The sequence below is a fragment of the Rattus rattus genome, chromosome 2, assembly GCF_011064425.1.
Source record: "Rattus rattus isolate New Zealand chromosome 2, Rrattus_CSIRO_v1, whole genome shotgun sequence".
Classification (NCBI taxonomy): Eukaryota; Metazoa; Chordata; class Mammalia; order Rodentia; family Muridae; genus Rattus; species Rattus rattus.
The window spans coordinates 208,930,351-209,002,439 of record NC_046155.1 but is presented as its reverse complement, the minus strand read 5'-3'; positions in this window follow the sequence as shown (position 1 = coordinate 209,002,439).

Below are 72,089 nucleotides of genomic sequence, written 5' to 3'. Positions count from 1 at the left end.
TTTGGAAGGCAAGAAACCACTCCTCTGGTGTGGTGGTAGCCCAGAGAAGGTTCAAAGAGGCTCTATTACTCACCCATTAGAAGGATGCTACCCCCCAAACCAACAAAAGCAAGAACTAAATGGTGGTTATAAAATAACAAAGCCCTTGACACAACTCTCTCCATGAAGCCCAGGTCAATGTACTCACCACCCTGACTAGGTAGTGACAGGGACAAAGACAAAGGAAGAAGAGAGAAAGATGTGTAGTTTGTGTGTGTGTGTGTGTGTGTGTGTGTGTGTCATACCTCCTGCCTCACATCTAAATGTTCAGAAACTCTCAGGTCATTTCTCCTCCCTTTTGGTTCTCAGGAAGACTAGATCAGCACTCCTTTTCTTGAGTGAAAACCTGGCTTCATGACCTCAAGGGCCAGGGCATAGAGTGTAAGGCTTGAAGTGAATCTTAACTACTGGGAGAGCCCCACCCCCACCCCCAAGTGAGACACAAGAATGGAGTTCAATGCAATCAGTCCCTCAAGGTGAGTGACTGAAAGGCGATCCCAAATGGCTATAACAAGCAGTTTTTTTAGGGGTACCGGTTGCATCAGCAAGGTTACAGTTTAAACTTATTGGCTAAGTATACTGACCTTTGAATCTATTGCCTAGCAAGCATATGACATGCATTCAAACTCTACCTGGGAACAGAGGGTCAGCTGACTATGTCAGTACATTCTTCAGATTTTCAAGAATGTCTGCTCCTCCTGACAACTTGGGATGGAGAATGGAACTTGGCCTAGCCTTGACCCAAGGTAGGAAGCTGGTACTTGGCCTAATCTTGACCTGAAGCAGTGGGTTTAAAACTGGCGAAAGCCCTTAGGGTCCTTCACAGGAACTCCATAACCTACCTACTTTCTACCAGGCCAAGCCTCTTAATAGCTCTTACACTTCAGTAAGAACTAAGGTCCTTCAAGAGTTCCCCATCATTGGAGTGACAAGGCCAAGCAGAGACTTCATTAGTGTCTGTTTTCCCATCACAGTTCTACGCTGCCTGTCTTACGATGCTGTCTTCTTCATACAGTCCAAATGCAAATTATCACCAACACAATTATTGTATAATTAAACTCATTTAGTTTTAGTTACCACTTTGATGTGGTCCAGCCTTGGAGAAAAATACTGTTCACATCAGAACTTCATGAAGAAGAAGGTGTCTTAGTGTCTTAGGGTTCTCTAGAGTCACAGAACTTATGAGTAGTCACTATATAGTAAGAGAATTGGTTGATGATTTACAGTCTGTAGTCCAACTCTCCAACAATGATCAGCAGCAACTATGAATGGAAATCCAAGGATCTAGCAGTTGCTCAGTCCTACAAGGCAGGTAGGCAGGTGAAAAAAGAGAGACTCTTTCTTCTTCCAATGTCCTTATGTAAATCTCCAGCAGAAGGTGTGTCCCAGATTGAAGGTATGTACAACCATGCCTGGGTCTAGGACTTGCTTTGTCCCAGATGACCTTGAACTCAGAGATCCCCTTGCCTTAAGCTCCTAGGATTCATAGACACTTTGCCTCATGATCAGGATCAAAAGTGAGCCTTCCAATTCTGGATTGTAGCTCATTCCAGATGTAGTCAAGTTGACAACCAGGAATAGCCACTACAGTTAGGGTTTTATTGCTGTGAAGAGACACTCTGACCATGGCAATTGTTACAAAGGCAAACATTTGTTTGGGGCTGGCTTTCAGTTTCAGAGGTTCAGTCCATTATTATCATGATGGGAAGCATGGCAGCATGCAGGCCGACGTGGTGCTATAGAAGGTGCTGGGAATTCTACATCCTAAGGCAAGCAGAAGGACACTCTTCTACAGGCAACAGGTAGGAGGGTCTCTTCTACACTGGGCAGAGCTTGAGCATAGGACCTCAAAGTCCATGTCCACAGTGACACACTTCCTCCCAACAAGGCTATACCTATTCCAACAAGGACATACCTCCTAATAGTGTCACTCCCTATGGGCCAAGCATTCAAACACAGAGTCTATGAAGTCCAAACCTATCCAAACTATCAACCCAAGGTCACAACATCTATCCCATCTCTAGGTTGTTGGAGCATGTGAAAAGGCCAGTCCTACAGATCCAAAGCTGCAGGGACTCCATGACACAGGTCAACAACAAGATATATGAGGGGAGTTCAGGTAAGGATCCAGTATTGACAATGTAGCAAAATCCAAAGGCCCTGAACCAGACCAATGACTCATTACAATAAACATATGCAAGTTAAGATGTGTGGACAAGAGGGTATACCATGGGACACACTGTAACATACTACATGACAAGGTTTTTTTCTTCTTATTCTATCTTATTTTCTTTCCTTTTTGGGGGTGGGTGGTGGTAAGAGTGTAGAGCAGATATGAAAGGATGAGGAGATGAGTGGGATGACGATGTGAGACGCATAAAAAGTCAATTAAAAGTTTTTTTAATTAGTCTTTCTTCCGTAGAGTATTACATTATTGTGTATGTTTTGGAGAAATGAATATGGCTTTAGACATCTAGATCACAAAGTATAAAAACATTGAAGTTTTCTTATGATTTAGTTTATCACTATAGAAACCGTAAATTAAATTCTACAAATGTGTTAAGAAAGCACAAAGCACCATTACTTGCACAGTCCCATCAGAAAGCCAAACATGTTTTAGAAACTTATAACTGATAAGCCTGAGCGGAATACACCAAGGAAAAAAATCATCAAAAATAAATATTCTAGAAGCACGTTTTAAAAATCTATAAGACAAGAAAATTAAAAACTTGTACTCATCATAACAACTATCTATATATTTTTATTAATAAATATGAAAGAACTTTATTTGAAAATGAAGTATTCCCATTATGTTGGATGTAGAGACACGAGATCGGGGCTTCAAGGTTAACCTGAGCCACTGCCAAGGGCCAGACTCAGCTTGCAGAAGGGTTCTGGGATAAGGAGTGTCTGGGAGCAGCAAAAACAAACAACTCAAATCATGAGTCCAATCTGGCGGCCAATGTCCTGCTCAAGACAGCTTTCCAGACTGCTCTTTCTGTGCTCTGAAGATCTCCAGACAGCTCTCTGCTTGAGACAGCATTTTCTTGTTATCCTAAAAAATTCTCAGGAAGGTTCATCTGTTGCAGATCATAAGCCCAGTCAGTCTTTTATTTTCCATATGAGTACAGTCATTTACTCCAGGTTCCTTTTTGATTATCCTATGAATCAGCATTCCCCAGCCCCAGCCCCAGCCCTTTGATTCTTTGGAGACAGAAGGCACACGAAGTCTTTTAAAAGAATGGAAAGAGATCTGCCTGCCTCAGCTAAACACAAAGAATAAAGTAGCTGGGTGGGGCTTGAAAACTCTGACTGTGGTGGGCGTATACTGCAAGCAAGTTTCCCACAATTCCACTCCCTGCATAGTTCCAAGTTCATCGGCTCTTGTAAAAGACACTGTGTGGCATTTGGAAGGTGACAGTAAAAACTGGGACACATGCATGCTGTGCTAAACATTCGGTTCAGGGTCATCAGACCCTACTGCAACTCGTTGATCGCATATCCCTGGCTCACTTGACTTGTCCTGGCCAGTATTTGTTCATCTTCTCTAGTGGGTACCAGTTTAATGGTTAGAGCCATACCAAGAGAGCTGGCCTTTCCCTGAGGACCTGATGCTACTGAATTTGGAGGCTTGGGCTGGAATAAATTTGAAAAAAATAATCCTAAAGAGATAGACGCCTTTAAAATAATACCTGTAAATCAGTTTCATTAAATACATTTAATTGTGTTTGCTTGGGTATTTTTTTTTTCAAAGTAGTGTTTCATATAGGTCATGTTGACCTCAGATTTGCTAGGTGGCTAATGTGGCCTTGATAGGAGTAGAATGACATGGTTCCCACCCCTTGAGTAGGGCCAGCAGTGCAAGGGCCTCCACAAGTGTCAGTTGATGGATTCTGTGGGTGAAAGGCTTGTTTGTATAATAATGTGCATGTTTTCACGTTCCTCCGAGGAATTTCTTCCCTATTCATGTTAATGACTCCATAATGATCAGAGACGGCAAAAATCTGAATCTGGGAGGCAATTGTGTGGCTAATATCTCAGCAAACTGGAAAATGCTGGGACCTTCAGGACAGCCCTTAAAGGTCACATGAAATGGAAAGATCCACCTTGAAGGTGGGTAGCACCTGTAGAAGGAGACCCAATGAAACAGGTGTGCTTTGCACGTCTGGCCCTAGCAGTACCTTCCCAGTGTGCAGCCAAGTCCACCCACCCTGTCGCTACTGACACCTATGCTTCTGCTGCTCTTTAGGACATCAGGGGCATTGAGCCCAGCTTCTGCAGCCTTCCTATGTAGACTGAAGACCAGCAGCTCTCAAGAGACCCTCCAGGCCTTCAGCACCACTGTCTAAACTGGTCTAGTAAACTCCCCTTTAATATCTATTCCTTCTGTTGGTTCTGTTGCTTTAAAGAACATCAATTAATTCATATCTGCCTGATATTTTAAATGTCTGAAATAAAATATAAGAACTATTATTCGCAAAAGTAAACCTGCATAAAGAAAAGCACACTTCTAATGTTCACTCCCACTATGAATCAAAACGGAAATGTAAAATGCTTTCTCAACCTTTGGACAGAAATGTAAAAATAAATACACATCTTAGCTTGACAATGACATTGAAAAACCTTCAGATGACATCTGTGATCTACATGACTAAAAGCTTATTAATTTATTGAAAACATACATGACAATGTAATATCTATCAAATATTCTAGAGAAAAAGCAATTTTTTGTTTTTATAGAGTTTATGAGTTTTCATATCTTGCACCCAATCTCATTCATCTCCCCACCCTTTCACATCTGCCCTCTGCCCTTGCAACCTCCTTTCCCCCAAAGAAAAGAAAATAAGATAGAATTTAAAAAGAAAAAAAAAAAAACCTTGTCATTGAAGCTGTAGTGAGTCAGTATGTCCCACAGTACACCTTTTTGTCCACATGTCTTTACTTGCAAATGTTCATTGTAATGAGTCATTGGTCTGGTTCCAGACCCCTGTTTTCTGCTACACTATCAACAGTGGATCCCTCACCTGGACTTCTCTCAAGCATCCTGTTGTTGCCCTATATCATGAGATCCTGCAGCTTTGGATCTGCAAGACTGGCCCTTTCAATGTGTCATAGATGGGATACACATTGGGGTGAGCCAACTCAAAGCCCTGGTTCTGGCCTGGGTGGCAGGAGAGTTGGTCAGCCTGCCCATTCTCCTGTACCGACACCTCCAGGGCGAGCTCTGTGGCATTGCTTCTGCTAGTTCACCCAATGCTGCGGCCAGCAAGGGGCAGGACCAGCCTCTCCTATTCTCATGTCCTCGGGGCTACTCACTCACACCCGCATCACCAGAACCAAACTCTACTGTCCTGCCCAGGTAAGGTTCAGGGCCCGCTCTCCTGAGTACAGCAGCTGTCAAGGGGTGAAGCCAGCTCTCCAGAGTGCCACAGCCAGAGAGGGGTGGGGCCGGCTCTGCACAGCCTAGGACATCAACATGGTCCCAGTCAGCGGCTCAGACCAGGGACATTCTCATGATCTTCAGTGGTAGCGTAAACCATGGACGTCGACACACCCCCGAGTAAACCATGGACGTACACGCGCGCGCGCGCACACACACGCACACACACACACACACACACACACACACACACACACACACACACACACACTGCTGTACGGTCACAGACACAGGCATGGCCCTCAGCTGCAGCACATGCTGAGACTTCATTCGCCATGGCCTCAGGTGGCAGGACAGGCTGCTCACGACAGGCTCTTCCCCTCTACCCTCACGTCTTCAGTTCCACAGCTCTTCATGTTGCTTACTTCTCCATTTCCCTTTCTTGTCTGTCCACCACATCCTTTCACATCTCCGTGGCTCTTGCTAAGGGTGGGCCGTGCAGCTGACAGGACCCTGGGAATCTTCCCCAGCCCACGCCCAAGCACCATGAAGGCGGGTGGGCCTCTGGGTGTCTTCACCCATCCATACCCAGGCTGTGCTGAGTGGCCAAGACTAATATTTTTGAGTGGATAAAGATATTTACAATATGGGATAATTAGGAATGTCCTAGGATAAGGGGTTAGCTTAATAAACTTTGCTATCTCCATACAATCCAATGCAGGTCTGTGAAGCCCTAAAAACACTTGAGTAAAAACATCAAACGGCGCATACCCTACATCAGTAAACTTTTATCATGTAGTATCAATTTTCAAAAGGTAATTTTCAATCCATACCTATATAGTCACACACATAGTTTAAAATTAATGAAAAGCTATACACCAAACACTGAGTCTAAAGAATCCGGTTGTGCTTCTTTTCATTGAATATATATTATCAATTTAGTACAAAGAAATCAAGATTTCAAATGTTCCAATAGTGTTAAAAAAAAAAAGTTGAGTATGAGACAACACTCCCTTTCTCCCTCCCCCCAAATCTGCTCAACAATGTAAATATATTTGTGTATATGAAAATATATATTTTATATATGAAATATCTAAAAAGAGGGAAGAGAGAGGGCTTAGCTATGCTGGGATGATAGGGAAGCCACTCCTCAAGAAGTGTTGTTCACAAGATGTCTTCAAAGATGGTGGAATTTTGGTTGGGAGCACGGAAGACCCTGGAGACTGTGAGAGAGGTGAGCTCAGTTTGAGGTACAGACTTCCATGTTAGACATGAAACTGAAAGACAGGATAGCATCTAAAAATGTGGTTTTGTCACTCTAAAGAGGAGGCTGAGTCTCTCAGTAAGGATGCAGTCTTGTTCCGGGTTGATATTCGATCTGTAATATGGCCTGGGAAATGTGTCTTTCACCTATGATCATGTGCCCTAGAGCCCTGCAACACACTGTGAGCTGAGAGGTCTTGGTAGCAGGAGGTCACAAAGGTTGCCCCAAGTGATCTTTTTTATCAATGTAAAAATCCCCAACACCCACATAAGATATCAGCATTGACTATAACCCCAGTGTGGTTGGTAAAGAGGCAAGCAGACCCCACGAACTCACAATCCACACCTTAACAAAATCTGCAGTTCACTGAGGAGAGAGAGGGAGATACACGACATCCTTCTCTGGTCCACAGATGAGAACATTCACACACATGTACCACACTCACTCACACACACACACACACACACACACACACACACACAATTTAAAAATAAGATGAATCTTAAAAAGAAGTAGGTTAGAAAAAAATCCAAATATTGGCAAATCTGGCATTGAAAGTTGTAAATCTCAAACTTGCAAAACTTGAGAAGCTGGAGGGATGATAAATAATGTTAACGTTGAAGGACCTCAGGACTTCAAAGTGCCTTGTGCTGAATTTAATCATTGAAATGTTTCCTCAGACCACCTACACTACAAACACACACACACACACACACACACACACACACACACACACTTAAAAACCTGCAAGTCTGTAAAGATTGTGAGAGAAAGGGTTCTGAAAATGCTGTGTGGTCACCATGGTAACCAAGCAGCCAGGTTGTACAATGAATCACTTTTTTTCCAGAACCTTTTCTCTGTTCTGCTCTCCAGAACTTGATGGTTTTTATTCACAAAAATAAATAAATACAAAGGAGTACAGTTCATTTTTTTAAAGAAGTTGGATCTCTCTCTATACTTGTAAATATTTGTGCATGTGTTTCCAAAGAACCCATAAGCTGAACTTCATTTTTTGCATTGTTACTTACACGTTTAACCCACCATGCTAGGTCTCATGTGTTGTCCTCTTACAATAAAGTGTTCAGATGAGAAAGTGCTAACCGAAACAACCTGACAGCCAATCAGGAGACACTCAGAAGATGAAGAAGAAAAGAAGAAGTAGAAATCATCTACAAAATTGGTGCATATCTAATATAAAGATGAGTTGTCCCAAAAATCATTTTCTCAGTATGGAATTTATTCAGAATTCACGGGGTTAATAAACAAGTTTAAAAAAAAAATAACTAGTGAATGTCAGCGGCCCCACCCCATCTGTCTCTCACCTTCAGCCACACGGCAAGTAGGTTGCAGACACATTGTTCTACGTGGTACTCCCAGTAACACTGCTGACAGTGATTACCCTGTGCTGCGTGTGAGACTGAGAAGCCCAATATGGTACCGGGAATCCTTCTTGTCATTTGCACATGTGAGGCTTGTTGAGAGACTTCTTACTGCAGCTGCTTTTCATGGAGCCCGGCGTTGTTTATATCTCGGCCTCCAAAATACAGAATGGGCCGTTGCTAGGAACGAAGCTCTTCATTTCCTGGCCATGGAAAGAGAGTCAGCCCAGTGTCTCTGTTGTTCCTTCCCAGATGTTCCCTCAGCACAGGCAGGCTACATGACACTAAGCTTTGCCTCAGCCTTGGACGACAAAATCAACTATGGTGAATTATTACTATCGCTTTGGTTGAGGTTGTATATAGGGTAGGGATACAATAATAACATTGAGAAGCAAGTCTCGGGGCCTGTCACATGTTGAGTAGCTGGCAAACACTGACTATAGAACGCAGAGATGGGTGAGGTTTAGTTTCTGCTGTCAAGAGGTTCCTAAGGTGGACACACTTCCAAGAGGGTCGAGACTGTGGATGGCAAGCATGTGCCTTTGTCTGGGGCCAACACTCAGCAAATAAGAGCACTGGCTATTCTCCCAGAGGATCTGAGTTCAAGTCCCTGTGCTCCCACCAATGTCACCACCACCTGCAACTACAGCTTCAAGGGATCCAAGACTCCCTACTGGTTCTGCCGTATATGTGGCTGTGAACACATGTGACATCCACACAGAGACACGTGAGTTTAAAAATACCTTTTTTAGAAGTAGTTGGCTTTCCATATAAATGCCTCTATATGTAGATTCGTCCATCTTAAATACACATTTATTGATTACAATATCAAAAAATAGAGAGACCATTTCATTAGGCCAAGGATTTTTTTTTTAATTTTTCAGAGTGATGCACAGAGATGGGGAAACTATGAATTTTATTTCAGAGAGTACAGAATAATATATTTTCATGAATAAGAGGACAGTCAGATACGGAAAACTGTGAGTAGGTGACTTCTAAGCTCTTGAGGCTCGAGCCGTCCTCACCCTGCTGAGGGAAGGAGGCCTATGTTCCATGCATTCAACACACAGGGTTGCTTGATATACTGATAGCTAAACAAACACAGCCATAGGCGATTTACTGACTCCAAAGCAGACTGTCAAAAAGAATTCATCTTTCAGTAACAGAGTTGTGCCTGTCCTTACAATACTGTCACAGCAAACAAACAAAAACAGCCCCCAGCATCTTCCCAAGAACACTGAGCTAAAGTAAGAACTTTCTCCTCCTTTCTTGAAGCATGTACCAGGCACCCTGTGCTTTCTGGAAAGTCTCATAACCATCTACTTAAGATGGTATTACCAGCCCCATCGCATAAGCTCAGGTACTGGTCCTATTGACACATGAGAACTGCAAGACTCAAGCTAGCCTGAGCTACAGGTTCAAGTCTGGTCTGGACCACTTAGTAAAAACTGCCTCGAAATGAAAGTGGAAAGGACTGTTCATTGTGCAAGCACGTGCCAACCACGCACGAGACCCCGGGTTCCAGTTCCAACACTGCCAAGGAACCAATAAAAATAACTGAAGAAATAGACATCTGAAAAGTCACATTACGCATCTTCTGCATCTGCCTCTGGCATGAAAAATCACCTCGGCTGTGACACTTCCCACCACATCTTTACATTGCACATGTGTCCTGATTCTCCCTTACAATAAACAGCATTGATAACCGTGGGCACAGGGACATTGTTCATCCAGGCTGTCAGAAATCCCACCTTTCGGTGCGGGCAGTAGGATGTTTACAGGACCCCTGGGCGATGCTCTGCTAATGAGTTACAGGTTGCCTCATCCATCCAGGACTTGACTATCTGCCTAATCTTCTGAAATTCCTAACCTTGTGCTTCCTCCCTCTTCCTACAAGAGGTCCTCCTGGGAGACACTGAATACAGGGATGAGCCCTTCTAATCTGAGGAACTACAGCCTTGTGGATATGAACAGCCCAGGGGGCTGCAGTTTTGTTTATCTTTCCTACTTGTCTGGTGGGAGGTTTGGGTAAATGAGAAGGCTTCAGATTTCAGGCCTTGGAAAAATATCTGAGTGGCTTGTTGCTGTCGTTTTAAAATTCCAAGCATTCACGACGGAGATCTGAAACTGTTTTACTTGAAAATGAAATTGTGTGCTTTGACTGTAGTAATCTCTCCACCTGAATAATAGGAAAGACCTTGCACATCCTACTATGCTTTTAAAGTGAAGTTGACAATCAGTGGGTGATTGTTTCATGCAATTTGAGGATAATTACCAAGGAGTAAGACATCCTTACATAAGCAGCAAGGACATCATTTCTAAAGTCGGGCTGATAGAGGTTAAGTTTTGCTTTATTTTAAACAGACTAACAAGAGGAAGAAGAACTTTGGGAACAAAAATATCTAGGATGTTTCTTTGTTTTCCATATTTAAAATCACATTTCATCTTGGAACCTATGACTAAGAAGCCTTTAGAAAGTCCCATGCTGTTTTAATGTGGATACATTTTGAATAAAAGCAAAGCCACGAGGCTCCTCACTTAACGGCAAACATTATGAGATCTGATCGCTTGCCTTTGCAGAATTAGGGTTTGTGAGTTCTGTTCCTAGGTGACAAGAAGCAGATAATCGATTTGATTGATTCCTGATCCTTGGTGAGATCACATCTCTCCCGGAGCACGGAGGCCTTCAAAGGGACTGCTTCTGAGGGAGGCTTCTGATGAGGCAATAATTTCAGTGCCAGTGGCACTGCTCATCGAAGCTAAACTTCATGAGTGCTGGAATGCTGTGTGAACCTGCACTCTAAAGACTGTGAAACACAGTATACAGTGGCCCATTCTCAGCCCTTTACACGTTCAGATTTCTCCTAGACAAGACCTTCCCATTAAGATCGGAAGTTCTAAAGTCCAGTGCAGTCTGAATTGGATGTTCGACAATAAACAACCTTTGTGAGTGAAAAAGTCAGAATCAATTGATAATCATTCTAGTCTTAGGTGTATCTATGGCTTGCCGTCCTTGTGAGTTATTATTTATCTATTAGCTACTGTGAATCTTCTATGGCATGATGTTCCCATGAACCTGCTGCCCATTTCCTCTCATCCTCTACGATGCTTCGTCTTTACAGTCTTGTTGGCCTGGATGCCGGAACTTGCAGTAAAAATCTTGGAAACTGAGCAAGGAGCATAATCTATCAAGAAGTTTGCTAAATTTCAGAGACTTTGAATTAAATGACAAATTGAACTGGTCCTTTGTCTAACCTTTGTCCACAGCCATGAAATGGATGGCAGAGAAAGGGCTAGAACCATGGTATTTCAATCGAAATTTTAGAAACAAATAATATTTTCTAGTTCAGAAAAGTTGTTGAGTAAGCTATTACAACTGTGCTAGGCCAAAAGTTATCATTAAATAACTAGCTGTCATGGATAGTCTGCAGAATAATGTGTGCGTGCATGCTATATGAATCTGTTCATGGCACATGTTGCATGCACATGTATATATGGGTATAAGAGCATGTGTGCAGAGGCCAGAGGTTGATCGAGATTATCTTCTTCAATCACTTAGCCTTATTTTTGAGAAAAGTCTCTCACTAATCCTGGAGATCAGTGATTGACTAAACCAGTGAACCAGACACACACACACACACACACACACACACACACACACAAACATGTACTCACAGCTTCAGTTCAGGTGTTACAGGCGTGTGATGCCATGACCAACTTTTTACATGGGTGCTGAGTTTCGAAATTCAGGTACTCATGCTTGCATGGGAAACGTTTTATTGAGCCATGGTCCCCAACTCTAAAGTAATTTATCCATCACAGAATGGAAAACAAGTTAACCTAACCAGGGAACTAAAAATCAGTCTACTGTTCAACACATTTACAGATGTTCCTTTTATGATAAGATCCTTTGTTTCCTTTCTTGCTTTGATAAGCATTCTTGAAAGAATAGATTGATAAAAAATAAAAGGCATTAAAGAAAATATTCCCACTGACATGAGTTTCCAATATGTTAAAGAACTCTTCCTAGGAGTTGGAGAAATGCCTCCATGGTTAAGAGCACTGACTGCTTACCCAGTAGACCTGGGTTCAATTCCCAGCACCCACATAGTGGCTCAAAACTGTCTGGAACTCCAGTTCCAAGGAATCCAATGCCTTCTTCTGACCTCTGTGTACACTGGGCACACACATGACACTCAGACATACATGCAGGAAAAAACCCATACACATAAACTAATAAAATTTGAAAGACTTTTTAAAACAATTCCTTCCTAAAATATTTAAAAGAAATAAAAATATTTAAAAAGTAAAAATAATAATGAAAACTGATCACAGTTACGGGTTTCTAGCAACAAAGAAAGTGAAGATAATAATAATTAAAATAAGCCACTGACTGCACAGTGACATTGGAAGACGAGGAAGTCATGGACTCATGACTTCATGGTGGGGAGATCAGGGACATGGAAGGAATAGAAAAGGGTCCAGATCTTTGGCCATTTAAAAAGAAATTTCTATAACTGAAAATGAGCCCCTTTCTTTAAAGCCAAGTCATCAATGGTGTCGAATGGGTCTGAACTTTCAAGAGTGTTTGTTCAATGAACTGAGCCATGGACTCTCATACAATGGTCAAATTTGCTGGACAGAGGCCCAACGTCAGAATTATTAAGTAACTTGATAGCATAAACCCTGTCGCATTTGTGCCCAACAAACCTTGACTCGGAATACTTTCATCTTGTTGGCTTAAGATGACATATTCATACAGAAACAAAAAGACAATCATCGTACCGGGAGTTGTTAAAAGTCGGAACTGTGGCTCTTGTAACGTGTTTGATTTTCTGCGTTTATCTTGGCCGTACTACCACTTCGGCCATTCTTTTCAGAGAAACAAAGGTTAGAGTTTGCCACCTGGGAAACAGAAGTATCTTCAGATCCGAGTGTGTGTACGTTTTGATGTATTGATGTGCGCTTGCTCTAACTGTACATATTGGCATAAGTATGTCATTGACAAAATGAGCGTCCCTGGTGCCCATGGAGGTCAGAAGGGTGTCAGGTCCTCTGAACTGTGCTCACATATGATTGTGAGCCACGGTATGGGTGCCATGCATCAAACCCAAGTCCTCCAGCACCAAGTGCTCTTAACCACGAATCCCTTTACCTCGTGAAGAGAGAACAGTGGTTGTTGTTCTTCTTGCTGTCTGCAGTACTTCCTAATGTTAATTCTTATGGACTGCGCAGAGCTCTGGAGAAATGGAGCATTTTTATGAGCAGTCCTACTGAGGAAATACGGCAAAAGATTGTGGCCAAAATTAGCCAGAAAATGATAAGACTATACAGTACATTTCACTCAATGCCTTCATTAACCATATTAAGAAAAACTACACTGTGAGATTAAAAAATTTGGAAACCAAAATGTAATGAGAAAGAGACAAACATTTTTTATTCACTATGTTCTATGTCTCTCTGTGTCTCTCTGTCTTTATGTCTTTCTCCTTTTACTTTCCTGTTTATTTATCTGATTTTATTTTATTTTATATGTATGCATACATCTGATATGTTTTAGTCAAATTCATACCTGCTTCCAATTCCTTCCCATATCTCTGCTTTTCCTGTGGGGTGTGTGTGTGTGTGTGTGTGTGTGTGTGTGTGTGTGTGTGTGTGTGTGTGTGTGTGTGGTGTGTGTGTGTGTGTGTGTGTGTGTGTGTGTGTGTGTGTGGTGTGTGTGTGTGTGTGTGTGTGTGTGTGTGTGTGTGTGTGTGGTGTGTGTGTGTGTGTGTGTGTGTGTGTGTGTGTGTGTGTGTTGTGTGTATGTGTGTGTGTGTGTGTGTGTGTGTGTGTGTGTGTGTGTGTGTGTGTGTGTGTGCATGCATGTGTGCGTTTAAGACCTACTAAGTTCTTTCAGGGCTACCTGTGTGTGCATGGGTGTAGGACTATGTACACAGGCAGTTTCTAAGGATCTGTACCATTAAAGAAAACTAACTCTCTCTGTCTGAGAAGTAATCAACTGCCAAATTAGGGTAAAACTTTAAGACCCTCCCTAATCCATTCTGGGACTTATGCAGGGAGCCACAGCCATGGGAGTTCATGTGTACAATAGCACTGTCGAGTTGGACAAATATGATGTCACTGCAAGCATACGCTCTGAGTCCTACGACCTCTTGTGCTGGTGTCCCTGAGTCGTGGTATAGGAGGGTGTGGTATACAAGTCCCATGACGACATGAGAACCCCCCAGCCTCAGATTCTGTGCACTACATGGTGATGGTTTGTGAGTCTCTGTATTAACTGCCATCCAGAACAAAAACTTCTTGCATGAGAGTTGAGAGATGCACTAATCTATGGATATAAAGATATCAACTGGCCACAGACATAGGCAATGTTTTTGGTAAACTCAGAGAAGAAAATTTCACTATTTGGACAAACGATAGGAAGAAAAGAAGGGCTGCAAGCAGGCATCTTCCTGACTGGGTGATGCTTTACGCATGGAAGCCATGAGAAACCGAAGGCTCGAATCCTGAGAATGCTGAAGCAACATGACAAATGCTAGGACGGGAAATTTTATTTGACTCTGTGCTGCACGAAAAGGGAAGCTTTTCAAACTGCTGGGCTGAAACCCAAAGGAGTGTGAGAATCCTTCAGAGTTTAACAGCACAGATCTGCTTGGTGAATGTTTGCATTTTGGCCTTTAGCCCTTCAGAACCTCAGGAACTTCCTATGCCTCCAAGCAAGGCCAGGAGACCCAGGCAAAGAAGAGGAGACAGCAGCTCAGTGGGAGACCCCTTGCCAGAGACCCAGAGTCTTTAGAATCAGACTTCAGAAATTCAAAAAAAAGAAAGAAAGAAAGAAAAGAAAGGAAAAAGAAAAAAAGAAACAACAATAATAACAAAAAGACAGAGGAAACCATAAAAAAGGTAATTTGGCCAGTTGCACGTCCTTTAATGTTAAGATGCTTTGAAAGCACTTTTTCCCCCTGTCAAAATATTTTCAGGGTCAGGGACTAAAGGGCCCCGAGTAAGCCCAAAGATTTAAAGCATCCAGCAAATTAAGCTCCTTCCTCTCACAGACATATTAGAGTCTTTGAGTCTTTAATATAATTTAAAGCAATTGTCCCTGTAGGGAGGTCAGACATTTTGCACAGTTACACTGAAATAGTTGACCTGCCCGGGGAAACTAGAAGAATTTCAAGGGTACATTTCAAGACGCTGTTTCTGTTGATAACAGTGTTCCAGAATTTATATTTATTAATATTGCTTTATTTTGGTCAGACTCCCACAGGAAATCCTGAGGAGTGTCTGTTGCTGGCATATTTTATCTCCGATAGCTGCATCCCTCTGGTCTTGCACTCTGACTGCTAGGATGAAGCGTACCTTTGAAAGCCTTTACTAGAGCTGAGGATGACAACAAGCAGGGATTTCAACACTCGAGGAACACAATCCTTCTACTTTCTCCAGTTATCATTAAAATGTCTTCTAGACATAGGTCATAACTGGAAACCTAGAAACGATGCCTGTGTAGCAAGCCCTTCCCACAGAGCTGGAGTCCCAAGTGATTAAAATTTATCACACTGTTCTTACAGCTACAAATACTGCTGATGTGTGTCATTACTAAGAAAGTACTATTCATAACATTTTGATTTCAGTCCAAATAGTTTTTTCCCCCCGAATTTCCCATAAAATGCTCTTGATCTTTTTCTTAAAAGGTCTAATCCACTTCTTCTTTGAAAGAACAAAGAAAGGGGTCGATTGTTCTCTCCTTTAAATTTTGTTTAGTGTGATATATTTATTGCCTAATGGGATGCATCTAATTTTCCACTGGCTTTTGCTGAGAAAGTAATTGGGGTAGAACTTAATCTCTTGCAACCTGAAGGCTGTAAGCACTTTCCTGACCCGATGCTACCCTGCTCTGCATGTGGTGCTATTAAAATGATATGTAACCACAGGACCTCATATTGGAGCAAACCTTTGGTTTTCCAAGATGCAGACTTGGAACGGACAATGCTGCACTTCCGTTAGGCAACATAACGCGTACTGCGGGGGTGAAAAACAAGGCCTTCGAGTGGTAGAAGTTTGTTTAAAGACAAGAGCAGGAAAATGGTTTCAATCTCCCCGGCTAAAGGTCTGATGTCATTCCACAGGACTGTTTGGCCCCAGTGCACTCTGCCTGTCCTTGTCATTGCCTCACAGCACAAGACAAAGCTGCACAACACAAATGGCCTTTGTAGGTGTTTCACCTGGGAAGCCTCACGCTCCATTGATCTGGTTATCGATAAGGAGGGAATGTAGCATCTGTGTTTCTGCCCACAGGTTCATCTCTCTGAACATTAGTTTGAGATAACGCTGACTGGTAAATGCTGGTATGAGCTTTAAGAACTGATCTCTGAACTCTGGAACTAAGTGTATCTTTTAATAACACTAAAAGATTAGGAAAAAAACAGAAAATAAGATAGGAGAGGAAATGAATGCTTGCCATATATAGATGAGAAATGAGTCAGACTGTTGTCATGATTCTGATTCCTATATTATATACAGTTCAATGTGTGACTTGTATCCTAACCATCTCTCCATATAATTCGGTATTCTCACTCTATCCCTTGTGTGCTCGCTCTCTCCCTCCCCTTCTCTGTGTGAGTAAGTGTGTGTCTGTGTAAGTGTGTGTGTGTGTAAGTGTGTGTGTGAGAGTGTGTGTGAGTGAGTGAGAGCTGCACACGCATGCAGCTGTCTCCCTCCCCCCACAACATTCACACTATTGTATATTTAATGCTCAATATTCTACAGTACTTAACAAAAGATGCTATTCAATAACACCCCCAGAATTTGTCCTTGAAGTTTTAGAGGTAATGGAGGAGGAAAGTGACTTATTTCACTGAGAATTCTGCTGAAAAGATTATTAAGGGGTTAAGTAGACAAATTGCCAGGTCTATTGTTTTTTTTTTTTTTAATTTTCAAAACAAAATGTACTAGTTCTTTGCATTGCTAACATAGTTGGCTTCGTGCAACTTTTGGAGCAAATTTCTTGTTGTATAATTATCTTTCAGCTCAAAGTCATTTTGTGATGGGAACAACCAAAAAAAGCTAGCTGGAGGCATGCAAAAGTAAGATCGACAGGGTGCTAAGAGGAAGAAAACAATGACTAAAAGAGATCGCATTAATCGTACCAAAGTAAACTCCAAGGAGCCGACTTATTTTTCCATGTAAATATCTTATAATATCAAATATTTCCACGGATAAGGGGGCCAACCATTGACTGGGGCTTGACATGAACTCGCTGTCTGAACATATTTCACTGCACATTAAAAATCTGGAAAGAGACAGTAGTGTTCATAAGAGCAAGAAGTGCAGGACTTCTGGTTCTGGTGGGCACTGGTGTGGGGCAAACTATAGGGGCTGTTTTTATTGTTTTCAGTGCAGGTGATTGAACCCAAGCTCACTACCATTGAGCTGCATCTCCAGTCCCAGAAACTGCTTTGATTCGGGTTTTTGTGTATGTGTTTATTCCATTCTACCCTTCTGTATGCTAGCTATGCTGAGAAGGCTGCCCATATAGGCATAATAATTCTATAACCACAGATATCTAAGCCTCAGAGTGAAACTTCCAGTCGAATCAGATAGTTTCTTTGTGTGGGATAGCAAAGACCTCATTCACTGGGGTTTTCTCTCCTTTTTAATGTCAATAATTTCCTAAAATTCCTTTAGAAGATATGTGGACCAGGAAACACACATAATTACCCTAAGCATCTTTAAGAACACAGATACCTAGAGCCAGCTCTAAGCTGAAAAGTTCAAACTCTCTAGCCCCACCAGCAGGTGAGACACACTGAGGTCACACAGCCTTCCACTCCACCTACATAGGGACTGCCTCTCACACTCTGCCTCCTTACATTGAGACATCAACCCTCTGATCCTTGTATACATTTAACAGCAGAAAGCATAAACCTTTTATGTTTAACAACAAGGTTCTTCCCTCTGTGAAAAATACTTTCTATTCCTGTATTTTTTTTTTCTTTAGGCATGGTCTCAATATCCTCTTAAGAAGCACAGAGTATATTCTTATAGCAGGGAGGCGAGAGACAAACTGGAATCCGTTTGGACACAGCACTTTGGAAATTAGATTCAGGTTTTCATATTTTCTATAACCAACAAGTTTGCTCTAAAGGTCACCTCTAAACATTACCTGATCGAGAGCAGCCCTATACTGTCTTCACTTACACTGAACTCGCCATTAGTTAAAAGCCCCAGAGCATTGTGCTTCACCATGGCCAATGCAAACCCATTATTATTTGTACCTTTTAGAACTTACTACCAATGGGAAACTATTCCAAGAAAGCTTAATGGACCAAAATCAGTCATTGTGACACTATGGTCTGTCCTATCTATAAAGTGTTAATGATGAAACTCAGACTGTGTTTACCACAGCTAGATCTTGTCTGTCCTTAATGACCTTGTAAAAAGCGAAGACAAGTTTCAGCAAATTACAGGGAAGTGTCCTATTATTTAAAAAGGAAACCAAGACAAATTCTCCACATCAAATAGAATTTTTACATCTAATACTTTTCAAAGTATGCTTGCTATACCACAGCTCACATAGGATTTAACGACACGTGTTTATTAGATAAAGTGAACGAACAATTAAAAAGTAGTGCAGATAAAATATAATGATCATCATATTTTTCCTGAGGCGTACATAGGAATCATAACTCTTGGCACTTAAAATGGACAATTATTAAAATGCTTGAGGAGCCCCATGTGTGGGAGTGGTTGCTCTCACTCATATTTATGAGCAGCTTTAAATTCTTTCTACAGAACGAAGAAGAGTAAAGAAAAGACACAGCCACGTATTTAATGAGGACAGAGAGAAATGTCTACACTGGTCTGCAGTCATTGTTCCCCCAAACCTCTATGCTGTCCAAACGTCCTGTGGAGGCATTTAGAAGCCTCAGTTGAGCCAATACCATAAGCAGAGATACAGCACAGAAGCATGCCACAGACACGGTACACAGCCTGAAGCACAAACACAATCAGAATGTCTTCTAGAACATTCTTGTGAACTTGAGTTCTTCAATAATTGTGAAGCACCCCCTGCCATACTCAGAGTGACTCCCAGTTGTCCCCGTGCAGTGCCTGTCTCGGTGACTATTGAGTCGGAGCTGCATGTCTTGAATTTGATTTGGGTGGGATTTAGATGGGGGGAGGCAGTTCCATCTGTCTCTTCTCCCCCACTTACAAGTTAAACAGGAAACACATAGACCTGGTATAGATGACAGCAAAGTGTCTGCTTTGTATCCTGCTGCTTTTATTTAACTTTCCCCTCTCTACCCCAAGCATTTCTTCCTCGTCTCACACATCTATTTTATGTCAGAAAGAATAGACTGAAGTTTGTCATAAGTTATTTTGCTGTGTGACTCCTTGAACCCAAAAGTCCTTTTTGTTTTTTTTTTTTTTTTAGCAGAAATGACAATATATTCAAATCGCATGCCGTTTTTAACTGACGGATGGCGTATATGATGTGAAGTAATCATGTTTTAATCCTGCTTACCTGCACATGGACAAAACAGGGCCTTTGAAGTGTAAACTTCAACCCCAGGCTCTCTTCATACCTACTGGATCCCAAGCTTTCAATGCTGCACTTCAATATGTCCAAGGGCACAGCACAGCCAGCACAGCACAGGGGCACAGCACAGCCAGGGCACAGCACAGCCAAGAGAACAAGTTGCTCACTGAATATCCAGTTAAATTTGAATGGTCAGTAAGCAGCAAGCAATGAGTTACTAGAAGCATGTTTCAAATCTTGCATAAGCTCTTACACTAATACATTAGATGTTGTTTCTCTGACGTTGAACTCTGCGTTCTGTCCTACGAAGACCCTGCACGTCATTTCAAGCCTTTTTGTTCATGCTTTTGTCCCTGCTGTCTCAGAGAACCTACTATGCCTTCTGGACAGGAAGACTCATCCAGATTGGCTTTCTTCCCCTTCATGATAGCCCGGCTACCAGTTCACCCCAAATGTAACACAACTGATCTTTTCTACCTTTGCATGTAACTGTGCCCAGTGTGTCTCAAGTCACAAGTTGTGTCTCACTCATAGATATCTTTGGATGTGAAGACAGGAGGTTGAAGTTAGCTGAACTCACCTATACCCTGACACTAGACACTGGGAGACACCTGGAGGACATCTGGGTAGGATGAGGAGCAGGCAGATGAGCATTCACAAAGCTGGATTTGAACCTCAAACACTGCAGACAGCACCTAAAGTCCTCACTGACATTTTAAAAAGAAGGAGGAGAAGAAGGTGAAGGAGGAGGAAGGAAGAAGAGGAGGAGAAGAAGGAGGAGGAGAAGAAGAAAAAGAAGAAGGAGGGAGAGAAGAAAAAGGAGGAGGATGAAAAAGAAGACAAAAGAAGAAGAGGAGGGGGGGACGGGGAGGAGGACGAGGAGGAGGAGGACAAGGAGGGGAGGAGAAAGAGGAAGAGGAGGAGGAGGAGAAGGAGATCCTGGTCAAGAACTTGAAAGTTAAATGAAGTTGTTTACAATATAAAAAACCTTGCACAGAATTACCTAAATTGTTACCTTCTAAATCCATGATTCCATTGGTTATTTCTGCTCTTTCCCTCCCTCCTGGCCTCCCTCCCCATCTCTTCCTCTTTTATCTGTCTTCTTTTTTTCTTTTCTATTTTTTGTTATCTGTCTTCTTATCCCCTCCTGCTTTTCTTTACTTTCTCTCTCTCTCAAAAAAAAAAAAAAAAAAAAAAAAACCAAAACCCAAAAAAAAAAAAAAAAAAAAAAAAAAAACCCAAAAACCAAAAACCTCAATTTCACTTTGCACGGTGTTTTAGATTTTGCCCGCTTGCTATCGAGTGCACTTAATAAGCCTGAAAGCTCACCCTTTACAGGGTAGTTTGGCCAGTCAACCTTCGCCGAGATTCTTGACTGGATTTCATGCTCCTAGATTCTCTTCCTCAACGGTCAAATGGCACTTCTAATCAGAATGTGTAAGAAGAGCAAAGCTGTGCTCCTACAAACCTTGGGGGGAAAAAAAGAGAGAGAGAGAGAGAGACAGCTTCTAAAGATTGTTCTCGGTCTCATCTGTCTGGCTCAGATTTATCTAAAAATAAAAGAAAAACCAGGCGAAAAAAATAAATGAACAGAGGATAACGTGCAGCCTCGTGCCTCCGAGTCAGATAAGGAGATAATTTCTACACATACTCCATATTTCATTTTACTTTTCAAATGCCCTTTCCACCCCTGGCCCCATTGCTAGGATACACATCCATTAATGAGGAATCTTTTCGTGCCTTCTCCTTTCTCATATCACTCGCAGCGAGACACTAGACTTTCCGCGGAGTTCATTCACTTCAGAGCCATTAAAAAGAAAATATCGTCTGGAGACAGCGTGTCTCCAATTGGTTCAGCGCAAGATGAAGAAATAAATTCCCAAGTTTCCAGCTTTTATCTGCCACAGGCTTCCTTTGTAAAAGCTGGGAACATTTCCAAACATCATATTTCAATCTGTGAAATGGGTGAATCATTTCTAAAAATATCTCTTTCACATGTCGTTTGGAGAGAAAAGAAAAAGTCCTGCAATGCTAGCGCTTTGCGAAGAGTCGTTTTCAGAAAGTGCTTGCCTGACTTTGGCTGCAAAGGCTTAATCCTGGTGATCATTAGACGTCATGAAAGAATAATAACAACAACAACAGTAATAGTTACGGTGGTTCCCATTTCTTTTTCCAGAATGTGCCTGTTCTCATCTTGTTTTCAAGCCTGAAGTTACTAAGGAGGAGCCGGGGACATATCTCAGTGGTAAATCACTAGCCTACCATGTGTGAAGTACTGGGTTCAAACTTTAGCACAAACGAAAAGAAGGAAGGGAGAATGGAAGGCAGTGAGAGAGAAAGGATAGACAGAGGGAGGAAAGAACGGAAAGAGAGGAAGAAATGATAAAGAACAACAAAAAGCCGGAGAAGGGAAATCTTTACTTTTATGGTTGAATTTTCCCTCTACGCTTCCACCCAGACTATCAGAGCCGCGGGTGTGGCGATCATGCTAATCTCACCTGCCCATCTCCCTGGACGTATCAGAGCACTGGACCTGTCACATATGTGTGATGTGGGAAAGAAACTGAAGCAAAGCTTTCTCAACACTGTCTCCCACTTCATCCCCGTCTTGTACAATATTCCACATGATCAGAGTCAGCTTTAGGATCCATGACTGTATATGCCACAGAGGTCAACGAACACCCAAAGTCTTGTGTGTGTGCACCTCTCAGCAGAAGCACAACAGGTAATTCTTTGGACGTCACCAAGAAAAAGATGGGCAAAAGGGAAAGTTCACATAGAAAATGGAGATCCAAATGGAGCAGCCAAGTTATGAAGAAATGTTCCTCAGGGAGCCCAGAGCACTTCTAATGTTCCCTGATCGTGTCTCTTCACTGAAAAGTAAATTATCAAGGGTTTGTAAGATTATCATTTACTGGGGTTGGGGATTTAGCTCAGCGCTAGAGCGCTTGCCTAGCAAGCACAAGGCCCTGGGTTCGGTCCCCAGCTCCGAAGGGGGGGAAAAAAAAAAAGATTATCATTTACTGAAAAAAAAACTTATTCAGGTATAAGGCAATGTTGTTTTGAAATTTATCAACGCTGTGGGTTGAACAGGATAGTCTTGGCCTTCCGGTCTCTGTACCATGTATACTTTCCCTACCTTTAAATCTGCATTTGGTAAGACCTTTCTGGGTGGAGAGCACTGGTAGTCATTACACTGTATATGACCTTCCTGGTTTTCAAAATGTCTTATATCGAGATTATCTACAAACAACACCATCAAAGCCATGCACTTCCTAAAGAGTTCAGCACCACTGCTCGGTTTGTGCCCGTTCTGCAAGATGGGAACACACTTCTCCCTCTTGCTGTTGGCTATCACATACATAATTGAATGAAATGAGAAGGTCAAACGCACACCAACATCATCTGCCTGCAAAGCTTGGTAAGACACAGCTCCCACCAAGAAACCATAGAGAGCAGGGCTTCAAGACCCAGAATTAAGCTTGAGGGCTGTTCTCTGAATTCAAACACGAACACACATTCTGAAAGAAAAGGAAAACCAGTTTCTGGAAAAGCATACAACGCTTTCATGCTTTTCACAAATTATGAAAGCACTGTTTTTGCAAGACAGCTGAAAACTTCGTTTACAGAGAGGATATTCACACATACACATATGTTGGAATGACAAGAACTCCAGAAAGGTCTTGCCAAACACCAGCTTGAGGGTCGTGAGAAGCACACGTACGACAGAGAGCAGAGGAGGGTAAGACCAGCCAGCTCAACCCGCATTGCCAATAAATACCATGTCTCCATCACCTTACACATTTAATAAATCTGTTCCAATGAATGGATAAATTGATAAAGCCTGATCCTACAGAACATAGTCCCCAACAGAGCATCCTGGGGATCCAGTACAGACCATGCTATGGTATAGAGAAGACTCCAGACACCTAGTCTGTCCCAGTGCTGTTATTATCACAAGAGTGGACACAAAAACAGGGCCTGAATCCTAGTTCCAAAGAAGTGACCTAATGAAAGCCTTGGGTCACTCTAAGTGAGAAAAAAAAATATTATTTCACTATACCACTTGAAGTTTTTGTAATAAGCACTCAGAATTTTTACAAAGATATTTCTAACTGAAAAAAATGATAGCAGAGGAATAGAAAGGAGGAGAACAGAAAGAAACAAAAAGAAGGGGAGAAAAGGAAACCATAAAGGAGGTGAAATGAAAGGATGTGTGATGCATCAGTAGATACAATCCACTGTCTTCAACCCTGCACTTCACAGAAGCTCTTCATTGCCTTTGAACACAAGTGTTGAACCTCTGAATGGTGATGCCATCAGCATTAGAAGGACCTTGGATCAGCATTTGCCTTCCCCCCTTCTTCTTTTTCTTCCTCTTCCTCCTCCTCTTCCTCTTCCTCCTCCTCCTCTTCTTCTTCTTCCCATTCCCCTTCTTCTTCCTCTTCTTCCTCTTCTTCCTCTTCTTCCTCTTCTTTCTCTTCTTCCTCTTCTTCCTCCTCCTCCTCTTCCTCTTCTTCTTCCTCCTCCTCCTCCTCCTCCTCTTCCTCCTCCTCCTCCTCCTCCTCTTCCTCCTCTTCTCCTATTTTAAATTCACTTTGGAAAGAACACTGGTAAGAGCAAAAAGAATTCCCCTACAACTTCAGGAAACAAGATGAGAGGACTCAAAACATTCTGAACTAATGGGAAATGATCATTCTTGACCTCCTCCTCTCTCCTCCAGAGGCCCAGGGCTCTTTGCAGACATAACTAGGGAGATTAGACAGTTTCTCCCATGTTTCCAGGTCAAGAGGGCAAGGCTGGAGTTGTTCAGATGTTTACTGAGTGCCTAATAAGCACAGAACATAGTGCTTGGCACTGTGGGGATCCAAAGACAGCAGATATGGCTCCTGCAGCAGTGAAAAGGAAACAGAAAATTCATGTAAGTTAACAGCAAAACAAGAGATTTCAGGAGGTAGTTTCCAGAGACAGACACAGAACCCATGAGCCTTCTGACCGACTGGAATGTCCACTACTTTATTTAGAAAGTTATTTGACATCTGCAACACACGCACACACACACACACACACACACACACACACACACACACACACACACACACAGCCTATTAAAATTGAAAAACCAATTATAAAATGTACACATTTTAAGTTATAGAGATGTTGGCGATTAATAGGTTCTATTTATTGGGCATTTTTACATTGTACATTTTAGGTATTTTGCTAAGCACTTTGAGGCATTTTTAGCAAGTCTTTAAATAACTTAATGTGCTGTGAATCATCACCATTTTAAATGTGTTAGACTTAAAAAAAATCTTTCAATAATTCAACGTAAAAAAACCTGAAGTAATTCATTTTAGATGTCACACTTGTGCCACTTCTGCAGCACTGTACATGGTACTGGGGAATTAGTATGCTCATTACTACACACAGCTTGTTCTTACTGAATATAGCATTTCTCAGGACATCCCAGTAAGACTGGTTAGTGAAATGATTGAAAGATGGTCCTGAGGGAGCTGCACAAGGAAACCAACTGTAAAGAAAACATTCCAGCTCTTTATTTTATACTAAACTCTTAGTGAATATTTAAAACGAGCAAACCTTTTCCTTCATGACAATACGAATATGGTCCTCTGCCTTCAAAGAGATAGGAACAGCCTGAACTAGGTGCGAGATCATAAAACCTCGGAAAGGATATATAAACCACGATGGACAGGAAGTTCTATTATGGAGCCGGGCACAGCACAGGTGACATGGAAGATAAGGAAGAAATTGATGGGGGTGACCCTGAAACGCTCGCATAGGCTGGTGTGTTCAAACACTTTATCTCTACCTCATGGTACTCTTTGAAAAGCTTGGGGAACCTTTATGAGGTAGAACCTCCCAGGAGGAAGTGTGTCACTGGAATCAGGATTAAGACCTTACGGTCTGGCCCCACTTCCTGTTCACATTCTGATTCTTGATTGTAGACACGATGCATCCAGCCACCGTCCTGTTCCTGCCATATCTTCCCAGGCTGTGGCTATGTCCTCTCTGCCATGAAGGACCTTAGCCCTCTAGAAATATAAGCCACAGCAAACCCTTTTTTTCCTGAGTTGCTTTTGTCTGGGTATTGTATCATACCAACAGGAAAAGTAACTGATGTAGGTGGGTTCACCCATCCTTGTGGGATCCACGCACAGCTTCATGGAGGAGGACAGAGCTTCTCTGGCTCTAGACAGCATAGCAAAACTTTACCTGGAAAACAATAAGCAGAGATAGGATTTCTCACACACAAAAAAAGCCAATATGGAAGGACAAAGCTTCAGCATGAGAAGCCAAACACCTCTAAAATGGGAAACCCCGAGGTCTAATTTCAATTAAATGTGGCCATAGCCTGAAAATCAAACAACCCCTAGAAAGTGGGGCTGGTTAGAGCACTGGTCAGATAAAGGCAGTTGGTAACAACCAAGCTGATCCCGAGAAGCTGAGTATGGTAGCATGTGTCTTCAACCCCAGCACTCCTATAGAAAGATGGAAGGCAGAAACAGAAGTGCCCAGAAATTTATGAACCTAGCTAGTTTGGAATATACGATGGGACAAACACAAGAGAGAGCTGACTCAACCAGAAAGAAGCAGAGAACTGACTCCTGAAAGTTGTCCTCTGACCCTCACATGTGCCCTGGCTCATGCATGGCCATGCTCTCACACACAAGCACACACACACACACACACACACACACACACACAGAGAGAGAGAGAGACAGAGACAGAGACAGAGACAGAGACAGAGACAGAGAGACAGAGAGAGAGATACAGACAGACAGACACAGACACAGACACACAGAGAGACACACAGAGAGAGACAGGAAGAAACAGAGAGAGAGACAGAGAAGGAGAGACAGAGAGAAACAGACAGACACACACACACACACAGAGAGAGAGAGAGAGAGAGAGAGAGAGAGAGAGAGAGAATCACATCTTTTAAAAGTCTTTGTTAAGAGAATGAGACAAACCAGTTAAGGTGATTAGTTAAGGGGGAGAAAAGAGGACGTATAGTAACAGTGCTCTTTGCAGAAGAGCCTAGTGATTATCCTGTGCTAGATAAGAAAAGGTCATCGGATGCACCCAGAAGCAGAGAGGCCGGCACATGGCCTTTCCCCCATCACCCCTTGCATTTACTCAGCCAAGACATCTATCATTCGCCTTCTGAAACCCTTGTCTCCTCATTGCTCATCAGCCTGCCTCAGTGCTACAAAACTAGTCAAACCTTCTTCCTGACTAGACAAACAGCCTCCTGCCTATCTTGCTTTGCCTTGCCAATGTGATCTTTTACACAAGAATACTCTTACCATGTTACCGTTAAGGTAAAGTTCCAACTGATGCTGTGGTGGGCAAAGCCCTCTCCCTTCACTTGCTCTGTTACTCAAGCTCCCATCATTCCATTCCACTAGCTTACATTCCAAGTCCTGCAGTATCCTCTAATGTTGGCTTCTTTGTGTATTATTTCATTTCTGGAGCTGTGATAAAATATCCTGGCAGAAAACAACTTAGGAGAGAAAGGAGTTTATTTCAATTTACAATTCCTAGTTACAGCCTTTCATTTGTAAGGAAGTCAAGACAGAAAACTAACAGCTGATCAAACTACACACACATAGTCCAAAGCAGAAAGAAATGAATGTATGCATGCTCACTTGCTTGCCTGTGCTTAGCTCGAATTCTCCACTCTCATATGGCCAGGCCTAGAGAGGCCTAGGGAATGGTGCTGCCCACAGTGTGCTGGGTCGTCTCACATCAATTAAATTAAGATAATCTTCCACAGACTTGTTATAGACCTAGCTGATCAAGACAATCTCTCACTGAGACTCTCCTCCCAAGTAAGCATGTCCCTCCTAATTGCCTTTCTAGGTTGTGTTATTTGTAACTCCTCATCTTGAAGGCTCGAAGTATATTTGGGGTCTTGTTTACCACATTGAATGACAACTGTAGGTTGTGTCAAGTTAACTGGTAAAGCTCACCATCACAGCAGGGAATCTGAGGTTGTGTTGAGTTGACAAATTAAAGCTGACCATCCCATTTTCCTTTTGTGAATGCATCCTCAGAATTCCAGACTTACTGTGTCCTTTTTTTTTTTTTTTTTAATCTGAAGTGTTCTCATTGCACTTGCTAACTCCTGCTTCTCTTGGGAATCTTAATTTCCCGGCCACTTTTTCCTAGGAAACCTTCTCTGATCTTCATGGCTAGATAATGCATTCCTTTTTGGATGATTATATAACACATTATTTTTTCTTCTTCCCAACATTTAGAGATGTGTTCATTTATTTAGCTGCATTCCAAAATATACCTCAAATTCCAAGGCCAAAACCACCCCACTCAGTCTACATCAATAGTCCAGCCAATAGCTGCTCCATATTAGACCAATAAATTAATAAGCAGTGCATGTGATAAAATGCTGACAAAACCACAAAGGACAGACGCTCGGGTGCAGTTTCACCTACATAGATCCAACTTGTGCTGTAATAGAAGCCAAAAGCCAAAGTGACCAGCATTAGAAAGGGGGAGTTTCTTCATAGCTGGCGTGGAAAACACGAGAGTCATGAAAATATAAAAGCTGGAATGCGAGTGTGAGCCAAGGCAGGGCTTAGAACGCGACCTGACTTGGTAAGATGAAAACAGGACAAGTCAGGGGTTTTGGTTTTGGCTTTTTGCGGGGGTGTGGGGTGGAGGTGGCGGAAGGTTTTTTTCTGTTTTGCTCTCTGTGGAAAGATAATGCCTAAAGTATGGAGATACCAGTGATAAGCAGTGTATTGTGCTACAATGTAACAATCTACACCCATAAATATTTTGCCCCAAGTATTTCAAAGATCTACAAGTTTTAGCGTCTCCCAAATTCCAAGCTGCCTCCCCGCTCCCCGCTCCCCTATTCTCAGCACCGGTCTTTTCAATGTAGCATCTTCTCCCAGCGTTCTTAGAGTCCTTGAACTGATTGCAACAGTGTGGCCAGTAAAGCCAAATGAATTCTATAAAATCACAAGTATGAAGCTGTGCATTTGGCATAATGAGAGTTCACATAATAAGTGGATGTTGAGAGAGGCCAGAAAAGAGGGCTGGAAATGAAGGCGATGGGATGGGGCACGGGGGCACCTGGTGGTGATTTCATGGACATGATTTTCTTCCCTGTGGATATTGATTGGTCTCACAGCAGAGTCTATCTCAAGAAAGAAAAAAAAAAACCTGAGCATTATCTGGGATTCAAATTGTGTATAAAGTCTGATGATAAGACTTGCTGGTCTTTGAGAATAATTGAGGCTTTTCTGAACTTTGGGGGGTAAAAGCACACTTAATCATCATGCAGCAGGGCTGGAAGCCAGCCAGACGCAGGACAAATCAAAGGGCTTTCTCTAAAACAGCCCTGAGCCGGATACCTCAGCTTTGGATAAGTACTAGTGGGAGAAAAGCAAGGACCCGGGTTCTGGAAATCTTCAAAACCCTGAGTAAAAGCAGACCCTTCAGCCCTTCAGAGGAAAACATCAGACTCAAGCATGAGAAGAGAGGATAGACTGTGAATAATAATTTTTATTTCACAAAGAGAGAGTATAAAAGAGTTTACACTTACAAGCCATAAAGATAATTCCGAAGCAAGAATTTCTTCTTTTTAATTGACTTTCTGATTGCCTTCTTTCCCCAGCCCATCCCCAAAATAAACCAAAGTATTGCTGGGTTCAGCAGTGTTGTTCTGAAATGCAGGGCTACGTGTAATCTGGAAAACCTGATGTAAGCATGTCCCTCCTAGTTGCCTCTCAAAGGCTGTGTTATTTGTGACTCCTCATCTCGAAGGCTCAAAGCAATATGCTTTGCTTGTTTGCCATATTGTATGTCTCTAATTCTTCAGTGTTAACCCATGGGGCTCTCACTGGATGAGAACTCATCTGAACCCCTCCTCCCTTAGCAAAGCACTCAAGTGCCCGTGTCCTGCTGCCATCCGACACCTGTGTGCATCCTCTAAGAACGAAGCTCTCCGTTCACTTTCTAACCAGAGACAGTAGGCTGGGCTTTGAGTGTCATCCCAATGATTGAGTGTGGAGTTAGGCAGAGTAAAGCCATGGGCTCAACCACTAGTTCTAACAAGAAACAGACCAGACACTGTGTTTCTCCCCAAGGCTCTGGAAAAGAAGGATTGTAACAGTCAAAGATGAGACAGACAGACAAGAGGGAAACAATGTCCTCTAAAGATGACAGGGCTGTGCTTATGAAGTCACAGCGCAAGAACTGGATAAGATCAAGCTTGTCAACATTCAACATGGAGAATGGAGGTTCACTACCACTACCACTACCCTCCCCTACCACCACCATCTCCACCAACCCACCATCACTCCACCATCTTCACCATTTCCATCAACACCAATACCACCTCCAACACCACCACCATCACCCACCATCTCCACCACCACCATCACTACCAACACCACCACCACCACCATTACCACCACCTCCACTACCACCACCACCATTACCACCACCTCCACTGCCACCATCATCTCCACCAGCACACCACCACCACCACCACCACCACCACCACCACCACCACCACCACCACCACCACCATCCTTCCACTGAAAAGTTGTGGCTTCTTGGGGAGGGAGAGCCAATTTTCTATCAGGGAATAGTCCCTGGTAGGTCAACACACCCGTGAGGATCCATGCAACAAAAATTGGACTCAATGGTTTATTGCTTTTTTTTTCTTAAGAACATGGATTTGGAAGGGGAGGTAGAGTCAGTAGAAGTTAGAGGAAGCCATGTGTGATGGATGATTGAAGCACGTTGCATGCATTTATGAACTTCTGAAACTATAGTACAAAATATTATGTTAAAATTAATAGTGACCGTAAATCAAACTCTAACGTGGAAGTGGTTGGTGATAATAGCTCGCCTTGTCTCATAATCAATCATTTACCTGCTATGCCTTGCTTCAGTTACTCAACAACCGAGAGTCTGGACTAAAATGTTCTCAAAACCCTACACTAAGATTACAAATATTCTTGGTCTGTGGTAGAGGCACCCTACTGAACAACACTGCATTCATTTTATGATTTAACAAAACCACCTACTCAGCTTCAAGTTTCATATTTATTTTGAATTTCTATTTTTAAATATCCATCTTATTTCATGGTTGTGACAGTGTTTCATGCTACTCACCTGGGGCTTTGTGATGGTACAGTTGAATGCAAAATAAAATCACTCTGTAGTTTTATTATATAAGCATTTAGTACATGCTTTATGATTGGTGTGCCTGTCCTTTGTCATTGGTATGTATGTATATGTGACTTGGTACTGTCCTCAGTTTCCGTTATCTATTCAGAGTCTTGTACTGAATATGTTTGAGGAAGGAGGGTACCAGATTCTCATAGACATCAACACCAAATGCTATAACCACAAGCCAAGTCAAAGTATTGCGTTCCCTTTGTGAAAACTTATTTCCTACCTTCTATGTGTATTGCTGTTTCTTTCTTTCTTTAAAAATGGTGTATTTATTTATTTTAGGTATGTGAGTAAACTGTTGCTGTCTTCAGACACACCAGAAGATAGAATCAGATCCCATTACAGATGGCTGTGAGTCACCATGTGGTTGCTGGGAATTGAACTCAGGACCTCTGGAAGAGTAGTCAGTGCTCTTAACCACAGAGCCATCTCTCCAGCCTGTACTGTTGTTTCTTACTCTGTGTTCCAACAGTCCCAATTATTCTGATAGTTTCTGTTGTCAATGTCTGCTTCTCCATAGTCCATGCTTTAATGCAATAACCTTCTATTTTTCTTCCTCAGAAGATTCACTGAGTGCTTGCATGGTTAGCCAGTGAGCTCTGTGCTATGGGCATGGAGGTAAGTAGATACTGTCTCTGTCAACCCTAAATTAACATAATCAAGAAATTACTCATCTGCTCTGAAGTCAGATCTTCCTCTAGAAACAGACTGGCAATAACAACTGCTAAAGTGTCACTTTTTTTTACATCTGATTGGATGTTTTGGTAAATACCTGCTTCTCAACAACTATTGTTAGTTCTCTTTTCTTCCCTAGATGCTATGATAGAAAAGAGAGAAAAAAAACCAACAATGATCTCACTCAGGAAAAAAAATGGTTTTGTGATTCCACAGCTTCAAAGGGCATAGAATCAGATAGGAGATTCACCAGGTCAGATCAGAATAACATCTGATTCATTTATTCAAAGATGAAGGCTATATTGGCATGTTTCAGGAGTAGCATGATGCAGGTATGGAAATAGAATCTTAGTGCCAGAGTAGACCGCTATATTGCCTAAAATGAAAACTGGAAGAACATTGTGAGGTAAGAAGTAAGGAGATAAAACAGAAAATTTTGGACATAGTTTAGACAGGGAAACCCCTAAGAAAATACCTATCCTGAGAAGACAGGACACACGGAAGGAGAAAACAGAGCAATTTGAAAGCCATTCTACTTTACTCATTAGATAAATTTCACAGAGCAATAGACTGGGAATTAAAAGAACAGAGAGTTTCAAGATGGGGGAAATTGAAGATCCATGTTCCTATAACAGGCAGGCAAGTCAGATTGCTTGAAGAACGTTGGCTCAATTTCCTGGCCCTAGGATTGGAGGAGAGAGAGTGTATACCAACTCTTCTCTGGTTGGGTTTGAAAACAGAGTATCATCAGAGCAAATACGTTTCAATTAATCTGAAAACGCATAAAGCAAGCACTCTGTGGAAAGCTTAACAAAAAGATCTAGTTTTGCAATGGAAATGATTTGAAGACGAGGCAGCAGCAAGAAGGGGTGGGAGACCTCAGACCACCAGGAAAGGACAAGACTGGGCTGGATAAAGATAAGGATTCATGGAGATTAATGATGAAGGAACTCTGATTCTTTTTATCTTTGTCTTAAGTGAAATCATTTTCAGCACTTTAATTCCTTCCTGATACCACATTAACTCAATGGCTGTGCTCTAGCTGTCCTTCGTGTCTACGCAGTGTGGGAAGGCAATATGGCAGCCTATGCAACAGCGGCCCCAACCAGCATAATGCAAAAGCAAGGTCAGGTTCCTGTGAACTCACAAGAGTTCTGCTGTTCATGTCAGAAGCCGCCTTCTTTATGTGAGTGCCTCAAGTGTCACCTCTGCATTTAATGGCAGTCTTGATATATGATGTAGATATCTGTTCACGGTGGACCCCAGTCACTTCCCCAGCCTGGAAAGCTGAATCTGCAGTCTTCTGATTTGACTGCTTATCTTTACAAAACACGTTGCTTACTGGCTGAGACTTGGACCCACCCCCCTCTCTTCCTCTCTCTCTGTCTCTGTCCGTCTGTTTCTGTGTGTGTGTGTGTGTGTGTGTGTGTGTGTGTGTGTCTGTGTGTGTGTGTGTGTGTGTGTGTGTGTGTGTGTGTGTGTGTGTGTGTGTGTGTAGTCTATACAATCTATGGGTGCCCTTGTATCTATTTATTCAACTAACAAAAAAAGATTGGGTAAACCATGTGTCCACATTGAAAGATTAACTTCAGAAAATTGTTCCTATTACCAAATATGCCTTACTGGTAGCTCTGTTTTCTTTTGCCAATATTCTTTGTCTAACATTTTCCAGACAGCTTTTACAACCATCCCGTTATTAGAGTAAAAGATGCATTGCCATTAGTTACCACATTTGGCCCACCTTCAGGAACTACTCATTCAGTGTGGCATGAAAGATATTTCTCAAGTGAGCAGGGTGCTGTGCTGTCAGGTTGGTGAGCAAACAGAATATTAAGCTTAGTCAGGGAACAGCTTGGGAAGTCACTCAGTTGACAAAGTGCTTGCCTTACAAGCATGAATTCTGAGTTTGCTGTACAGAATCCACACCCACAAGCTCACATGCCAGCATAAGTTTGTAATCTAATCACTGGGCAGGCAGAGGCAGGAAGATCCCTAGGGGTTACTCGCCAGCAAGCCCAGCCTACTCAGTGCAGGCCACGTCAATGACAGAATGTTTCAAGATAAAAAGGTAGAAGTCCTGAGGAACGATGCCCAAGGCTGTCTTCTGGCTCCATGTGCCACACAAACACACAAAAACATACATACAAACATGCATACACATCAACATGAACACACACACCCCAACATGAATACACACAACAACATGAACATACACAACAAGATAAACACACACACACACACACACACACACACACACACACACACACACACACACACAGAGAGAGAGAGAGAGAGAGAGAGAGAGAGAGAGAATAAGAATAAAAAGGGCCACACAGCTTGAACCTGATCCTTTTGAGACACTTTGTGGAAGAATTCAAAGAGCAAACCAGTCTCACTCCTGCAAGCATCACACTGGAGAGTCTACACACAGTCAGTCAGAGCCCAGCTGAGCCCTGTGTGGACAGTCAACAGCAGTTACCTGTCAGAGGGAATAGAAGCATCTTGAATATCCGGTGCAACCTTCAGACCGCCCATATCCCAACTAATACTGCCTCCAACTCTATAACAAGATGCCAAGAGAAAGTGGGCGGGCCTTCAAGGGCCTTTCCAAACTCCCACTCTTCAAATCTGTGAGAAAAAAATATGAATTCTAAGTACCTAAACTTTTGAGTAGTGGGTTACACAACAATAGTAAGCAAAACTGGATGCGTATTCTGGAGGTGGCATACTGTGGGTAGGAAAAGCAAAAACACAACCCAGAGACTTTACCTTGACTCTGAGACTGAGCACTGGGCTAAGTAAACAGTGGAAAGGCCTTAAGGATTCTACTGGCAGAAATCAAATTGCCATTGCAGGGGTCATCAGTCAGAACTTAAAGAGCATTGAGAACAACGTAACTGAAGGTTGTAGGAGATAAGACCCGTCTCTGCAGTGAGAATGTTCAGCTAACTGAACTGCTACCCAAAGTAGAAACTGTTTAAATAATAAAACACACAATGGGCATGGACCTCCTGTCTTTTAAGCACATTATGAAGCTATAGGAACCAGAGTGCCACGGTATCTAATCCCGTTTACCCGATCGCATTTACTTACTTTTACCTTTGCTTCTATCTCTTTGGGTCTATTCAACAAGTCATTATTTACACCAGTTACTCACACATTTTCCCTGTTTCCATCTATTCCATTTATTTTAAATTTATTTATTATTAATTTGTTCAATTTATTTTTAACATCAAAACAAACACACTGGAAGACGGAACCAAAACAAACCTACGCAGCTAGCTGACTCTCAACAAAATGGTAAAAGGGGAAATCATGGAATTTCAATAAAGGATGCTGAGAAACACTGGCACTCCCACAGAGAAGCCCGAAGCTACTCCTGCCCTTGACTCAGAATCGACATCCACTCAAAATTAAACACGCACCTCCATGTGAGGAATGAGTCTGTGAAATTCCTAGACAAAACAGGAGGTAAATGCTTGAAGACATTGGCCTCGGCATTGATTTCTTGGCTAAGAATGTAAAACCACAGTCAAAGCACACATAGCCAAATGGGTCCTATGAAGCTAAGAGGGTTCTGGAGAAGAAAGCATTAGTAGACTGGAGAGTCAACCTGCGGAAGAGAGAATGTGTGCACAGCGTTCATCTGAGGAGGGACGGGCATTCGGAACAAATTAGAATCCAAAAACTCAACGAGCATGACATAGAAACAGGCTCTTCCCTAAAGAGTAGAAGGCCAGCATATGTAGGAAGAAGCACTGGACATTGTTAGCTTCAAAGAAACGCAAATCAAAGAGATCATAAAATACTATCTTAACGCCGTTTAAATGACCATTGCACAAAATAATAAAACAGAACACGTTCTGGCAAGGATGCAGAGAAAGGGGAATCCACATTCAGCCTCAGTAGGATGTAAATGGGCATAAACTCTACAGAGGACACCATGAAGACTCCCCCAAAATTTAAGAATAGATGTGCTATGTGATCTAACCATCTCTTAGGTAAATAGCCAAGAGCAATTATACTGATGTAGAAAGGGTTACCTGTAGGCCAAGTTTGTTGCTGCATTATTTCCAATAGCTAATAAACAGAGCCCAGTAATGAAGAATAAAGAACTGTATTACTTATATACTATGGAGTATTATTTAGCCAGAAAGAAGAAGAGATTGTATCACCTACAGTAGAAGGGATGAAACCAGAGGACTGTATGTTAAATATATCAAGTCAGACACAGAAAGATGACTAGCATTGATTCTCTTTCATTATTAGATAATTAAAAAAATATATCAAGCCAAATGTAGAGTGTTGGATACTAGAGGCTAAGAAAGATATGAAAGACACACAGAGAGGTTGGGTACCGATACCAACATAAAAATAGATAAAAATAATAAGTATGGCATTCCAGCACAGTGAAATGGCTGCATTTCATAATAGCCCATGAAACATCTTACAAGTCATTACAAATTGGACTTAATCTGTGACTGATAGGAGGAAATATGTGCCTTATACCATGACCCTCACCCAAAACCCATGGCTATTCCTACTATTGACACATTTAAACCAGTGTAATCCTAACTACATCCTAAATTCTTATCCTTATACTCACAGATAAGCTCTCAACCTTCCTCAAAGAAACTTCTCTTTGTAGCAAAAAAAAAAAGGACCATCGTAGAAATGACAATGGATCAAATGAATGAAATAAGTGGGTCAAACACAGAGAACCGGCCACGGAGAACTCACCCCACACGATATAACAGCAATACATTCCTTAACCTGACAGCTCAGGAAACCCCAACTACGCCAGATGGGGTCCTAACACTTGAGAGGAAAGTGTACGTAATACACATCCCTGACGCTATCTCAAACTGGCAATCATTCACAAATGAAAACTCAGTTCTTTCCAAAGGAGTCTCATTAGGGACCCTGTGCCCACCAGTAGATGCCTTACACAAAACAATGGCGTCTTTGGAGGGTTTTTTTTTTCTTACACTGTTTTTTGTCTTACAGGTCCTTTTTGTATTGTTCTGACTTCTGCTTCTGTGTTTTTATAGAATTTCTGAGTGTGTCTCTGTATCTATATGTTTCTTATGATTTTCTTTGGCTCTTTTTCTTATTTTTGTTTCTTCCTGCTATAGTTTGTCCATTTTTCGTTTACCTTATTTTATTTCATTATTATTATTTAGATGCCCGTTTGTTTTATTTTTATTGGTTATTTTATTTATTTACATTTCAAATGTTATCCCCTTTTCCTGTTTCCCGTCCAGAAACCCGCCATCATATCTCCCCTCCCCCTGCTTTTATAAGGGTGCTCCCCCATCCACCCACCCACTCCTGCCTCCCTGTCCTGACATTCCCCTACACTGGGGCATCAAGCGTTCACAAGACCATGGGCCTCTCTTCCCACTGATGCCCAACAAGGCCATCCTCTGCTACATATGTGGCTGGAGCCATAGGTCCATCCTAGTATATTCTTTGGTTGGTGGTTTGGTGCCTGGGAGCTCTGGGGGGTCTGGTTAGTTGATATTGTCGTTTTTGTATGGGGTTGCAAACCCCTTCAGCTACTTCAGTCCTTCACCTGACTCCTCCATTGAGGTCCCTATGCTCAGCCCAATGGTTGGCTGCAATCATGCACATCTGTATTGGCAAGGCTCATGTCCCTCACCAGAGGAATGGATATAGAAAATGTGGTTCATTTACACATTGAAGTGATACTTCACTATTAAAACAATGACTTGATGAAATTCTTAGGCAAATGGGTGTAACTAGAACATATCATCCTGAGTGAGGTAACCCAATCACAAAAGAACACACATGCTATGCACTCACTGATAAGTGTATATTAGGGGGAAAAGCTTGAAATATCCACAACACAATTCACAGACCGTATGAAGCCCAAGAAGGAAGACCAAAGTGTGGGTGCTTCAGTACTACTTAGAAAGGGAAACAAAATAATCTTGGGAGGAAGAAAGGAGGGGGAGGGGGGAAAGTGGGGACAGGATCAGGTATGGGAGGAGACCGCAGAGATGTATAGAGAGACTGTTTTTTTTAAATGCAACAAAAAGGGTGGGTATTTGAATGGGAAGGGAGGTGGAAAAAAAAATCTCAGAAGAGTTGGGAGGAAAACCACAATAAGAATATGTTGTATAAAAAAAATCTATCTTCAATAAAATATCTGCTTTCTTCAGAAAAACAGAAAAAAGTAAATAGCATTACTAAGGTCATTAAAGACAAAAATAAATTTACATGATAGAGTTTAAAAATAAACACTAGACAAAACTCAAAACGAAAAACTATATCGATGGTTTAGCCAAGTAAGGGGGCTGTCCAGGGAGCATGGGAGATAAGCCATTCGGCTGGGTTTTCATGATCGTGCATAATAGATGACCAGAGAAAGATGGGCCAACGAGATGCTTTCATTTCAAGATTGTATTCCCAAATGTGAAATGATTCCAGTATCTCCCAGCAAAAGTCTTTCATGCTTGTTATTAAATCTCTTAAACTGCGGTCATACAATAATATAAAAACTACATGAAACTAAATTCAAAGTGTCTGAACCAGAGGCGTTTCAAACAGCAAAAGGTCTCCCTGGTATCTTCAGGCAAGGTCCCTGACTCTTACTTTTAAACGTATGTAAAGATGGATGAGTACAACATTTCAATGCCTTTGGTAGTTTTCCTTTTTTATTTTGTCATGTGATGTCACATGATGCCTAATAGTCCTTTTCTATTAGTCGTGTAGAACACGATAAATAGTACATAATTAATAGTAAGACTCTGGCTTATTGCTTTTGTGTTTGTGTAACAGTCTCCAGATCTAGGATGGTACTATAGGGTTAGACTGTAGGAGCTCCACCCTCAGACTCCTCCTTATAATTTGCCCTATGATGTGAGATTCTGGACCTCTGAACTCCTGTTCAAGTGGAGTGAGATGCAGTCAGGGGCACCTTACGGGGGACCTTGGAGAGATGTGCATGTGAAAGGAATGACTGCTTGTAGCCAAAATGTAGACAGACAATCACAGTTCATAGCTTTGCCACCGATTTGATTGACACCCCTTCCACTGGGAGTTGATGCATATAGATGGACTTATGAAAAAGCAATAGTATATAAGCTATTTAGTTTTGGCGTCCAGAGCAGAAAAATCTTGTACAATGTCTGCCTAGAATTCTGGGATGTTGTATGAAACAGAAAGCCAATTATCACAAAAGACATACAGGGGTTGGGGATTTAGCTCAGTGGTAGAGCGCTTGCCTAGCAAGCGCAAGGCCCTGGGTTCGGTCCCCAGCTCTGAAAAAGAAAAAGAAAAAAAGAGAAAGAAGACATACAAATTACCCTGAGAAACATGTGGAAGAGCTCCTCATTGGCACTTCAGTCCGCAGTACAGGCAGCAAACGCCAGTAGTGGGAGTGAGCTGTCTTGAAAGCCATGCCGACCCAAGGCTACAGAGACCTGCAGCTCCAGTCACCATCTGACCAGAGTTTTGTGAGTGACCCCAAATGAGGGCCACCTGGCCCAAAAGATCCCTTCCTGAATTCCTAATTCTCAATGTACTGTGAAAAATAGCGAGAAAGAATGAGAGCGTTAGGAATAGGGAATGAAGAATGGAGGCAGAACTGCATCGGAGAGTAGCGGCCTCGTGCATGAGATCCTCAGGCCCATCCCCGACACTGGAGAAAATGTGTAATCAAGGGTTTACAGACTCATACAAAATGTATGCACAGATGTACAACCCAAGTGCCTATAGGTACACAGACGCTTTATATTTTGGGTCACAGGAGCCATATCCATAGATGACAGTTAGGAATTCTGGACACCAAATCTATCTATAGTCAAATGAAAAGGACACAGTGGCCCAGGTGCAATGCCAGCTCATCCCAGGATAAACCACACTTCAGAAAATAAATGTCAACAGAACTGTGATAAATTGAAGAACTTACAGTTAGAATGGGTCATGGAGAATAGCAGAAGAAAGTGGGGCTGGAAGAGAGTGACTATCAGAGAACAAGAGAGGTCTATCTGGGCAAAAGTAGGGCAGGGAATCTTTCCTCCCTGTGAAAACATATGTGCACCATTCATAGAAGGTCTCAGGTTCTAAGGCAAGGAAAAGATTCCCAGAGTGAGCCTGAGAAGGAACCACTGTGCGAGAGCCACCGGGCACATAAGGACTTGGTATCCTACCTTGCCAGAGAGCTTGAGAAGTGTCTTGCATGCATGTTATATGGGGAGGGAGGAGCAGGCAACATTACATGAACTGTGGTCCCTTGTGGGTGACAACTATGAACGCTAGAGACTTGAAAGGTGGCACAGAGAAGCAGCTTATCAGAAAAAAGTAGCATCTTGCAGAATGTGGAAACCGTTCAGAAATTCTTCAAATGTGCTTTCCAGTGGCCTGTGCCAAGCTCTGCCCCGTCCACATACTCAACAGCAAAAGGGTTCATTATTACGTTTTTGTCCAGCAAATAGTTTGGCTAAAAGCTAATTTAGCCATTCTTGAGACTCTCTCTCTCTCTCTCTCTCTCTCTCTCTCTCTCTCTCTCTCTCTCTCTCTCTGTGTCTCTCTCTCTCTCTCTCTCTCTCTCTCTCTCTCTCTCTCTCTCTCTCTCTCTCTCTCTCTCTCTCTCTCTCTCTCTGTCTCAGTAAACGATACTGGACATCTACCCAGACCATTTCAACTGCTTTGGAATCACAACTGTTCAGATGCAAACACATCCATCCATATGTGAATTTTCTGAGGCCTTTGGGTGGAAACTACAAGTCTAGGAAAGCTTATGTTAACCAAAACTTTATCTTCCCATAAAACACTAAACTGAGAGCCGTATATACACATACACGCAGAGCCCCTGGTGCAGACCCGGCAGCCTCGTATGAGATGCCTTGGTCTGTGTGAGTTCCTATGAGCTGTGCTCACGTTGATTTAGGAATTGTGTCTCCCCACCCCCACCCCCATGTCCTCCAGTCCCTCTGGTGCTTACTCTTTCTGCCTCCTCTGCCACTGGATTTCCTGAGCTCTGAGGGGAGGAATTTATAGAAACTTCTGCTTCTGCAAATACATTGTGGCTTTCAGTTTGGTGTTGTTAAGGTACTCCTGAGTGTGTGAATAAGTGGGTCTCTGACTATTAGGTCCTCTCTTGAAGTTCTTTCCCTTCTGTTAGTTTGTCTTGTCCAACTTTAATGTGATGTTTTTTTGTTATTACTTTCTTTTTTTTTTTCTTATTATATTTGCACTTTCTTATATTTGGTTGTTACCTCTTAGAAGCCTGTTCTTTTCTAATGAGAGACAGAAAAGAAGTGGAGGAAAGGAGAGGTGGGAAGAACTGGGGGGAAGGGTAGAGGGAGTAGACACTGTAATCATGATATATCCATTGAGAAGAGTATATTTTCAATAAAAAAGGGAAAAGTTTATATTTCTAAATGTGTCTATAATATATATCATGCCCCCCAAAAGTTTCAGAATTAGATCTGTAATCTAAAGAATATAGTAAAATTCGGTGGAACAGAGCGATTTTTGGAACTGTTTGGAAACCATCATTTCAACAACCTAATTTCAGCAAATATAATGGTTAACTTTAATTGCCAATGTGCCACAACCTGGGAAGAGGGTCACAGTGATGCAGCGTCATCACTGGGCTGGCCTGTGTACATGTCTCTGTGAAACTGTCTAAATTACTTACCTAATGTACACAGATTCTGCCCACTGTGGGTGGTGGCATTCCCTAGGTAGGGGATCCTAAACAATGTAAGAGAAGAGAATCCAGACAAATACCAACAGAGAAGCAAATAAGCATGTATGCGTTCATTTCAATCTGCTCTTAACTGTATGTGTGGTGGGGCTAGCTGTTTGAAGTTCCTGCTTTGATTTCCCCACGTTGATATATTGTAACCTCAAATTAAGATTAAATAACATCCCCAAGTTGGTTTTTGTTCGGGTATTGTATCACAGCAAGGAAAATGAAGCCAAAACAACGCAAAGTGGTCTAATTAGCCTTATCCAGGAGGAAAAGACAAGTCACTCTGATCTCAGCATTCTCTGTTGGTCCACGGAATGTACACATATTTAAAATTACTGAAGCCCCTTCCCGAAGATGCCATAGGAGACAGTGGGAATCTTTTAATCTTTATTTTATTATAAATGATTCAATATTGAGACTTTCCATTATTTTAATTTAGTTTTAGAAGCCCTTTAAATAATCTTGATGATAAAATTTATAAGTGGAAGAACATTTCCAATGGTTTTACCAAAGCATTCACTTTCTCTAAAGAGCAACAACAAAATGGAAGTGGTTTTTAGTGAAGTCACTTTCGTTAGTGACAATGGCCTTTGTTGGGTGGTGTTCGAGCCACAAGTGCCCAAAGTCAAAGTCTACTGTCCACTGGGACAGTGGTTCTTCACACACACCTTGAAAATGCCTTGCACTCATCTGTTTCAAACCTTTCATGACTGAAGAGTAATATCCTCTTTACCCTCAAGCTATCTTATTATCATTTTATGATGAAAATTTTAAGTCAATCCCTTCAAGTGAAATTATGTCCTTATTATTTATTATGGCTTTTAAATGATAGAAAACAAGAACACATACAGAAGTTCTTATTGAAGCATAAGAATGAAAACCCAAATTTCAGTTGAAAAGTAAAGCACATTGCCAACCTGAAATCCCAGATGATCTTAAAAATATATTCAAAGTGGAAAATATCATTTTAATCTTGCAGGGTGGATTTTTAAGCCTGTTATTCGACTTACGCAATTTAGTTTTTCAGCCACAAAGACTAAACTGGGGAAAAACTCAGTAATTCAAAGTCCTTTTTGACTCGGACAAGGGAGCTAGGGTAACTCACATGGGCAGAAAAAAAGTCCAACTGTTCAAGACCTAATTTTTCAATCTTGTCAATCTCTAATGCTTCAACTTACTGCAACAATAGATGCACATAAAATATTCTTAAGACTATACCCAATAGAAAAATATTTTCCAGCTATTAAAGTTAGTTCATATACAAGACATATGTTTGTTCTAAACTAAAATATTTATTCATTTAATCCAGATCTTCAGAATTCACATTCCACCAGTCTATAATGAAATATAGCCAACTAGAAAACATTATTCAATGGTCTTACATCAGTATTAGAACTGGCTGCTGTTGGCAGTAATATCAGCCACATATTTATGCAGTTAAGCATTTCAACAATATCACTTGGTCTGCAAGTTTTAAAAAACTAGGGTATAAAATGGCTGTAATTGTGGAATTTTACTGTATTTTTACCTATACTGTTTTAAAACCTGTTTCCAGAATAGCAAAAGACTCATTTATGGAGATAAAAGTACAAGTTTAAACCCTGAAGAAAACATAATTATAATTCTTGGTAAAAAAAAAATCTCTAATTATAATATGTATTTTTTATAAGCAAGTAAGACATGCAAGATATTGATTGGAGACTAATACATTTTTGTTACTAAAAAGAATTAAGTAGAATTTTTTGTGATTTTGTAATGTCAAAAATTTGCAATGATCACTAGTATGTATGTTATGGTAAATGCTAAGGCCTGGAAAATATTTATTATTTCCTCCCCAATTCTACATTTTTTTTTGGAAAAGTGACATATATATTCAGTTCCTGGCACACTAAATTACTTAGTTTAATCCACCCACATTCAATCTGGATCAACGGACATCTAAGGCTAGGGCTGGAGAAAACAACAACAGCTTGTGGTAAAGTATCGTTCATCTCCCCTACTCAACATAAAAGTGGAGAAAGGAGAAGTTAACTCTAGAAGCATGTTTTCATATAAGAAATTATACAAGGAAAGTGCCAGAAGCTGCAAATAAATATTGAACAGATGGGATAATGGGACACGAATTATAATAACAGCAACACCTCAGGAGAGTTGCCAGTCCAAACAACATGATAATAACAAGCACTTTGTATTCATTGTTTCCTTAATGGTGTTGTCAACATGGCCTTGAGAGATTATAAATCGTCATAATCTACAAATAAAGTTAAAGATACCACAGAAGATTGACACACGGAAACTCTGGCCAGGCTGTCTTACGGGTCTGGAGTGGGCACTCTTGGATATTAATCAAGCTGGCATGTTGCAAGTTCTTTTTTCGCCCACTTCTGATTTTCCTGGTCTTAAAACACTCAAGATCACCTTCGGGATCTTTTTCTCATGATGCAGATGTGGCTGCTACCCACCCCAAAACAAGGGTCCCAATAAACTCAATTTTTTCCCGGTAATCTCTGTACCCAACTGGGACAAGCCATTTTGAAAATCAGAATCATGAGAGTGTTTATTTCCTAGGAAAGATAAAATCACTGTTCTGGTTGGTTCTCTGGCAAGCACATCCTGAATACAGCTTCCCAGATGCCGTCCTGTGCCTGAAAGTGGCTGCCCTAAAGGAAGATGTTGTCACTGTCTGTCACCTCAAGATGCTATCCCGGTGGGACTGTGCCCCACCCTCTTCTGGGACACAGGATGTTTTCCAGGCATTGAGCATCACCAATGCCTGGAAGAAACTGTGAGAAAAGGTGTCAGTTGGGAGGAATGAATTTTATGAGAAAACTGGCATGTACATATTTATTTCAAGGCAAATAAAGATTCCTTTTAAGGATTATGAGTGCCTTCTTTTTGGCCCCGAGACTATGAATTTATTTCCGGTATTCGGAAGAAGTGAAAGTTTTCACATGAATGCATATTTTCCTGTCTGGTTTTTACTTAAAAAAAAAAAAAGAATATTATGCTGAGTAATTCAGCACTTATGAATAAAAACTAGAGATAACCACAGTAAAATGCGTTCTTAATGAGCCTTGATGCCTAGGTTTAGACTAATTCTAGAAATCGGCTCAAAGATCTTCACTGAGAGAATCTGCTCCGAGCCGAAGCTGGGCTTCCATGAGATGTTTTCTTAGTTTTGAAAAATAACATTCGAAAGAAAGATACAAGTACAAAGAATAATATAACAAATGCCCACATTCCCGATCCCCTGAATTAAAAATTATTCATTTTTAGTTGCATTTATTGGGAAAGGTTAGTCTTCAGTATGAACATTTAAAACAGTATGGGTTTTTTTTTGTTTGTTTTTTTGTTTTTTTTTTTAGAAAATAAAAAAAAAAAAAAAAAAAGAGAGAGAGAGAAAGAGAGAGAGAGAGAGAGAGAGAGAGAGAGAGAGAGAGTTGTGTAGAGGAGAGGACGGGGAGAAAACACAGAAAGGAAGTGAAGAAGTGGGTGGGGCAAAAGAGGAAAAGAGGTGAGAAGAAGCCGGAATGAAAAAAGATAATATTGAAGAATTCTAGTTAAAATTAAAGCGTCCCTTGGCTGTGACGCCCCTGTCTGTTCTGTCAGGACATAGGGGATGCGGCTGTCATCTCTCTGTTAGGTGCAGGCGGCGGGCAGTATGAGTTGCAGTCTGCACAGAACAGGCTGTGGAGGAACGGCCCATTTCTCCATGTTGTCCAGCTCGCAGACACGGATGGCCCGCTGTGCTCCCCTGTGCTCCCCTGTGCTCCTCTCCAGTTCTGTCGGTAGTGCCTGGGACCCTTCTCCTCGATTTCTGCTTTATTTAAAGCTATTTTTTCTCAATCTGGCTAATACTTCTTCAGTTGTGTCTGTCTTTTCCATTGACTGTAATTTCAGTCCAATTTTCATTTATTTTGCTGTGGTATTCTCCATTTCCTTCATTTGGTTGTGTTTAGGGTTAATTTCTTCCTTTCCTGTGTAGTATATATAGTTAGCAAAAGTCGACCTTGACGACAGAGACATTTATGCTATAAAATCCCCCTTATCCCACCTCCCACAAGTGTGATGTTTCTGTACTTCAGTTTTTCTTTGTCTTCACATAAACTTTTATTTCCCTTGATCCGTTTGTTGTTGAGAACCATCATTTTTTAATCTCTGTGCATTTGTGAATTTTATAAAATTCTTTCTCTGTTTGATTCCTGGTTTCATTCTACTCTGGTCAGAAAAGAGGACTGATAATATTTCGGGCTTAATAAATCTTGTTCTATGACCTTCCTGGAGAAACAGATGTGCACTCTGTTGTTGTGTGGAGGAACATTCTGGAAATGTTAATTGCATTTATTTTATTGCCTAAATATTTTAATTAGTATTTAAGAATATATTTCTTAAGTATTTGATTGTTCATGATTTTCTATGCCAGTACTATTCTAGTCTAGATTTTTTTCTCTCCTTTAGTTTAAATGTTATAAATTATAGTTTTAAAAACTTAGAAATAGCCGGCTAGTGGTGGCACACACCTTTAATCTCAGCACCCACGTAGCAGAGGCAGGCAGACCTCTGAGTTCAAGGCCAGCCTGGTCCACAGAATGAGTTTCGAGACACCAGAGCTATGCAAGAGAAACCTTGTCTCGAAAGAAAGAGAGAGAGAGAGAGAGAGAAAGAGAGAGAGAGAGAGAGAGAGAGAGAGAGAGAGAGGAAGGAAAGAAGAAAAAGAAAAGAAACTCTCTAATAAAAAAAAAATGCACACCAAAATCAGCCAGACTCAAATCTATGCATATTAACACACTTCTATTTCCTTTAACGGCCATTTGGAACAGAGCCGTGCAGCTGTATACTGGGTTACACACTTTTACTCTCAAATATACTGTGTGCACCTACCTACTACCTCAAAGAAAAGATCCACCAGAGGGTTAGGACCGGAAACACATTTAGCTTTATAACCTCTTTCATAACTTATGCCCACCTCCTGCACTTAGACCTCCCTCATCCCCTAATATTTAGACTAAAAATCTTGTTCTCTCTTCTATGCATTATAATACTGTGTTCACACGTGCATCCACTTACATATATACACGCACTGTTGGCTGGATCCTGCACATGACGGAGACCGTGTAATTCTTTCTGAGACTGGGTAATGACACATAATATACGTTCCATGTGCATTCATCCTCAGGTAACCGTACATTGTATGTATTTCCATTTTCAGTTAATACCATACATTCTATGTGCATCTGTTTTCAGTTCATATTATACATTCTATGTACATCTATTTTGTGTTAATACTGTACATTCTATGTCCATCGTTTTCAGTTAATGTCTTATTCTATGTGCATCCATTTTCCCACAAGTCTTCTGATTCTCTAGAGCTGGGTCTTTAGAGCCTCTGTCCCAGGCTGAAGGTCCACCTGCAGCTTCTTTATCCTAAAGTCAGTCGTTTCTCTTGTACATCAAGAGTATGGGGAGTTTCATCTAGAACTTTCTGAGCATGAAGATTATAATTGAGGCCCTTTTCTTCCAGGTTGGTTCAATTGTTATTCATACACTCCATGTTTTTAAATTTTATCCCAATGTCACTTTGACTTTTTTTTTAATTCCTGCAGTTTTCAGATTTGCATGAAGCCCTCATAAATTCTTTTATTGTCTGATCGTGTTGATTTGATTTGTGGTTCTTTAGTCTGGGTTTGCTAACTTCTTCCTATAGTCTTTCCTTTTGCTTCAGCAAACCATTAGCGAGCCCTACTCCACTGTTTACACTTGATTTCGGTCTCTAGATAGTTCCCTGATACTCGGCTGAATGGTTATAGACTCTTCAGGCTGGTTTCTTTTTTAAGGCATGTTTGGGGAAGCATAAGCAATAACCGTGTGAACGTCCTTATGTCACAGCTCCAATCAACAAATTCAACTGCTGGCCTCTATTTGCTTCTCAAAACAAAACTGTGCAGCACATGGGGCCCAGGATGCCCCATCGACTACGTATGTCTCCCACACTTGCTGCGCTTGCGCGCCATGCTTGCAAGGGCTGCTTTGCCGCCTTCACGCCAGCTGCAGGAGAAAGCACAACTCAGCCAGCTTCCGCTCGACCGCCTCAACAGTGCGCTCGAACTGAAGCATACCGCAGGCCGAATTTACAGCTCCGAGTGCTTATACAAAAGGAGAAGAGAGCCGAAAATAAATGAGCTAAGCAACTTAAGTAAGAGAACAACAAAATAAACACAAAGAGGGGAGAAGGAAGGAAACCATAAAGATAAGGGTGGAAATCAATCAAACGAAAAGCAAATATACAGTAGAGGGGACCAACTAGGGCAAAAGTTCATTTTTTGAAAAAGAAAGCTAATAAAATAGATATGTTGAGGATCTTTGAAAATATGAAACGGCACAAATAAACAATCTTAAAATGAAAAATAAGATAAGTAGATAGTACAGAGGCTTCAAAAGAAAGGAGCTGAAAGAAGCATTTCTTGGACACATTAAAAACCTTGGGCAAAATGGACGTTTATTAGGAAAACCGAAACTTAACAACAGCTTTTAAAACCAAAACAAGACATTTTCTACTTATTAAATTTAATTAAAAATCAGAAACACTTGAATAAACTGGTCCCACATAAATTCCTAGGCTATTTAAATGTAAATGTCAAAGTGTGTGTGTGTGTGTGTGTGTGTGTGTGTGTGTGGTGTGTGTGTGTGTGTGTGTGTGTGTGCATTATTTGACTTTAACTGAATTAATGTAAAAGACTTTAAATGGATTTTTAAAGGTACACATCTTCTCCACATATTCAGATACTTACATGTAACTGATTACGCTCTTGGAGATAAAACCTATGCGATCACGGCTTAGGATGAGCTGGCGTCCACAGCTCTTCCTTACATAGTTGAGAAGAAGATTGACTTCCTTAGGGGTGACCTCTCTTGCATAGTATGGTGTTAATAGTGTTATTCAAAGATTCATTACTTGATTCTCAAACAACTCGTAGGAAATTTCTAAATTTTTACATTCTTATCGTAGATTTGCCCATCATGGGACTTAAATGTTTTGAAGCTTTGCTACGAAGTGCACACACAATGTATCTGAAGAAATAAGTTTTAATGACTAAAGATTCTTCCTATGCTTAATGATTTTTCCCCCTCCAGACGCCATTTTGACTGGCACATGTGTCTTTTTTTTTTTTTTTAACTTTTGACTTTTCTGTGTATGTATATTTTAGCTATTTCTCTTCCTCTCACTAAACAATAATGGCTTTTAAATACCAAGTCTATTGAACATCTAATAACTATTATTACTGGTAAATATGGGATTATGGCTAATTTTGTTTTGTATTACTAGTGGTTTTGCAATTTCTGCTAATATTATTCCTCAGCTTCTTCCCCTGTCTCCCATGCTTTCCCTTTCTTTCAATACGATTGAGAATAGTCTTTTGATTGACTGCAGAAATTCCTCAGTGTTGAAGAGCACTTCCTGCTCCTCCAAAGGACCTGAGTTTATTTCCTGGGACCCACATCAGGAAGCTCATGACTACCCATAACTCCAGCTTCGGATGATCCAACCCTTTTCCAACCTCCACAGACGCCTGCACACATGTGGCATAAATTTCCCCACCGTGCACAAAAACATATTCAAAATTTTTATTTAAAAAAAATCCTCTTCGGGATGACATGATGATTCAGTCAGTGGCTAACACAGCTTTCTACCAAGCCTGATAGCCCGAGTTCAATACTCAGGTCCCACATGGTGAGGAACTGCTCCAACTCCCAAGAGTTCTCGCCTCATATCCGTACAGGCACCATGATTCATGCATGTCCCACACATATCCACACGCAAATAAATGGACACAGCAAGTGTAATTTTAATTTGTCTTTTTACTCAATTGCTCCAACGAGATACATTGACCTTTTTGTGACATGTCTGTACTCCTTACTTGTCTTGGGGCTGTGACAGGATGGGGGACAGAGAGCCAGCTTACTGGAGGAAGAGTTTGTCTGGGTTCACATACAGAGAATACAGTCCATGTTGCCAAGGAAGCCATGGGGGCGGAGCTTACGCAACTAGTCACATGGTGCCCGCCCATCAGGGAGCAGTGAGCGCTGAATGCTGGCGTTCTGCTCACTGTCTTTACTTCAGCCAAAGACCACGGCCCATGAAATGACAACACCACCACCAAACATCATAATATTAATGGGTGAAAAGATGGTTGTGATGCCGAAATGCTCTGGATTTTTATGTGGAAAAGCCAGGCTTCCATCACTAGGTCCTTAATGTGAGCTTACAGCTCTGACAGTTCATGGAGTCTTCCTCTGTCATGGTAATGGAGAGATCAATAGAGCTGGTTGGGCATATCAAGGGCCTGCACTGACTCCCACAGCTTTTCTTTATTAGAAAAAGAAAAACATGACTTCCCTGAAACGGACTCATTTTCCACAACCACTATCAATTACACCATATCATATTTAAGTGACATTATGAAAGACACAGGGATAGTTCATGTTTGACTTTAAGTGTCAGAGACATGTGATGACAGACATGGTCTTTCACAGCTGAGGACTGGAAGATGTGGTCTTTTAGGTCATGTTTCTGTCACCCTACAACTCTGCTTGAACTGGTATGGAGTCTTTGGTGCCTGTGACATGTGTCGTCCTTATATGGAAGATCAACGGAATTGCAGATTCTCACACAAGCAGTGGAGTAGGAAAGTATCTAGAGGGCACTGATCACATGAAAAGTGCACTCCCTGTTATAACATTTTTTATTTCTCCTTTGCTTTTGTGATACATCTAAAGGAGGGACATTCATCAAGTCCCTTTGACTTTGAGTGTACAAAGAGCAGACAAAATTTAGTCGATTCCACACCTGGCTAATCGTCAGAATTTCTTGAAAAAGTCTGTGTAAATAATCAGAAATGAATCTCACTCTGGGCTTTCACTATCACCGCCCATTCACTGCAGGCTGAACCCTCCCTGTTTCCTCCTTCACCACTCTTTCCTCTCTCTTTGTTGGACTTCTGTTGGCTTGGTCTTTCTTTTAGGCCAACGTCTTTGCATTAATTACCTCTCAGTTGTTACAAAATACCCAATGGAAGCAACTTAAGGAGGATGATTTATTCTGACTCAGAGTCGCAGATATTCAGAGTCTGTCACAGCATGACAAACTCATGACATGACAGAAGGCTTAGCTCATGGAGGCGGGAGCCTGGAATAGCTACTTTGGATATGATGTCCCACCCCATGAAGCAGAGAGTTCATGCCATAGCCCTCAGAAGTCCTCATAGCCACCCCTATCCTTACACCCCCACAGCAGCTCATTTTTCCAGCCAGTCCCCACCTCCCAAAGGATTGCAGTCATCATAAACAGTGCCACCGGCTATAGACCAAGTATTCAAGGGCATGGGCCAATGAAGGCTATCTCACACTCAAACCTTAACACTCCGCCAACCAATGGGTCCTTCACAGCCCACAAACACAGTGATGCTGAATGCCACCCACTGACCTGTTCATAAAACTTTCCACAAAGCTTAGAACCTAGGTTGTTTCTACAGACATGGGAGGACGAAGGACTGGGTGACGTAGCTGACATAAAAGTCCTTAGTGGATGCAGAAATCTTTATTGCTAAGCAACTCTGCATGAGATTTTGAAGAATTTGCTAGATTACTACAAAGGGATTCCCCAGTAAGGAGAAACTCTTGGGATTGTTGATGTGGACACAGGAGCAGTTTCCTGAAGATGTAATTAGGGTCAGCTCAAGGTGTCCCCTTCCTATACAGCTCAGTGCTCCAAACACTGTTTTGATGGTTTTCATAATGTTTCCTTTGGATGTGTGCTTTCTAGGACTCATCTGAGGAGACAATGTAGGATGAGCTAGCAGTCGACACCTCTTACTGTCCAGACATTCCATTATCCCATAGCGAGCTATCATGTGCTTGTATTCATGACTCTATTCAGCAATTACTGCTGCCCTCATCCTTGGCAAGGCTTGTGCATAGATGTAAGAAGAATGGAGGGCCTTGTATACCAATGAAAGTCTTAAGTATGTTTGCACAAGGATACCCCTGGCAATGAATGTTAACATTTTCAGTTTTCAATGGACAAAGAAATTCTGTCAATATACAGGAAACAAGAGTTTACCAATGAGACTGTTGAGTTATTTATTGATCAAGAGTGAAGGATTACTTATAGAATCACAGGTGATTCAAAGTAAGCTTCATCACCAAAAAGCCCACTACAACATGGGTGTATCCTCATAGCTCCATGTAGGACTTGTAGACAGCTCAGTATGGAATAGAAGTTTTTTTTCCCTACAGTAATTGTTACTGCTTATAAAACCTTAAGGAGGGGGCCTTGGGAATTTTGTAGGTTTCAGGAACTTCCTGAGACTTGTGGATTTGGTTTACTTCCTAGGACTTGCAAGTCTGTTTGTTGATTCTGCCTTATAATGCGCTTCCCTTCAGAAAGGAATGTTTTGATTCCAAAGCAATAGCTACTCAATGGGCATTTAGGAACATTTTCCCTATCTACTAGCCATGCCTTGTAACTTCAAGTTTCTTGAAAGGGATTGCTTATCCAAGAAGAGAGAAACATTAACCTTACCAGATGGCCTCCCTTTTTACAGAATTTTCATTCAGTAACATATTTTTTATCTTGCCTTTGATTCTATCAGCAACTCCAATTGATACTTACTCTCACCTCCTGCCATATGTGTGCATATGTGTGCATATGTGTGCATATGTGTGCATTGGTATGTCCTTCAGCAGAGCACCCAGCAGCCACTTTCTGTCCAGTGTGAGCAATCTACAAAATAGTAGCAATCTTCAAGTTGATGGAGATTATGATTAGTACATGGACCTTACAAGAGGCATATGACTTCCTCTCATCAAAGACTCAGAAGGCAGATGCAGAGCTTTCCATTTCTGGATAACTTCACAACTCAGCATCTATTAAATTACAAGACCTGCATTCTTCTTAACTGATTAAAACACCAAACAGTATTGAAAACTCTGAAGTAGAGGTTGCACAAGATGCCTTTGTCTTAAAAGATAAATGTCTATGTGAAAGATTAGCTCAGCGAAGTCTTCATGAAGCTTGGGTAGAGAGATCATATCCTTGTAAATCCACCATTACCTTTGGGTTAGGTGAATTACTAGAGAAGATCCTAATTTTCCATAGCTACCTCATCGTATACAACGCGTTCTAATTCTTCTTGGGACCAACCTTTAATAATGACAGAGAAGCAGTCACAAGGAAGAGAGTGAGTCATGGCAGAGCAAATTATATTTATTCATATTTTGGGTGTGAGGCTTCTCTGAGTAATACTTGTGCTTCCTAAAGCAGAAAGTTTCTTAAAGAAATTCAAACAATTTCATACAAACCTTAAATGCCATCCACAATTTAAGAGAATAATTATTAAGTTTTGTAAGTTGTATCGACCAAGGTGTAAAACATGAAAATATTTCATACCTATACCTCCTTACTGTCTTGGAAGACCATCTGACCAATGGAAATCAATTATACATGGATTTCATAATTCATGAGATGCTAGAAAATGAGTTATGATTTAAAAAGAATGGAAGTAGAGTCATCTGAGACTAGGGTTTGCAAATGATCAACATTGTGGCTACAATTCCACAGATGCCTCTGTATACTCTATATAGAATGAGAATGGGGTGGGAAGGAGGGTCCTGATCCACAAGCATATTAACCTTTGTGTTATATAGTGTACTGATTGCTATTATGATAAATAGTGCATTTCCAAAGCTGTATTATAAAATAGAAAGTATAAAGCACTCATTTGAGATTTGAAAGTTAGTGTGAAAGGATGCCATAGGTACCTTTTTTAAAATTCAAAGATTCCTGGGAGAAGGATGCAAATAGAGGATTAAGATATATTGATATTGTGGTTTGCCCTGGAGTTGTCTGTATTTTGATGCTAATTCTATTGCCCCAAGGACACCCATGACTTCACCAGAACCTTCTCCCCATTTAATTTGTAAAATACAGGTGAGGGCAGGTACAGGATAGAAGGAGGCCTGTCATTGGAGGAGAAGGAAGGATGGGAGGGAGTAAAGTTTGAAGGAAGAGGAGGAGACTGGAACGGAAAGGAGGAAGAGACAGGAGGGAGAGGGAGAGAAGCTGCGGAGAGACAACATGGAAGCTGACGTTAAGATTCCACGCTGTACCTTTACAGGTTGTTATGAATGTTCTTAAGGGATGGATGTGTACCAGGCTTTGTATGTTTAGGTGGGCAATTATATCTTATCAATTGGGTCAAAGGTTCTTTCATGTAGTGATTTAAGTGTAAGAAAGTGTGCAGCGGCTAGAGACACTGGACCGCCGCGGAATTGGGGTGTGTGTTTCTGGCATGGAAACCTGCCTTGGGAACTGGATAGGTAGAGAGATTGCTGCCAGGCTCAGAGAGAGGCCCTTGGCAGTGTGATATGGGATGGAGCAGAGCAGGTGAGAAGCTTTGCTGACTGAGAATTAAGATAACTAGCAGACATCTTGGGGCACTGGGGTGCTGGATCTAGAGCGGGATAAAAGACAGCATTTTATTTTTTAGATTTTTACAACATATTGAATATATACAAATCACACCATGAGTTTTGCTAAACATAAGGAAGAGATGAGAGATGAGTGTAGGGTATTTTATTTAAGACACTGGCTTCAGTGCTTGAGAATTCTGGTGGACAATAGGTGAAATAATGACTCAGGAAAAGATGATAGTTGCAAACGAAGGGATGAGACCCATGGCCCGAGCAGATTCCTATTTCCATCCCAAGGGAGGCTGACAAATCTGCTGGGGCCAAGATGAAGTCATCTCCTCTAAAAGCTGCTATTTCCTCAAGAGAACAACAAGTGAGGTCAGCAGCTGATAGTGTGGATGGAAGGTGGAGCTAGATGTTTGGTGACAGAGGGGATGATAAAGGCTTGCCTTCCCAGAGACAAGGAAAGCAAATCCTGGTCCAAGGCAGTGCAGGGAGCCTAATTATCATTCCTCCCTTCCTTCATTCAACGGCTCATAGCCCATCCTGGCCACAGAGCATCTAGGTCCTTAAGAACATGGAGTTCCTTGAGCGCCCACAGATGTTCAGAATTGAGATGTGATTTGCATCGTGCGCAATGAATGCTTCCTTTTCCTAGCTTGGAGGATGTTACACTGATATTCTGAGTAATGAATACAAAATCTAAGGAAAAGAGAATCCGATTCCTATTTCCATGGTGACGGGTGATTAGCCAACATCCTTCCTTCCCGGGGGTGACTTAGGTTTCTACTGCTGCAACAAAACAGCATGACCAAAAGGCAAGGTATGGGTTTATTCGACGTATGTTTCCTCCCCCCTCGATCACTAATTGAGAAAGTGTCTTACAGCTGGATCTCATGAAGACCTTTCCTCACCTGAGGCTCCTTCCTCTTTGAAGATGCTAGTTTGTGTCATATTGACACACAAAACCTGTCAGTGCAAGGAGAATTCTCTTTCTTTGTGGAATTGACCACAAATATTAAGGGCTTGAAATGTCTATTGTGGCAGTACCAATGTATTGAATTCTCATCTTTCAGATGTCTCCTTTCAGTTACATGAGGAACCTCAAGATTAGGCATGTCTCCATGTCCAGTGTTGGTTTGACTGTCCAAAAAGTAAAAGGCATATTTAAAGCTATTTATGGAACTCTATAGGGAGCAGCCCCACCATGCATACTAGAATTTGAAAGCTTTGTGATCACTCAAAGGATCATCCAAAAGGTGGCTTGCAGAACCTAGCACATCATATTTATTTAGAATCAAAATTAGATCTTACACCTAAAGCCAGTCACCTAAACAAATCTAAAAAAGCAGAGACTAATAATATTAATGTCCAAAGGCTAACAAGATGGCTCAGAGGTTAAGAGCACTGGCTACTCTTTCAATGGTCTTCAGTTCAATTCCCAGCAACCACGTGATAGCTTACAACCATCTGTAATGAGTTCTGCTACCCTCTTCTGGCATGAAGGTATACATACAGATAGTGCACTCCTACATACATTAAATAAATTAATAATATAATAATAATATTATTATTATGTTCTTTACATTCTTTTAGTTGGCAGTTTTGAAATAAATCGGTGTCCATTATTTCATTACTTATGTGAAAACAGTTTTCAGGGGAAATCTTCCTGATTTAAATAATAAATACATGATTATTCTTTGGTCAGGAGATAAAGGCAGTGTGGCTAAGTGCTTTTCCTGACGACCATCAGCAAGGCTCTGATATGTGATGCTGTAGAAAGGAACTAGAAGAGGGAGGGCCAGGGAAAGGGACATGGGGAGTACGCAGTGACCTAGCGAGGGAGGGGGGAAGAAAGCAAATGTCCACGAAGAGCAATTATGAAGATGGGTGAAATACCAAAGGTTCCTAAATGCTCTCCGTGTTGTCCGTGGATATTTTTCACTTGCCCGGACCCTCTGTAACTTAGCAGCATGAAATGGGAATGTGCCAGAAAATCCTGGAGCCTGCTTTACGCATTGACACAGACTGAAGTCACCAAATCCTACCACCCCATCAGCAAAGCCTCATGTTCTCCCTTTGGAAATGTGATAACTTGTGTGCTTCATTTGCCAGTTTTCCGTTTGAGTTTCTCACTGAATCCATTATCTTCATGACGGGGCCAAGCTGTCCCAAGCATTGAATGGTCACACAAGCGAAGGATATGACTGATAACAAAGCACGATTTCACTTACTTCATTGCAAATTAAATAAAGCTGTTACTCTAGCTTTAAACCACACTATCCATAAGCCACTGTGGATATGTCAGTTTGATGTCTTTGAGGAACAGAGTCCATTTTCTACATCTCTTGTTTAACAAATGGAACTTTCTCTATACAGAATGTCAGGCACCCTGATGTGGTGTGGGCAAGCTCTGGAGTGACAAGTCACTGAGGATAGAAATCCTTCTATACCCAGCTCTCTGGGACCAGTGGGTCTGACCAAGAAAGAACTGCTACATGAACAAGGGCAGGTGAGAGCAGCTAGAGAGACTTCCAGCCTCACCCTTGTGTGAAGGCCAAGCCTGTGTATGCTGCTGTTAGCAACTGCGCTTCAAGAGAATCTGATTCCAAATACCCAGCATCTATGTAAAAGTTCACCATGGCTGTACATGCTTGTAATCGAAGAATTCTCTGACAGAGTCAGATGGGTTCCCAGAACTTGATGCCCAGTCAACCTAACTTCTATGACAGTGAACTTCAACAAATAAAGTGACAAGTGATAGAAAGACACCCACAGTCCCAAGGTCTCCTCCACCTGCAGGTCCATGCATAGATACATGCACACATACACACACACTACACACACACTAAAGAATAGAACAAAAGCTTTAATGTATCAGCACAAATTGCTCAGTTGTGGTATTAAACATGTTTCCTTCTTCCTAAGGGTAAAAAAACACAATTATGAGCTCATAAAAACTTAATTGAGGAATTCTGAAGAAACATGGAAATATGTTGAATTATCTCTAGCTACATTCTTTAGTAACAACAGTAAAACATGTGACTCGATGGGGACATTGTTGAAAACTTGTATAGGTTCCCAAGGAAAAGCTTGGTTCCATGAACAATTCAACATTGAACACATTAAACTCATCTCATGTATATTTACTCACTTCCACAAAATATAAAGCCTTTAAATTAAGCTAAAAATTATAACAGTCGACTGGTGTGTGCTCAGCTTTTGAGGAAATGTTTTCCCTGCATGACCTCATTTGTTGGTCACCACAGCCTGAGGAGTGGGAAATTTTCCTGTTTTACTAATAAGGTGACGAAAGATATAAAGAAATAGTTAAATTAGTCATGTAATGGGACTTGGAGTTCTGTATTTAAATACCATGTCTTAGTTCTGCTAACACATAGTCTGGCATAACATAATACTGTACATGTGTGCCCAAATAGAAAGGTAGAACAATACTATAAAAATGGTAAAAACAGAAAAGCAGTTTGTCCATAGTGCCATCTGTCCTGCATTTAAGCTGCACATGAGCCCTGTCTCTACACGACACTCAGGAGTCATCTGCCTAGTGGTAGACAAGGGCTGCTGAGGTCAGCATCTAGCAGGATCACTTCTACATGTTTCCCCGGCTCCCAGACATGGCCTCCCACCCCAGCTCCTACTCTACTTGTCATAGCTGATTGGCCTGGGTTAAATGTCCCTCCAACCCCAATCCATCAGGTTCCTCCTGAGAGAAATTTGCAAAAAGATCAAAAGAGAGATAGCCAGTGTCTTCTCTGATGGACTTAAATCAATTATATCCTGAATGAAAAAGTGAGCAAGCTATAAAAAGAAGAAAAAGCGAGACGAGCAGAAATAAGGATAGAGGGTATTAATGTCATGAAATACCCCTTATCCCCATGATAATTCCCTCTGCTGTTAAAGCCAGAGCCACTGGCCTTTTATTATTTTCAACTGAATCCAAGATTACACGTCTATAATCCACTTAGCTCATTTTAATCACTCGTTCCTCAATATTTAGCACAAAAATATTCTTTCTAATAATTCCCTTAAACACTACGAAGAATCTGCACTTGAATCAAAGGCACAACCACCAAAGATGGCTTTGAATGTCATGCACGTGTCTATTACTGAGGTGATAGCTGTGTTCATTTCATTACATTTCTATCTCCCTTTATTATGATATCTTAGAGATAAAGAAGTATGAATTCTTTTCTATTTCTCTTTTATTGAAATTATGTTTTTTATCCAATATATCCCCTTCTGTCTGGAAAGATGACTTCTTCTTACTCATAGCTCTAGATCACTGTATAATAAAGAGATGTGAATGGACAGATAAGTACATGGATGAATGTACAAATGGAAGTATGCAAAAAAGGGTGGATAAATGGGTGAAAGAAAAAACAGTTGAATAACTGGTGTAATTAATATCACAAGTTTTCAAAGTTGTAGGAAACTATTCTTTTTTTTCCCTCAATTGTCTGTTCTGTGGACCCAAGAAGCAGGACATTTATTGATCACCTGATATTTTTTTTCTTTTTATACTGGATATTTTTTATTTACATTTCAAATGTTATTCCCTCCCCCAGTTTCCCACTCCCCTACTTCTGTAAGGGAGTTCCCCCTCCCCAACCACCCTCCTTCCCAACTCCCCTCCCTGACATTCCCCTACACTAGGGGCTCTAGCCTTGGCAGGACCAAGGACTTCTCCTCTCATTGGTGCCCAACAAGGACATCCTCTACTACATATGCAGCTGGAGCCATGGGTCTGTCCATGTTTTCTCTTTGGATAGTGGTTTAGTCCCTGAGAGCTCTGGTTGGTTGGTATTGTTGTTCTTGTGGGGTTACAAGCCCCTTCAGCTCCTTCAGTCCTTTCTCTAAATCCTCCAGTGGGGAACCTATTCTCAGTTCAATGGTTTGCTGCTAGCATTCACCTCTGTATTTGTGACTGAGGCTCTCAGGAGACAGCTATATCAGGCTCCTGTCAGCATTCACTTCCTTGGCTTCACCAATATTATCTGGTTTTGGTGGATATATATATATATATAGGCAGATCCCTAGGTGGGGCAGGCTCTGAATAGCCATTCCTTCAGTCTCCAAATGTTATCTCCTCCTATGAATATTTTTGTTCCCCCTTTTAAGAAGGAGTAAAGCACAATTTAGTCCTTTTTTTCTTTGAAGATTTATTTTTAGATATAAGTACACTGTAGCTCTCCTCAGACACACCAGAAGAGGGCATCAAATCTCATTACAGATGATTGTTAGCCACCATGTGGTTGCTGGGATTTTTCCTCGGAACTTCTGGAAGAATAGTCAGTGCTCTTAACCTCTGAGCCATCTCTGCAGCCCTGTCCTTCTTCTTCTTAAGCTTCATGTGGTCTGTAGATTGTATCTTGGTTAATTCCACCTTTTAGGCTAATATCCACTTATCAGTGAGGGAATACCATGTGTGTTTTTTTGTGATTGGGTTACCTCACTCAAGATGATATTTTCTAGTTCCATCCATTTGCCTATGAATTTCATGAAGTCATTGTTTTTGATAGCTATGCAGTACTCCATTGTGTAGATGTACCACATTTTCTGTATCCATTCTTCTGTTGAAGGGCATCTTTCCAGCTTCTAGCATTTATAAATAAGGCTGCTTTGAAGATAGTGGAGCACGTGTCTTTGTTGTATGTTGGAGCATCATTTGGATATATGCCCAGGAGTGGTTTAGCTGGGTCCTCAGTTAGTACTATGTCCCATTTTCTGAGGAACCTCCAGACTGATTTCCAGAATGGTTGTACCAGTCTGCAATCCCACCAACAATGGAGGAGTGTTCCTCTTTCTCCACATCCTCACCAGCATCTGCTGTCGCCAGAGTTTTTGATCTTAGCCATTCTCACTGGTGTGAGGTGAAATCTCAGGGTTGTTTTGATTTGCATCTCCCTAATTAAGGGTGTTTAACATTTCTTTAAGTACTTCTCAGTCATTCCATGCCCCTCAGCTGAGAATTCTTTGTTTAGTACTGTATCCCATTTTTAATAGGGTTATTTGGCTCTTTGGAGTCTAACTTCTTGAGCTCTTTGTATATTTTAGACATTAACCCAAAATATAGCAAATGAACGATTGGTAAAGATCTTTTCCCAATCTGTTGGTTGCCGTTTTGTCCTAATGACAGTGTCCTTTACTTTACAGAAGCTTTGCAGTTTTATGAGGTCCCATTTGTCGATTCTTGATCTTAGAGCATAAGCCATTGGTGTTTTGTTCAGGAAATTTCCCCAGTGCCCACGTGATTGAGACTCTTCCTCAGTTTTTCTTCTACTAGTTTAACTATATCTGGTTTGATGTGGAGGTCCTTAATCCACTTGGACTTAAGCTTTGTACAGGGTGATAAAAATGGATCGATTTGCATTCTTCTACATGCTGACCTCCAGTTGAACCAGCACCATTTGTTGAAAATGCTACCTTTTTTGCACTGGGTGGTTTTAGCGCCTTTGTCAAAGATCAAGTGACCATAGGTGTGTGGGTTCATTTCTGGGTCTTCAATTCTATTCCATTGATCTCCCTGCCTGTCTCTGTACCAATACCATACATTTTCTATGACTATTGCTCTGTAATACTGCTTGAAGTCAGCGATGGTGATTTCCCACAGAAGTTCTTTTATTGTTGAGGATACTTTTTGCTCTCAGGGTTTTTGTTTTTGTTGTTGTTGTTGTTGTTTTGTTTTGTTTTTGTTATTACAAATGAATTTGCAAATTGCTCTTTCTAACTCTATGAAGTACTGAGTTCAAATTTTGATGGAGATTGCGTTGAATCTGTAGATTGCTTTTGGTAAAATGGCCATGTTTACTATATTAATCCTGTCAGTCCATGAGCTTGGGAGATCTTTCCATCTTCTGAGATCTTCTTCAATTTCTTCCTTCAGAGACTTGAAGTTCTTGTCATACAGATCTTTCACTTGCTTGATTAGAGTCACACTGAGGTATTTTATGTTATTTGTGACTATTGTTAAGGGTGTCATTTCCCTGATTTCTTTCTTAGCCTGTTTATCCTTTGAGTAGAGGAAGATTACTGATTTGTTTGAGTTAATTTTATACCCAGCCACTTTGCTGAAGGTGTTTATCAGGTTTAGTAGTTCTCTGGTGGAACTTTTGGGGTCACTTAAGTTATTATCATATCATCTGCAAATAGTGATATTTTGACTTCTTCTTTTCCGATCTGTATCCCTTTCACCTCCTTTTGTTGTCTGATTGCTCTGGCTAGGACTTCGAGTACTATATTGAATAAGTAGGGAGAGAGTGGGCAGCCTTGTCTAGTCCCTGATTTTAGTGGTATTGCTTCAAGTTTCTCTCCATTTAGTTTGATGTTGGCTACTGGTTTGCTGTATATTGCTTTTACTATGTTGAGGTATGGGCCTTGAATTCCTGATCTTTCCAAGACTTTTACCATGAATGGGTGTTGAATTTTGTCAAATGCTTTCTCAGCATCTAATGAGATGATCATGTGGTTGTTTTTTTTTTCCTTTGAGTTTGTTTACATAGTGGATTATGTTGATGGATTTCTGCATATTGAACCATCCCTACATCCCTACGATGAAGCTTACTTGATCATGATGGATGATCATTTTGATGTGTTCTTGGACTCAGTTTGCAAGAATGTTATTGAGTATTTTTGCGTCGATATTCATAGTAGGAAGGTATTCTTTAAGTCTCAGTGGCTTCCTATTCACAAGGACTGGAAATAAGTATAGCTTCCTCTCCAGCATGGTGAAACACCTTTTAATCCTAGCACTTGGAAACAGACAAATAAGTGGCTATCCATGAATTCTAGACCAACTTGGGTCCTAGAACAAGTTCTAGGCCAGCCAGAGCTACGAAGTGAGACATTGTCTCCAAAACAAAGCAAAGGAGTTGTCTCATTTTGCCATTCTTCCCTGAACAAGTCATTCCAGTTGTTGTGGAAGTTCACTAAAAATATAAAGGAAAGCCTGCTGCATAGGTTGGTGCCTTCTTAGACTCTGAATGAATACAAATAATATGAAGGTTCAAAGTAAACCCCTTCAATGGACACCAGTCCAGTGCACATCCATAAGTCCATTCAGTGGATACCAACCCATTTCGGCCTGTATTTTCAGTCAAATCACTTGTCAACACTAAAAAAATTTGCACTGATTCTTAAATGCTAAATACATTATGTTTTCACCATTGCTAATATTTCTTAGTAACTGTATCTATAGTTGTTCCTTATTCTATAGCATGGAAACCCAACAGGGAAGTGTTTCAAGTAGAATGAACGAATTGAGGGAAATCAAGGTATAATAAAACACACTAGAGAGTAACACATAGTGCAGTTCCACGTGGACCCTCGTCTGTTAATCTGGAGCAGCTCCCCTGTCTTACACAAGCTGTTGACTCTTGGATAAAAGTCTTCTCATTTCCCTGAGCCAACATCTTCCCGTGCATAAAGGCAGAAGAATAGAATAGCACCTAGCTCAGAGAATTGTCTCGTGCGTTACTAACGTGATTATGTCAATGGGATGGCTCCGCAGACAATGGTGTCTGTGGTAGAAACCTAGTGACCTGAGATCCCATGTGAAGGGAAAGCCTAATAGCAATGTTGCTGCCACTACCAGGTCACAAAAAGGGTTTGAAGGTTTAAGTGCTGGGACACATTTGGAGGCTGAGTGACCTGACAGCAAAAAGACAATCCAGGATACTAAGTACAGCACAACAGACTCGAGAAACTGCAGAAGCAGGCAGAGTATCTGATTGCAGTAGCAAATGCCTAATAGAAATTAGTTCAGTGGCTACTCAGGAAACTGCAAAGTTCATCTTTCTGGATGGGAGAAAGCCTTTACCACATTGCATATCTGGAACATGAGAGCTTCCTTGGCTCTGACTTTTATATTAGTTGCCCTCCTTGGATCTGTGACCAAATACCCTGAAGGAGGCAGATTTGGGGTGTAAGGGTTCAGAGGGTAGACCCTGTAATGATGAAGGCAGGAGAATAGGACATCCAGAGAGAGGCCAGGAAGGGGAGCAGGGCTAAGGAACCTGAAGGCCCGTCCAAAGTGACTCCCTTCCTCCAGCCAGACAGTGCACACCGGCCCAACTCCAGATGCGGACCAAATGTTGAAACACATGAGCCTCTGGGTGACATTTCCCCTTCAAATCACATCCCCTTTCTCCTGGAATATGTCATTATCATCTCTATCCATCAAAAAAATATATACTGAAAGAATACAGAGGAAGTATGCCTGTGTCTTAAATATCTTGGTCAAGAAATAACATGCACGTCACCTGTGCTTACATAGCAGTAATGGGTCACACGGTGACAATTACTGCAAAAGACTGAGAGTTGTCATATCTGATGAGAAAAGGATAAATTTTGTTTTGGATGAGCAGAGCTCTCTGAAGTACATCTGTCCTTGCTCACAGAGTCAAGAGTCTGTGAAGACAAAGATAATTCTCCACTCGGCTGGCATTATGGCGTTACTGTCTGCGGTGTCAGGTGCCTGACAAGTATGTGGTGTCGGACAAATAAAGACAGAGCTGAAACTGTGGGTGAGATAAAGGAAGAGGATAAACCGGGCATGGTGGCTCAGCCTTTAATCTCAGCACCCAGGAGGCAGAGGCAGGCTGATCTCTGTGAGTTCAAGGTCAACCTGGTTGACCCACTGAGTTCCAGATCAGCTGGAGATAACACTGAGACCCAAAAGAAAGAAAAGAAAAGAAAGAAAGAAAACAGAAAACTATGCCATAAAAGGTTAAAGAAAAAGATTTCACCTGAGGATGTAGTTTAATATAGAGCATTTTTTTTCTAGATTATTCAAGGCCCTGGGTTTGCTTCTCAGCATCACAAAAACGTCTGAGATTAGTGCTGACGCTGGACTCTGTGAGTTGCCTGAATTTTAGTCTCTTGTTTTAACCTCCAGTTACTGAGGGAAGGATGCCAAGGAGCCTTGACTCCTGTCACAACAGGAGAGGGAGGTATTTCTACAGGAAGCTGAGCAGACACACAAGAAAACCAAGCGATTGGTCAGTTTAACCTTTTGGGTTACACAGAGACATGAGCAGAGTTCCCTGGGAATCATGAGACACCCCACATGCCAGCCAGTGACGAACAGTGTGGAACTTGGCTTGGTTATTCAGAGAGCCTTCTGAAGAGAACCACCATCCCCCCAACCCCCGGCCATTGCTGCTGACCTCACCCTGGCTGCTGCCTGATCATGCGTGAGCTTTTCTCATTCTGACTGAAATGTTTACCTCAGGATGGCCTATCCCTTGCCTATCTTCCTCAGCAGCCACCTCTGAGGATGTCACATAGATGTCACCTGCCCTCAACATGAAGGTGATGGGTAGCTTACCAACCCCTGCTTGGCACATGTTTCTAAGATTCACCAAGGGAGAGTGTTGGAACTTTTAGTTAATTTTGTTTTCTGAAAATCTCATGAGCCCCTTTGCTCCCCTGCATTTCAAACTCTACCATCAATTCTTCCTGAATCAGTTAGATGAAGCCCTGCCCAGCCTTTCCTCGTCCTTATTTCTCTCTCACATTTATTGTCCAGCAGTTTGACAGCAGGTGTTTTTCAGGTGTGCGTACATCCTTAGTCTCAACACCCTTTGATCAAAGCACTTTTAAAAACCTATATTTGGGTTAATAATAAGTAGAGTTACTGGCATTAGTCTCTTAGGAATTATTCCAGAAGCTATGTGATGTAAGTTGAATGTCACCATTGGTGACAATCTCCGTGATGTCCTTCCTCTTGTTGCCTGCTTAGAGATCAGGGAACTAATGTCGTGAGCTCTGGAGCCCCTTTCCTTACACATAGAAGCAGCTCATTTCACTCTGTCAAATGTAAAGAATTCAAATGTGTTCGTTGTCAATGTTATCAGGAGACACCGATCTTCCTTAGATTTATACTAGAATATATTTAAGTAAATCTGAGCTACCATTTAATACCTTTGGAAACAACCATACTGTTGGTTAAACATGAGGCCAGATCTCTTGCAAGGAAGGTATGGTTTTTATAGATACTCAGAATTTTTTAGTAGCTATTTTTGTAATTTATGCTATATTCATTAACTGAAATAGTCTCTCTAGTGCATCAGTACCATATATTTGTGTTTGAATATATTTTAATTTGGAGTAAAACTCTTAGTTTCACACTTGTAAAAGACAGTGTTTTGTCATCAAACTCAGTGTCATAAATAAAATCTAGACCTGCTGACCTAGAGACACTCTCTGCGTCCTCTGTCTTCTTCAGCCTTTTCCTAGTGGCCTCCTGCCCTGGTGACAACTCAGGGATTTCTAGCCCAACTCAGGTGTTTTAAGGCTCCCCACATTTCTCCCTCTTCATGGAGTCTTTGATAGAGTTGTGTGTGTGGTTATTGGAGTAATGCCTACCTGCCCCATCATATCACCAACACTAGGAACAGACATTCAACAAATGCTTCCTTAATGAGTTTACAATTTCAGTAAGTAAGATAATATAAGGAAACATATGGCCCTTGGAGGAAAGTCCATGTGAAATGCTTTGGAAAGAACATTTCATTTTGAATTCCTTCATATACTAATTTTTGTTTCCTGTTCAGTGAGTAATTTTATTTTAAATTAAATATTCTGCATTGACTATCATCAAAAACAATAAAAAAATATGCTTTTTAATCCTATTGAGTTTCTAGTCTGGGTGTAAATGTTTGTATGCTCTCTACGTGTTACCAAAAGATGTGATATTTTAAAGTGCTTTTCCATTCCTCTAGATTTTACAATATTTAAACATCTTTGCTCTGCAAGTTCTGCTTTTCCTTTAAGGAGTTTTCAACCCAACAGTTTAGCAAATGAAATATATATACAGCTCGTGAACATATTTTAAGACTTTTGGGAAACATTTAAAACAAGAGCTATTTTTGAGGACTAGGAAATGGCTCCTCTGAGCGTTGCCAAGTGTATGCAGGCTAACCTCCTTGTGGGATGCATGGAAACAGAAAGGCTCGGCTCCCACATTCTCAGTTCAAGGTTACCAGAGAACGTGAACGCAGCTTGTTCCTCTTCCTGTTAACACAGACCATAAAAACAGTGTCTTCTTTCGCTTAAAACAACTTAAACACATGCAGGGAGACATTGACCGTTTGCCTTTTAGTTTCTCGGGAGGGTCCTGGATGGATTCTTGACCCCTTTTCCTCCTTCCCGGAGTTTTATTGTGTATTTAATGAGCCTTGGATACTGTGCAATCCACTGTCTACGTGTAAACAAGGGGGAGAGGGGAACTCCAGGGGCTTATTACATAGTGACTAAAGCCATTGCAGTGTTGGGGCATCCCTCTCCCAGCAAACTGCCCTCACCTTTTACGAATTGGTAACCTTATTCTCTAGACTCTAAATATTGAAACCCAGGCTTTCGTCTCTACTTAGAACACAGACCCAAACCCTGTTCTGTTTATAGCAAACTATTTACTAGTGGAAAGACGTTAGCACCTGTATTTCTAGCACTTTGGAGGCGCAGTAATGGGAATGCAGTGAGTTCAAGGCCAGCCTGGGCTACATAGTAAATTCCAGGCCAACCTAAATATTCAGAATTAAATATTGCCTCAGTAAGAAAAAAAAGGAGGGAGGGAGTAAGAGAGAGGGGAAGGGAGGAAGTTTGAGAGGAAGAGGGAGGAAAGGGGGAAGGAGGGAGGAAGGAATTTAAGGGGTGACTGCTTACAGAAGTAATTTATTACCTAACTTCTACGGTGCTTTCAACAGGAATTTTATGTTAGACAAATATAGTATGGCCAGTGCCCCTACTGGAATACTTCCTCCTTTGTACACAGCACGTTGGGCCATGCCCAGAACTTACCTGCATGGAGAAATAAAGATTTTCCAGGAGGTAAGCACCAAAGTCAGAATGAGAGCACTGGGAAATATGACTGCAGAGAGAACCAGAGTAAAAATGATTCCAAACTCCATTGCCCTGACTGAGAAGGAATCCTCCTGTGAGAGCCAGGACTTGCAGCCGGCAGCAGTCTGAAGCTGACCTGGAGCCCGTCCACCTCTCTCATATCTGTGCTTCTCCCATAGGGCACTTGGGCAAAACCTTCCTGAAAGAATGTCTCCTGGATCTTCTAGAAGAACTTCAGAGCCAACAATCCAAATTATTCATCGTGACCTAGACCCAGGCATTAAAAACATTTATTCAGTGTTACTAATAATATTAAGCATGGGCTGGAGAGATGGCTCAGTGGTTAAGAGCACTGACTGCTCTTCCAGAGGTCCTGAGTTCAAATCCCAGCAACCACATGGTGGCTCACAACCATCTGTAATGGGATCTGATGCCCTCTTCTGGTGTGTCTGAAGACAGCTGCAGTGTACTCACATACATAAAATAAATAAATAAATCTTAAAAAAATAATAATATTAAGCATATCCACTATGCTATTAGATATTATATATATGTGTGTGTATATATATATATATGTGTGTGTGTGTATATATATATATATATATATATATTCAGCATTTCATTAAGTATACAAATAAGCGTATGTGCCTTGTTGCTAATTTTGCAAATTGAAGAGCAAGAGGGTGGGAGAAAGGAGGGTAGGAGTCAAACGGTTATATTTTGTTCATTCTGTGCTTTTAGGATTGTGTGACGAAGTTCCCCTCACAAGTCACAAAGCATGGCAGTTGTACACAGCCACAGTGGCCAGTCAGAAAAGGACAGAACTACTAATAATTTCTTTCTGAAAAAAATTACATTCAAAGACTGGCCCCAAATCCACAGGAATCCTCTCATCAAAAGTACTTCAGCCTCTTTGGAAATAGCAGCGGTCTAGCCTGCTTCATGTGCTGAGGCCCAGTCTCTGGCATCACAGAGGCCTGATAATGAAGTCAGAGCCAGGGTTTAGGTCACATGAAGCAATCAGAAATCCAAGCCCTGTCATTTTGTGTGTTTAAACCCGCATCTCTTTTTTCTGTATTTCCCTGGCTTCCTCGAGAATGCTATCACAACTTCTGCTTCCTCCTACTCACACAGCATCCAGCGCACGCCTGCTTCTAGTCTGAACGTGTACTCGTACCTTGATGGTCGGAGGTCAATTTTATTATCGCTAAATGAATATGTTTTAAAGGTATGGGTTAAAAGATGCTAAACTACTGTCACACACGGTGATGAAAAGTCGCATAAGCCAGAAACCGTGGAAATCCATTTCTTCTATATGTACAGTGTGAGGACCGCTTCCCCTCCATCCGGAAGTCTCTGCGTCCTCCGGAAGCTCGGAGGACTCCATCCATCTCGTCATCTCCATCCAGTTGCCAGAAGCGAAGAAAAGAAAGGCTCATCCTAGGGAGCCCCAGCTTTCATGATGCTTCAGGGAAATGCTGAGATGTGGGTTATCTACCCAGCTATACAGCAGAAGAGGGACTAGACCTGCAGAGGTCGCTAAAAGCCACAGTCACCGCCTCCTAACCTACTGGGGGGGGGATGGGGGAAAAATGCTAAGTACTCCAAATGTCCCAATAAATCCTGATATTAAAAGCGCATAGTAACTATAGTAAAGTATGTTACACAGAAAACAAAATTAAACCCAAAGGCATGGTCAGCTTCTAGGTGCCGACGACAGCTCTTCAGTCTCATACAAATCAAAGGCATTATGGAAGCTAATCTATCTACTGGTTGGGCTACGCTGTGGTTTCAATGCCCGCCATGTTTGAGAGTCCACAGAATAAGGTGATACGCGCCTTATATAATAGTTGTACAATCTGCTATTCTATCGCCACATGGCTAAGCTAGAACGATTTCCTTGTTATATGCATCTCTAATGGCTTTCCTTGGGGTTTGTGTGTGTGCCAAGGCATGTGCTTATTTTCTGGTTCTATGGGTTTCATTTTTACAGTTTTGCTGTCTCCAGAAATAGATCAGGTGTGCAAGATTAGGTCTTTGTCTCCTCTCTCTCTCTCTCTCTCTCTCTCTCTCTCTCTCTCTCTCTCTCTCTCTCTCTCTCTCTCTCTCTCTCTCTCTCTCTCTCTCCAAGTCTCCTTGTAGACCAAGCAGGTTGGTCTCACTAAAGTCTGGTCAAATGAGTACGTAATAAAGCAGCGTGCCGTCAGATCAGCAGGCCACCCACCAAGCAAGTGGAAAAGAAAATGCTGGGTGATCCCACAGAGAACTGGATGCACCTTCAGAGAAAACAGGAGATAGTGTATTTGGCCACTGTCAAGTACAAATAGTGCTTCCCAGGGTGGCACGCAGGCCACATGTGTGCTGAATAGTGAGAGCATGCTTGGAAAGAGAGAAATAGCAGCCTGACATCTGTAGGGCAGAGTGACCTTTCTCCACTGCACCCCCCCCCCAAAATTCCCAAAAGACTAATTCTAGGGAGAAAATGATAAAAATATATAGTCATTTAAGGATAATGACTGAAGTTTTCCAACGGAGTTTCTAAATATGTTTAAACAAAAAGGTTGTCTGGGTCTAAATGGATTTCAAAAAATGAAAAAAAAACCTTTAATCTCTTCTAATGCTCTAGACATATTTTCACTTAACAAAATTCCTCATTAGTTTTTAACTATTAGTTTAAATTTTGCCAACTGGAAGCAAGCAGAAACTTGCGGATGTGCTGCAGATAACTGATTCTCAAATGGGAGTTGGTAGGAAAAACTCAGAGCCTCCACAGAGATAATGGGACTAGGAATGTGGAGTTTGGGAAACTCCCCAAGCCGAGGCTGAGACTCCTCCACCCCATCCTAGGCTAAAACCACTGCTGATTTGTTACTTCACAGTGTGAGGGCAAGCTGCTCTTCAGAAAATAAAACGGGGGCTTCCCCTTCTCCTTGGATGTTATGAAGGAGCAAGAAATGGTCATAAAAATATAGTCAAAGAAAGGAAACTGTTTCAAAAAGCATACATGTGAGGGAAATAAATGAACAGTTCTTTCTTTTCCTTTAACTGTTTCCTGTATTTTAAGGTTCACTCATATATATGTATGTAGGTATACGGATATATGTTTGTATGTATATATGTGTATATGTATGTATATGTGTATAATGTGTATGTATATATGTGTATGTATATATATGTATGAATGTGTGTATGTGTATATATGTGTATGTGTATATATGTGTATGTGTATATATGTGAGTGTGTGTCTGTTTATATGTATGTATATGTGTATGTATATGTGTATGTGTACATATGTATATGTGTATATGTACATATATGGATGTATATATGCATGTATATATGTATGTGTGAATATATGTGTATATGCATGTCTGTGTAATATGTGTATACATGTATATACTGTGTGTATATATGTATATGTGTACATATATATGTATGTGTGTATGTATATATGTGTATGTGTATATGTGTGTATGTATATGGGCATGTGTATGTAAGTGTTTATGTATATGGGCATGTGTATGTGTGTATGTATATGGGCATGTATACATATGTGTATGTATATATGTGTATATGTGTATTATACATGTGTGTATGTGTGTATATATGTGTATGTATATATGTGTATGTATATATGTGTATGTATATATGTGTGTATATATGTATATATGTGTATGAATATATGTGTATATGTGTGTATATATGAATGTATGTATATTTATATACACTGTACATTGAACATGCTCCCCTCATATCCTCTATTCTTCCTTTTCTTACTCTGCCCTCTTCACTTTGCCACCATACATGGGGTTTTATTATTATTTCCTTAATTTTTGAGACTGTAATATAAAATTACATCATTCTCCTCGGTTCTGTCCCTTTACCCCCAGCAAATCCTTCCATATACTCCTTGTCCTCTTCAAATTTGTGGCTTCCTTTTTTTATTAATTGTTGTTCTGCACATATATGTGTACATACACATATATTCCTAAATACATAAAAATATTCACAGTGTTACTTCTACTTTCATATCTTGTGCATATATTCACAATACACAGGACATATTATACATCTATATTCTGATAAATTTATATACCTATGTAAAATATAAGAAACAAAAAAGAGAAAACATGTCATTTGTGCTTCTGACATAGCCTTAAGTCACTGGTCTCCAGCTGCATATGTTTCCCTGCAAACAATAGAACTGTTTTTCATCGCTGAAAAAATGTATTATGTATATGTACCACAATTTTTGTTACCCATCCCTCTGTTGTTGGAGATTTAGCTTGATTCCATAATTTAGTAATTGTGAACTGCTCTATAATAAACATTGGTGTGTACAAACCACTGAGGTAAGTGGACTTGAAGTCCTTTGTGTCAGTACCCAGGAGTGATGTAGCTGGGACATATGGAAGATTCGTAGAGCCCTTACACACTGCTGGTACAGATCTGAACCAGTCCCGTCACTATGGAAACATAAGATTGACAGCATCCTCCATTCCTTCTTCCTTTACAATTCCATTAGAATTGAACACTGACATAACGTAGATTTTTATTTGGCCAAGAAAACTGAAAGTAAGCAACACGGGCTGCCACGTGGATATTTCAAATTAGAGAAAAGAAAAGCAATGAGTGAGAAAAACAACACTAAAATATCATAAAATAGCTCAGTTCTAAACTGATACTAGTAAGGCCAAACTTAAATCCAGTTTTGAAAGTTTGTGTGTGTGTGCGCACGCGCGTGCGAAAATAGATCAGCGTTTCAGAAGTTTCTGAGCCACTCTTGGTAATGAAATAACATTCCACTACAGCTTTGACTCCAGATTAAAAGGAGACAGCTTTATACCCAGACTGATTACATCCTAGGCTGACAGGACCTCAAAGGAGGCTTCCTCCACCTCGGCAGCATTTGCACAGGGGCTGAGTAAACACTGCTGTAGGAGGCTGTACTTGAGACCCGAAATGGTGAGGTGGTCCTCGTCCTGTGTACTCTGAGTGGCATCTCCCCTGCTGTGACAATCAAGAAGTGTCCCAGACATTATCAGATGTCTGGTGCGCTGGCCGGACTAGGGTTATCACTCCATTGAGAACCACCACCCACCCTCGAGGATGCCTATGACTGAGCAGGAAGCATTCTCGGGAGGCCTCACACTGTGCGTAAAATAACTATGGGATTATGATAGAAATGCAATATCAAAGTAGGCAAGCCCATCCCGAACTATAGGATTTAGGGAACACTGGCAAGATTACCCAGAAAGTAAAAATTCCTGAAGTGTACGGCCATTAACGTTTTAATTGTCGAGTGTTTAAGTCCAAGAGTAAAGATGACAGTGTCAACAGGGAAATTGTAGGGAAGCTGGAGGACAGAGGCAGGAAGTCCTGCAGGCCGGAAGTTCTACCGTGGAGAAAACTTCTATTTCCTGACCCCCATGCCCACCGGGACAGCCTCGGAGGAAAACTCCATCCACCAACGGTCCATTTAGGATTGATTCTAAAAGGAGGCCTCCCCAAAAGGTGAA